Consider the following 72,089-nt stretch of genomic DNA (forward strand, 5'->3'; position numbering starts at 1 on the left):
CGTATCCGAATGTCATTGAATCGGAGTTGCTCATGCGGATGATGGTGAGGTGGCACGATCAAAGCAGGTGCATCGAACCATCCGACCAATGGTCGATGTGGATGTTGCCACATGTCGTTATCTGATGAAACTTCAATTTGACCGCTTCCATCTTGGCCGTTGAGGGATCCTATATATATAGGATCACTTTGGCCAAACTTTTACTTTGCATTTTGTCTTCATCCCGCTGTAGAAATTCTGTCGGAAGGTCGTCCCAGCACCAGAAGACTCCATGGTTCCTTCTTTGTCTTTTTGTTTTTAGCTTTTAGGTTAAGAATTTTTATCCTTCCTTCTTGGGTCCATCTCTTTTTTGGTTCTCTCTAGTTTTTCTTTTCCATGGCTAGGACTTCTTCTTCTCGAGATAGTAGGTCGAAGAATCCAATCGATGACTCTCCATCGGGTCGAAAGTGAAGGTTTCTACTATCTGAACCCAATATTAAATGACTTCGAGAGCAGTATCATATCTCGAAGCAGTATCACCTCTTTGCACCTGGCGTCGATGGTCGGATGAATTCTCCTCCTCCGGGTCAGGTGGCTTTCTATGTCGATGACCTTCGGACGGGTCTTTAATTTTCAATTTTGGAGTTTGTTTGAAATTTGCTTGACTATTATGGTCTTTGCCCCCTCAGTTGGCACCGAACTCAGTCCGGCTTATAATTAGCTTTACTTTATTATGTCAGTTAATACCGATCGAGCCTCGTCTTCTCTTTTCTGCACCTTTTTTATTCTCTGTCTCCATCCTAAGGTCAAGGGTTGGTGATTCTTCAACCCAAAGAAAAGCTTTTCCTTCGTCACCGATCTTTCATTGTCTATTCATGAATGGAAGACCAATTCTTTTTTTGTTGCTTCTTCTCATCCCTGGGCTTTTCTTCATGCTGGGTTGATCCAAGAACTGACCCCAATGAGAACAGTCAGATGGAGGTCGATGATCGGAAAGACTTTCATCGATTGAGGACATAACAGTCCTGCGCAGAGAGAGTTGATGACCGAACAAGCTCTCTACGATGTCGACCTTAGTTCGATCACCACTTTAGGTATAGTATAGTCAATCACTTTTATTTTTTTTATTTATTTCTGAATTGTACTGACTTTCTTGTTCCTATTGTTAGCTACACAACCGAGGGCACGAGTATCGACCTACGATATGTTAGATGTGTGCCCTAGATGCTAGATCGACTGACAGTACAAATCTAAGGATAAAATTATAATTTTGACTATAAATGAATAAAAGGGTTATTCTTCTATCACAATTGTGTATATTGTGTCTGTGATACATCTTTTGAGTTAGTGGGAATGTTAATTCATATTTTCAAGAGTTAAAAATTTAAGGTATGAATTTACATAACTAACTCATAAATTGCTCCTGACCATAGGATCATCACGAGGATGGTGATCGATTCGGAAGGTTGGTGTACGATCGGCTTCTTTAGGATAGATGAGTCTTGAGTCTACGGTGTGGAGACACCAGAGCGAGAGTACAGGTATTTCGTTAAGAACGAGAGTACTGAGCGTGATCACTTCGAGCAGTCATAAAGAAATCTACCTTCTCATCGATGACTAGCTCGATGCTGCAGTTGTATGTCTAGTTCTTTGACCTGAGATGCATCGTCGGTTCACCTTAAGTGTGTTATAGTTTGACTACACCATAACTCGATCTCCTAGCCATCCGGAACCCTGAGGTGTATGTTGGCTGTAGCATATTCATTGTAGGAACCAGATCGCATCAAGATGGGATCTATCAACCTCGGTATATGAGAGGAGTAGTCCTATGGTGATCGAAAGATCGAGTCCTTAAGTCCATGGCCATGGCAGAGTGAAATAATGGAAAGAATTTTCCATTGGGGTTTCACATCAGACTCAGATCGATCGAATGATTCATATGACTGATGTTGGGTTTGACGAGTTCACCTTAACCCTAATTCAGTCGGGACTCATGATAGAGAAACTCAATCACACAGGTAGCTACACCGAGAGGTTCGTCTTCAGTTCTGATGGGTTGCCACCATATACTGCTAGGTGTCACTGATGGATTTTGGAAGCAATTAGAATGATTTTGATGATCGATCATTCTAATTGTCTGAATCAGAAGAGTTCTGATCCATCGAAAAGAGTTTCGATGATGTCGATGATGAGATCACGACATATCTCATTACCATACAGAATTGAATCTAACTGGGTCACACAAACAAGGGTTAGGGTCTGGATGTCATCAATTGGCTAGCCCAATTGATTTGGATAAGATCCAATTAGGTTCAAAGAAATCGTGCTAGCACTCGATTGAGCCTAACTTTCTCCTCGTGTAATTTTTTCTGTCTCTACTGAGCCAAATGTGATCTGGCTCATCCAGAGAATCTTGAAAAGGTTTCTCTCAGTTTAAATGAAGCTTGTCTAGCTCAGAAAAGGTTTATCTTAATTCATGAGATGAATTTAAGACAACACCTGCTAATTTCTAGTACCTGCCAATTTCATTTTAGGACATCTGTCAAAAGTTGACATATGGGTCTTAAACTGAAGAGGACTTATTGAAAGATTTTTGTGGAGTGTCCACATGTCTAAACCTAATCAAATTGGGTGCCATAATCAGATTATGGCATGAGCCCAATTGGATTTAAGTGGACACCCCAAATGGATAAGAACCAAAGAGTCCTGATAAGCTTGGACTCTTTGGCGCCACCTTATTTGAGCCTATCCATTGTTGGCGCAACATAGGAGAGAGCATGGAAATTCTTATCTGATGTGATCAGATGACATCACTCCACCAATCAATTTTTTTTCAGAATTTATTGGAATTTTTTGATTGGTCGAATGATGTGGCACTGCGCAGCATACAGGGTCTATATAAACCCTACTGCACCTAGGGTTTCGGGGCAGAACTTGTTTTGTGCAAAAAACCCATTGACTGCTGCCCCCTCCCCTCTTCTCCACGTCCTCCCTTCTCTCCTTTCTCCCCTATTCACGTCCAAGAAGTTGGACGTTCATCTGGAATAGGTGCAAGGCGTGGTGACGCCTGGAACAGAAGGCTGCAGGACTTCTTCGACAGGCTGCTGCTCCAACTTCAGAAAGACTTTTGAAGATCTTCCTAATCAGATTTAGATCTGATTTTTGGAGCGTAGAATCATGAGGAGAAGACATTCCAGATCCTATCTAAGTGGATACTGATAGAGGCCAGACGCTTGCGTGGCTACATCAGAACTTCAGGCAGTGCTGCGATCATCTACAGGGTAATTAGATTACCCTTGAGGTATGTCTATGTTTCTCATACTTTTAGATTTAATTTTAAAATTAAAATATCAGATAATAAAATTATATCTAATAGATATTAGATCTAAAATAGTATAGGATAAAAATTTAAAATTTATTCTGTCTTAGATTTGATGAAATCTGGAAGATCCTACACAGGAAAAAGGTAATTTTTCCTTCAAGTGGTATCAGAGCCAGGTTGTTGGCTCTATTTCAGATCTAATTTAGATCTAATTTTAATTTTAATTTATTTGATATTAAAAAATTTTAGATATCACATCAGATGTGATAGGATCTGAAATTAAAATATTTAAAATTAAATCTAAGATGATCTAACATGCATGAGATGCATGACTAGACTAGGATTAGTTGAATCCATGAATAGTCTTAAGTTTTGTATTTTAATAAGATTAAAATATGATTTAAATTTAATTTATTCTCTATTTTTATGATGTTATAAGTATTATAATCAGATCAAAAAATAAAAAATAAAATTTTAATTTTTTCATAAAATTAATTTATGACATGCCTAGACTAGTTGTAGAACTAATCTAGTAACTTGTCTAGAATAGATTTAATTTTGAATAGTTTAATTTAAATCTTATTTTTTAGATATTACATCTGATGTATCAGATCTGAAAGCATGTTAATTAGATTGATTTTTGATACATGAGATGTATGCAAAGCATGTATTAGTTAGATCTTAAATTGTATATGTGATATGTTAATTTAGATCTAACTAGTTTTGTAGTTAAATTTATATTTCTGGTTAAGGTGTTCCTCATGGCCGTCCGGTCATAAGAACGAAGTAGCGTTTAAAGGCCCTCTCCTCCCATTCAATGGGGCGTTCATATGACGTGTAGGGGTGCCGCGCGTTCATCCTTAATCAGAAATCAAAATTTACTTTTCTGTAAAATCCTAGATCCTGAAACCCTAGAATTTATTATACATATTTTTTTGATGAACCCAAAACTTAATTAATGTATTAAGTTTATGAAATTAAATTAGGTCTAAAATTGAAAATTTCAGATCTAAGATATTTTCATAAGATTGGGTTCGGGTTTGGATAGCTCAATTAGGTCTAGCGGTTGATCAAACTGAATCAAGAGTTGGTTAGGTGGGATCATGAAAGCTAATAATTGACCAGCCTAATAGGATTAAGTCTGGGTCAAGGTCGAATCACATTTAGATGTGACTTGATCATGTTAAGACCTAATTTGGCTCAAAGGTTAGAGTCTGGATTGTAGGCTAACCCAATTAGTTCTGGTTCGATAATTTGGTGTCTCAGATAAGTTCAGCAGATGCGATCGATTGATTTTTAATTGGGAGCTACTCGACTCAAATGCATTCTTGTCGAGTTAATGGCATATCCCTTCCACTGGTCTCACTTACCTGGCTATATATGTCGATCCAGTTCTGATTTGAGGTGGCTAACAATTCGAGCTGACCCATGCCACTAGGTTAGTCATAATTGTTATGACTATATCAAGTTAAGTTTAAAGAAACCTAAATCAAATCTCCTTAAGAAAATATTAAGTCTAGGTCTTCCACCATTGTGGATGTACGGGCCCTTCCCGGGGTTGATTGTTCTCGACTGGTTACAGTGGCTCAGTTGCACCGGAAAGACGCAACCGTGTCCATTAGGCATTGGATGCTACGGATTAGAGGATGGGTTGGGCTCAATATTCCGGATACGGTGAGGGACCCAATCAGGAATCTAGTTCGTGCAAATGGTGGGTTTGGCTTAACTAAGGATTGGAGCAATATCCTGGATACGGTGAGCTTCATGAATTAGAGATCAAGTTTTGGGTGCACCATGATTAGAGAATCATTGGACAAGAGTTGTCCACTCATCGGTTGACCCATCACCAATAACTGTTAGGTGAGGTGATGAGCCAGTTGGTAAGACCGCACCACCCACTAGAAATCATTAATCACGGAGATTTTCACATCTCTACCAAAGGAGTGTAGGGATATGAGAAAATAGTGGGAGTCTAATTTGTTTAAAAAGAAAAATTCTAAATAAATTGGTTAAGTCTGATTACAAAATCTAACTAGAAACTTTCGACTCTCTACAGAAAATATGTCTGCCTCAAACCCCTTGACCAAAATTCTAGACACTCATAGACTGACTGGATCAAATTTTAAGGACTGGTTGAGGAACTACAGAGTTATTCTGGGTTCTAAAAAATTGACTCATATCTTGGACCAGGATCCACCTGCCATGCCAGCACGTCTGACTGCTGAATAGAGAGTGTCTCTGAAAAAGTGGACGGACGATGATAACAAAGCCAGGTACTACATGTTGGGTGCAATGTCTGATGACTTGCAGCATCAACATGAAAATATTTTGACTACCCGTCAAATGTTGGCTCACCTACAAGAGTTGTTTGGTGAATAGAGTCGCGCAGCTAAGTATCAAGTCTGTCAAAGACTTTTTAAGGCCAAGATGCGTGATGGACAGTCAGTCCAAGATCATTGTTTGACAATGATCAAGGATCTTGAGGAGCTTGAGAAACTCGATATCATCTTAGATAAAAATTTTCAAATTGATGTGATCCTTCAGTCTTTGTCCGATGCATATGGTCAGTTCATCATGAACTTTCATATGCAGAAGATGCAATGTACCTTGGCCGAGTTAATGAATATACTGGTTACGGCTGAGCTTTCAATGAAAGGTTCAAAAGGCTCAGTTCTTACTGTGGAGCAAACTTCTTCCAAGAGAAAGTCTTTTGGAAAGAAAAAGAAGTCTGCGAAGAAGCAGAAGGTGGATGGGAAGAAGAGGAAGCGAAACTATCCTTAGTACCTGGCCACCCTGAAGAACAAGAAGGATGGTCCTTCTGGAGGTATGCTCATTATCGAATCTAACCTTACGATTTCTTCTGCATCCAGTTGGATACTTGACTCTGGTTCTAGTGCTCATTTGTGCACTTCTATACAGGATCTTGAGGAGAGCAGGAGGCTGAGGGATGGGAAGATGATCCTACGCATCGAAAATGGAGCAAGAGTTGCTGCAGTGGCCGTGAAAATCTACCCTCTGCGATTACCGTTAGGATTAGATTTAGTTTTAAGAGACTATTATTATGTGCCTGCAGCAAGCAGAAATTTGATTTCTGTTTCATGTTTAGCACAAGAAGGCTATGTGATTAACTTTCATAAGGACCATTGTAACATTTTTTATGAAAATAATAAAGTTGCAAATGGTTTTGTTATTAATGGTCTCTATCAGTTACATGTTGATGTATCTGTTTTTAATATTGAGCAAAATATGAATACCATAGGAATTAAAAGGCCTAGAGATAGTCTAAATGATAAGTATCTGTGGCACCTAAGGCTAGGTCATATAGCGGAAGACAGGGTTAACAAATTAGAGAAATCTGAGCTACTGAGTCCGTTGACTTTCGAGTCATATCCGGTTTGTGAATCATGCCTTCAAGGCAAAATGACCAAGCTCCTTTTTGTGGGACATGGGGAAAGGACCACAGACCTACTTGCCCTAGTACATACGGATGTGTGCGGCCCATTTGATGTGCCGGCTAGAGGCAACTTTGTCTACTTCATTACCTTTATCGATGATATGTCTAGGTACGGGTATGTGTTTCTAATGAAACACAAGTCTGAAGCCTTTGAAAAGTTCAAAGAATTCAGACATGAGGTAGAAAAATAAACAGGAAAGTCCATTAAGGTTCTTCGATCAGATCGAGGAGGTGAATACCTTAGTCGAAAATTCCTAGATTATCTTAAGGACAATGGCATAGTCTCACAATGGACTCCACCTGGAATGCCTCAACTCAATGGGATTTCAGAACAGAGAAACCGGACCCTATTAGATATGGTCCGTTCCATGATGAGCTTCATGGACCTCCCTGATTTTCTTTAGGGACATTATCTCATGACAATAATTTATGTATTGAATAGGGTTCTCTCTAAAATCATTCCTACCACACCGTATGAGATATGGCATGGTAAGAAATCAAGTCTGAATCATCTCAGAATTTGAGGTTGTCCGGCTCATGTCAAGAGACAGCAGATGGACAAATTAGAGTTCAGGTCTTTTAGAGCTCGATTCATAGGATATCCTAAAGAGTCATTAGGATACTATTTTTATATTTCGGAAGACCACAATGTGATTGTGAGTCGAAATACTATTTTTCTTGAAAAATAGTTTATTCAAGATGGTGGCATCGGAAGAATAATTAAGCTCAAGGAGAATGTCTCCCAAGAGCAACGAGCTAAAGAACCTGAGGAACCCAATCAATTAGAACCAGTTCTAACACAACCTTTTCCACCTCGTAAATCGACTAGGATTTCCCGTCCTCCTGAAAGGTACCTAGGTACCATACAAGAGGATGTAGAGGAAATGTTCCTCACGAGAAATGGGGTTCATGGTGATGATCCCAAGACCTATGACGAGACGATATCAGATATCGATTCCGAGAAATGGTTAGAGGCAATGAGATTAGAAATTGACTCGATGCACTCAAACCAAGTCTGGACCTTGGTAGATCCACCTAAAGGTATTGTACCTATTGGGTGTAAATGGATCTTCAAGAGAAAGATAGGTGCAGATGAAAATGTGGAGACATTCAAGGCTAGGCTCGTAGTGAAAGGTTATAGTCAGCGCGAAGGCATTGACTATCAGGATACCTTCTCGCCCGTAGCCATGCTAAAATCCATCCGCACATTGCTTGCTGTTGCAGTCTATTTTGATTATGAAATATGACAGATGGACATGAAAATGGCATTCTTAAATGGACATCTTGAGGAAGATATCTATATGGAACAGCCGCTTGGATTCACATCCAGTGATGATGATCACAAGGTCTGCAAGCTGCAAAGGTCCATTTATGGACTTAAGCAAGCATCTCGAAGTTGGAATACTCGTTTCAATGATGTGATCAAAACGTTTGATTTCATCAAGAACGAGGAGGAACCATGTGTGTTCAAAAAGGTCAGTGGGAGCGCAGCTGTCTTCCTCGTATTGTACGTGGATGACATCCTCCTAATTAGAAATGACATTTTCATGTTGACCTCAGTCAAAATATGGTTGTCTAAGGAGTTCTCTATGAAAGATCTAGGAGAGGCATCCTTTATACTGGGTATTAAGGTCTATAGAGATAGACTAAATAGGATGCTGGGACTTTCACAGAAGATGTACATAGAGGAGGTGCTAAAGAGGTTTAGCATGAAAAACTTCAAAAGAGGTTTATTGCCTTTTAGACATGGCATTCATCTCTCCAAGAAGATGTGCCCTAGCACACCTGAGGAAATTGAACGCATGAGCAAGATCCCTTATGCTTCAGCAATAGGGAGCCTCATGTATGTCATGCTATATACATGACCTGATATAGCCCATGCTGTGAGTGTCACAAGCAGATATCAGTCGAATCTAGGCGAAGAGCACTGGACTTTTGTGAAATGTATCCTTAAGTACTTGAGAAGGACTAAGGATATGTTTCTAGTCTTTGGGAATGGAGAACTCCAGATTCAGGGATATACAGACTCTGACTTTATGTCTGATATAGATGATCGAAAGTCGACATCTGGGAGTCTGTTCATTTGTAATGGTGGTGCAGTTAGCTGAAAGAGTTTCAAGCAAACGGTGATTGCAGATTCCACCATGGAGACAGAGTATATTGCTGCATCGAAAGCTGCGAAGGAGGTATTCTGGTATAAGAAGTTTGCCGCAGAGCTTGGAGTGGTGTCATCGGATGCCATACCTCTTTACTGCGACAATAATGGCGCCATAGCCCTAGCTAAGGAGCCAAGGTCTCACCAGAAGTCCAAGCACATAGAGCGATGATTCCATCTGATCCGTGATTACCTCGAAAAGGGTTATGTCAAGGTCAAGAGAGTCGACTCCACAGACAATGTGGCAGACCCACTGACTAAGCCATTGGGCCAACAGAAGATCGAAGTCCACCTTGAGAAGATGGGACTTAGATATGTAGCCAATTGGCATTAGGTCAAGTGAAAGTTTGTTAGATGTGTGCCCTAGATGCCAGATCGGCTGACACATTCATGTACATATCTAAAGGCAAAATTATAATTTTGACTATAAATGAATAAAAGGATTATTCTTCTATCACATTGTGTACATTGTGTCTGTGATACATCCTTTAAGTTAGTAGGAATGTTAATTCATATTTTCAAGAGTTGAAAATTTAAGGCATGAATTTACATAACTAACTCATAAACTGCTCCTAACCATAGGATCATCACGAGGATGGTGATCGATCCGGAAGGTTGGTGTACGATCGCTTTCTTAGGATAGATGAGTCTTGAGTTTACGGTGTGGAGACACCGGAGCGAGAGTACAGGTATTCGTTGAGAACGAGAGTACTGAGTGTGACCACCTCGAGCAGTCATAAGGAAATCTACCTTCTCGTCGATGACTAGCTCGATGCTGCAGTTGTGTGTCTAGTTCTTTGATCTGAGGTACATCATCGGTTCACCTTGAGTGTGTTATAGTTTGACTACACCATAACTCGATCTCCTAGCCATTCGAAACTCTGAGGTGTATGTTGGCTGTAGCATATTCATTGTAGGAACCAGATCGCATCAAGATGGGATCTATCAACCTCGATAGATAAGAGGAGTAGTCCTATGGTGATCGAAAGATCGAGTCCTTAAGTCTATGGCCATAGCAGAGTGAAATAATGAAAAAAAGTTTTTCATTGGGGTTTCACATCGGACTTGGATCGATCGATTGATTCATATGACTGATGTTGGGTTTGACGAGTTCACTTTAACCCTAATTCAGTCGGGACTGATGATAGAGGAACTCAATCACACAGTTAGCTGCACCGAGAGGTTCATCTTCAGTTCTGATGGGTTGCCACCATATACTGCTAGGTGTTATTGATGAATTTTGGAAGCAATTAGAATGATTTTGATGATCGATCATTCTAATTATCTGAATCAGAAGAGTTCTGATCCATCGAAAGGAATTTCAATGATGTCGATGATGAGATCACGACATGTCTTATTACCATACAGAATTGAACCTAACTGGGTCACACAAACAAGGGTTAGGGTCTGGATGTCATCAATTGGCTAGCCCAATTGATTTGGATAAGATCCAATTAGGTTCAAGAAAATCGTGCTAGCACTCGATTGAGCCTAACTTTCTCCTCGTGTAATCTTTTCTGTCTCTACTGAGCCAAATGTGATCTGGCTCATCCAGAGAACCTTGAAAAGATTTTTCTCAGTTTAAATGAAGCTTGTCTAGCTCAGAAAAGATTTGTCTTAATTCATGAGATGAATTTAAGACAACACCTGCTAATTTCTAGCACCTGCCAATTTTATTTTAGGACATCTGTCAAAAGTTGACATATGGGTCTTAAACTGAAGAGGACTTATTGGAAGATTTTTGTGGAGTGTCCACATATCTAAACCTAATCAAATTGGGTGCCATAATTAGATTATGGCATGAGCCCAATTGGATTTAAGTGGGCGCCCCAAATGGATAAGATCCAAAGAGTCCTGATAAGCTTGGACTCTTTGGTGCCACCTTATTTGAGCCTATCCATTATTGGCACCAACATAGGAGAGAGCATGGAGATTCTTATCTGATGTGATCAGATGATATCACTCCATCAATCAGAACTTTTCTAAAATTTATTGAAATTTTTTGATTGATCGAATGATGTGGCACTGCACAGCATACAGGGTTTATATAAACCCTGCTGCACCAGGGTTTCGGGGCAGAACTTGTTTTGTGAAAAAAACCCATTGACTGCCGCCCCCTCCCTTCTTCTCTATGTCCTCCCTGCTCTCCTTTCTCCCCTATTCATGTCCAAGAAGTTGGACGTTCATCTGGCATAGGTGCAAGGCGTGGTGACACCTGGAACAGAAGGCTGCAGGACTTCTTCGACAGGCTGCTGCTCCAACTTCAAGAAGACTTTTGAAGATCTTTCTAATCAGATTTAGATCTAATTTTTGGAGCGTAGAATCATGAGGAGAATACGTTCCAGATCCTACCTGAGTGGATACTGGTAGAGGCCAGGCGCTTGTGTGGCTACATCAGAACCTCAGGCAGTGCTGCGATCATCTACGGGGTAATTAGATTACCCTTGAGGTATGTCTATGTTTCTCATACTTTTAGATTTAATTTTAAAATTAAAATATTAGATAATAAAATTAGATCTAATAGACATTAGATCTGAAATAGCGTGGGATAAAAATTTAAAATTTATTCCATCCCAGATTTGATGAAATCTGGATGATCCTACATAGGAAAAAGGCGATTTTTCCTTCAATAATGATCCTCGTTATGATAGGACAACTTTATATCAGGATGATCTTAGATTGATTTATAAAACTAATATTCAATCAAATTACTCTTATTTAAAAATATCCATATCATCAAAGATCACATTAAGATGAATATCTATCTATGAACATCATCTCATACATGAACATATAATAAAGATAAATTCAGATCTAAAAAGATTCACATCACATGAAAATTAGATATCGAATTTTGGATTCATGAATATAAGAAATCAGATTTTCAGATGTTAAACCAATTTTAAATCTTGAAATCAATGCATGAGCATAAAATAATCTAAATTTCAGATTTGAAAATATATTTTTAGATCATGAAATTTATCACATAAATTTCATTCATTCAAATTTTGAGATCTTGAACTCCATCTCCTTTCTATAATCATTCATAATTTTAGATTTGAAAAAAAATTTCAGATCTGAAATCTAATCTTAATCTTACAATATGAGATGGCTCTGATACCACGATTAGAATATGCCATCACATGACGATCCGATATACGTATAGAAATTTAAAAAATTTCAAACATACAGTGAAAAAAAATTTTAGAAGCTTTTCGACATCGTTCTAGTATAACCATACAATATAACAACCCTCGCTATGCCAGGACAACCTTATATCAGAATGATTTTAAAATAAATCTCTAATTAGATCTAATCTAATCAAGCATGCACATAGAAATCATATCTCAATATAACCCAGGCATCATCATATATGTAAGATCAAGATATAAGCAAAATAAAAATCTTATTTTTATCTTTGCACAGGTAGATCTTCACCGTGATCCGATGATCCATGGATATTTTCATGGTTCGTTGAAGCCACAATCCGATAATCTATGGATATTTTCGAGATCTTTTTGAAGTCGCATAAGTATCCGATCTCTATATGTATCCACACGAGACTAATTTGATCAGAAGATCCTGATCTCATTGAGGTGTTAGCTCTTTTGCAGAGATCGTTCCTTGAATTGTTGAATCTTTGACCTCTTTTGATTCTCTTCTCAAGAAAATCAAAGAGATCCGTAGGAGGATTAAGAAATCAGATCTAATTTGATTTTTTTTTTCTTCTTAAGAGAAAGAAGAAGATCTAAAGAAAAGAAGAACAAGAGATCTCATCTCTTTTCTTTTCTTTTCCCATCCAACTCAATCTTGGACTGATCATGGAGAAGAAACTATGTCCAACTCTTGGACATCTATGGAGGAGAAATTATGTCCAACTCTTAAACAAAAGAGAGAGAGAGAGAGAAAGTCATGTCCAACTCTTGGACAAAGAGGGAGAGAGAGGAAGAGATCTTAACAACCAATCTTTGGTTATAAGAAAAAAAAAGAGTTCCAACCTTATGCCAAAACCCTTGTGCTGCACCCTTCTCCCTTTCTTTTCATGCACATATCTGATTTCTCATGTGGAGGCATGCCACATGATCATTAGATCAGATTGGGAGGTGCCCTTTTTAAATCCCTAACTATTAGGGAGGGTTAGGAGTCCTAAAGGAGAAGGACACTACATTTCATGCCGGCCCATCCTTTTAATTTGTGTGGCTCTTCCTTTTTATTCTCCTTTTCTTCATGCCAAAAGCATTCCAAAATCACCATGAGATCCATTAGAAGGCACCCCATGTGATCCCTTTTAAATAGGGATTAGTTAGGGTTTGAATTAGGTTGGTTAGAGTCTTTAAAAAAGAAGGATTCTTCTCTTTCCACCACCCCAACCTTTTTGTGCCTCACATTCTCATGCCAAATTATTCTCCATGCATGTGCAAAAGCATGATGGAGTGGTCCTCTTGGGCATGGATAAAGGTGAGAGAGTCCCAATCTGATGGGACTCTGATTTTTTAATAAAATTTTAATTCGATTCAAATCCAATTCGAATTTAAATTGAGTCAAACTCAATTAGAAATTAAGTCCAAATTATTTGGATTAAGAAACCTAAATTAAATCAAATCCAACCAGATCCAATCTAATTTAATGCAGCCCATATTTGATCAAATCAAATAATTAGCAATATTTATAAATTAGTCCTCCTATAACTTACTAGCTCTTAGTAAATCCTTCATGTAACTTTTACATATTAGTCCAATCATCAATCAAATTGTTAATAGAATCTTATTGTGATTCGAAATTACTATTCGACATCCAGATTAGTCAGGACCTCTTTGTGTGTGACCTCGTAGGTTTTATTCTATCTGTTAGTGAGATATATTTTGATCTCAATCAAAATATCATTGAAACTTCTTTTAATGGATTGAAATAATTTCAACTCTATCCATCAAAGATCATCAATCATCAAAATAATGCTCAACAAATTTTACGATTCACTAGTGACATCTAGTAGTATGTAGTGACAATTCAGAAGAATAGAATTAATGAGCCTCTAGATATAGTTATCGTATGATTCAGTTCTTCTATCATGAGTCTTGACAAGATGGAGGTTATGAGAAACTCGTCAAATTTCGTCATCCATCGTACACAAGATTGGCTCAATTTGAGTTTATTTATAAATTCTCGTAAATTTTTTTTTTCAATATTCACGCTTGCTTTGGTCAAAAACTTTCTAAACTCAGTCTCACGATCGCATAAGATTTCTTCTTTTCTACTTAGATCGATAAATCCTATCTATATGCACATCCTATTCCTACAATGAACTTACTGCAGCCAACATACATTTCATTGCTTCATATGGCTAGGAGATCGAGTTATGGTATAGTCAAACTATAGCAATCTCATTGTGAACAGTCAAGGCACCGTAGTTCAAAGAACTACTCATACTACTACAGTATCGAGAATGTCACTAATAATTGAGTAGACATCCAAGTGACTTCTCGTGTGGGTCACGCTCAGTACCGTTATTCTCTAACAATCACCTACACTCTCACTCAGTATCTCCACACTATAGATTCGAGATTCATCTATTTATAAAGAAGCGATTTATGCACCAACCTATTTAGATCGATCATGATCTTGTGATAATCCTATGATCGAAAGTAGTTTATGAATTAACCATCAATAACACGTGCTTCGAATTCTCAATTTTTGAAAAAATATATCATCATCTTATTAATTCATTGGACAATTCATGGACACATACACTATATGAATGGTAATTAATTTTTCTAAATAATTAGGTCAAATATGAAATTATATCTTAGAAAAAATTAATGTGTCAGTCCGATTGACTTCTAGGACATATATCTAACAACTACTTTAATCCCAATATGTAGACAAAGTTGACTAAAGTAGGTCGAAATGATGATGGTAGTGGATATTTGCCTATCCCACTCATGAATTTGGGCATGAGGTTCATCAAATTTTCTCCGATACAGAACTTCAACAGGTAGAGATGTATGCTTTGCTAAACTGCAAGGAGGTCGACCTATATATCCTATAAGTATCCATCACAATTCCAACTCTTTAATCACTTATTTCAATATACTTATCTTATGTATGTTTAGGTAATATGATGAGATGTTGAGACGGGATAACCTGAGGATAAGTGACGAAGAAATATCTACACAATGCTCACAGAACTTTGCATGTTAGTTCCATCAATTGATAAGCATACATTGTCATTTTATATATTTTAATTTTTTTTAATTTATTCTTTTTATAATACGTAGGTCATGCAAAGGGGCAAATCTATACCAAAGAAGCTGAGACCATTAAGTTATAGGCCAACAAAATATGTGATATATTATAATAGCTGTAACGTAAATAGTTTCAAATTTTACACCCAACAATATGAAAATCATAAAAGCACAATGAGCAGCGGTGTATGTGTAAAAGGTAGCTGATGGGAAGAGGCGGAGAGTGACTAATATAGAATCCTTGAAGAAGTGATCAAGATGACCTACATTGGAGGTAATAGTATCATTCTATTTAAGTGTCAATGTTCGATAACAAAAATTATACGAAGATTGATCTACGGCATGGGCTTATTGAAATCAAATATGGATCAAAAACATATATCAACAAGCCATTTATGCTAGCTTAACAAGCTGTTCAATTGTATTATATTCTTTTTCCATCAAAGAAGAGAGGAAGAAAAGATTGGTGGGCTATATGTTGAGTTAAGTCTCGAGCCATTAATTACGTGCTCAAAGAAGAAGAAGAGTTTCAATTATCAGAATAATTTCAGGAGGATGAAACATTAGGATTTCATCAGTCTTCAATAGATATCGAGTTGGATGCTTCAGAAATTCTCATACATGATGGCCAATATGAAGAGGTAGATCCAACTGATTTTATTTTAAAGGACAATCTTATCTAAGAAGGGGAAGAAAAGGAAGAAGAGGAAGAGGTGAAAGCAGAGGAAGAAGTGGAAAAAGAGGAAGAATCGAAAGAAGAATTCGAAGGATACCAGACATCTGAAGAGGCCAATGAGTAATGCTAAGTATATAATCCTTGAATCATTTTAATTATTTATCTTGTATCATTTTAAATCTTGCATTGCCATCTATAATTATATAATTAATTTGATATATTTATTTATTTTTATTTTCAGAGATTATATATCATGTCTTCAAGAGATCAAAGCCATACCAGCTGAGGAGAGAGCTCTCGAGGAGAGAGCGATCATGCGGCCAGCTCACATGATTTTGTACCTCTCATATTAGATGGTAAATTGTAATACTTAAGATATTTTTATTTATATTATTTTGTTCTTTGCTAACTAATATAACATTCTTTATATTAGATATTTTGCACTCAGGTTCGGATGGTAGGGGGTCACCAGTGACCCCACAATCATACGTAGCAATGACTGACTCTCAGACACAGAGCCATGGTCGAGGATCCGTTTGGCTTGTGGTACCTCCAACTCAGTCAGAGAATAAAGAGCTCATCCATGTTCATAGCCACTCATAAGTACTACAATTTTAATTAATATGTTTAAAAGTTAGCCATTCTAGAGTTAATATTTTCTTTTCAAAATCAATTTTATAGCATGTTTAGAGAGCCTGGAGTATCTCGTGTGGTTACCGGCAACATCCGATACTTGATGTCGGGCTTGGTGAATGAGTTCTCAAGCTGGCCCTCTGGAGCTTGTCATGCAGCCTGGGAGATGCTTTGGATAAGTCAAAAATATTTACTTTTTAAATTTATGGTATATTTGTATTCTACTTATTAATACATGCTTCAATTCTATCTTGCAGGAGTATTATCTATTCGAGACTCTTCAGGATGATGAGGCTGGCCATCAAACCTTTGATGAGGTAGCCATACGGAGGCTCCGAGATGGCCTCTACAACCTTAAACAATCTGCCATCGAGTATTCCGGCTCCCAATCACCATCAGATTGGAGCTCCTATAGGGATAATTAGATGTGGACGGACGTATGGGAGGCTATCTGTGACTAGTGGAGCAGTGAGGAATACTCTAATAGGCGGCAGAGGATCCAACAGAATCAGACTGTCCAGTAAGATTTGATCAGGCACATGGGTAGCTCTATTGGCACACATATTGTGACCAACAGACTGGTAAAAATTCTATACCAAAACTCTTCACCAGAACTGTAAAAATTTTTATATTTATACTTTAATTAATTTAATTTTATTATTTATTTATTATAGATACGGTAGTTGGATCATCCATAAGGCCAATTGCAGTTGTGGGAGGCTACACACCAGTCTAAAAGGATTAGTGATTACTTAGATTCTAGGTCATGACAGATTGCAATAAAAATTTCAAACCATATTTATTAAGTTATTACAGGATCTAAAATATATATTAGAATTAATGTATTTCTGAACTGTGTAAGCGGATTATGCGGAGTACGTTGTTGCACGGCACGATGATGACCCATCCATTTAGCCCCTCCTTGACCTTGAGGGATGGTTCAAGATCACCGAAGAGATGAGCAGGAGCCGAATCATAGGATTCGACCATAGCTTCAACCTTCCAGTGGCTCGATACTCTTCGATGTCCTCATAGACCTCGACATCCCAGACTTGGAGTGATATGCATATGGAGGAGGTTGTGCGGAGACTTCTGAGCCAGCAATCTCAAAGCTTCTGGGATGCCGTCCACAATACGATTATAAAGATTCTCCAGTAAGGGTTAAAAATTCAACCTAACCCTCGTGCGGAGGCTTCTGAGCTAGCGATCTCAGAGCTTCTGAGATGCCATCCGTGATACAATCACAATTGATGGGCTAAGGATGTCTATAGCTTTATTTCATCGAATGAAATATGTAGGAATAATCTGTTCGAGAATCGAAGGAGCATATCGAAAGATACACCGACGAGCAGTCGGCCGTGAGCGGTCAACAACGATCAATGTGCGGTCAATGCCCCTTGTGAGATTCGAACTTAGGCCCTTGCTTAGGTTTGGTGCTTCACTTTACTAATGAGCTATCCCTGCCTCTGTGCTTTAATCTTTTTTTTTAAAATTTATACTCTTCTCACTTTCCTTCTAAAGGCCATAATTTTGGATCCAGAGGTTGGATTTAGGTGAATTTTTTTTATAATTTTATATAACCTTTCGAGATCTACGTGGCTACGATAATGATTTTGTAAAAAAAATATTATTTTATCCCTTAAATTAAAATTTTAAAAAAATTTAGTTGATACTTACAAATAATTTTGGATGATTATGTAAACTTATAATAGTGAAATCAAATTTCAAATACATCTTTACTATTTATTATCTAAATAATTAATATTAAAATATTATCACAAAAGACTATCTTGATAGTCCTAAGCATGACAATTATTAAAATTTGATTTCAACAGCCACAAACGACCATGTGATGATCTCATACACAGAGATCACTGATGGATCCAAAAATTTATGACAATGATCTCAGTGGTATTTATGACATACTATCAGAATTTTATTTTAATAAAAAATTATTATTATGATCAATTTAACATAAAATAATTTTAATCGTTAAATAAAAAATGACTGATCAAAAGACGAAACGATGTCCGATTAAGATAATTTTTTAGATAAATAATTTTTACTACTACTTTATTTATTTGTATGGTGATAATCATAAAATTCAAACCATGCATCTATGAATGATCTAAAACTATATATCGTTTGCTACTCATTCTTAAATTCCTTAAGTAATTGTACTTGTGCTTTTGTAAGATGTGCTCAAGTGGATTTCAACATATATACATAATTTAAATTTTATGATCACCACCGTACAAATGATTAAAGTACTAACAAAGATCATTTATCTAAAAAATCATTTCAATCGGATGTTGATTGGCTTCTTGATCCCTCATTTTTCATTTAATGGTCAAAATTATTTCATGCTAAATTGATGCTAATGATGTTCAATTAAAGTAAAATTTTGCTAGTGTGCTACAAATATCATCGAGATCATCATCATAAATTTTTAGACCTATCGATAGTCTCTATCTATCATATTATCATGCGATCGTTCATAACCGCTATGGTAGGTCCGACCTACGGCAGCGGTTATTATGAATTACTGCGGTATGTCAGACCTACCACAGTGGTTATCGTAATCGCTGCTGTAGGTCCGACTTGTGACAGCAGTTATTATGAACTACTATCGTAGATCCGACTTATGGCAGTGATTATTACGAATCACTGCGGTAGATCGGACCTATCACGATGGTTATCGTAACTGTTGCCGTAAGTCTGATCTCCGGCAATGGTTTTTCGTAACCGCTGTGGTAGATCATACCTACCATAGCGTTTATGAATAGCCACTGCAGTAGATAGCCTACCGCAGTGCTTATGGTAAGCCGCTGTGGTAGGTTATTCTACTGCAGTGGTTACGGTAAACCGCTGTGGTATGTATGACCTATAGTAGCGGTTACGAATAACTACTGCCGTATGATCTATGACAGTAGTTTTAAAAATCACTGTCATATAAGTGCTGCCATAATCTTTTTTTGTAGTAGTATTTTTGGAAGTCGCACTCCTTCCTTCTCACAGCCCTCCCTCCTTTCTCTTTTGTTCTTCTTGAAAGAGCATCACCGGAGGTTGGCGTGTGGCGATGGGGAGGCAAGTGGTGAAAGAGGAAGAAGGGAGGCAGCCATGAGCGACGGAGGAGGAAAGGGGCTATCAACCCGAATGACAGAAGAAGAGAGAAAGTGAAAAAAAGAGAGCGGTGGGAAGACGAACGGAAGTGGTGGGAAGGTGAGCAGTGGGCCTGAGCGGCATAGGAGGAGGAAGAAGGGGGCGGCCGGCCCGAGTGGTAGAGGAGGAGGAGGAAGGGGGTGGCTGGCCTAAGCGGTGGAAGGGGAAAGAGGGTGGGGAAGAGAGCGGCAGTGGTGGGGGAGGAATTGCAGGCGCCTGCAGGGGGAGTGGGGGTGGAGGAGCCATGGGCGGAGAAGTCGCGAGTAGGAGGGTGGCTAGAGGAGTTACAAGTACCACTAGGGGGGACCTTATGCGAAGGACCTGCGGGTGCGTAGGGGGAGAGGGTTTATGCTGTGGGGTGACCAAGGGTGGAGAAGCCACGGACAAGCGTGGGGGGGGGTGCGGAGGAGCTACAGATGGCACTGGGGAGTGGAGTGTGCACGGAGAAGCCATGGGTGGTGCTGATGGGGGAGGGTGGGTGGCAATGGAGAGACGAGCGAAGAAGGTGGAGGATCGGGGGCAGCATGCGACGGTGGAAAAGAGAGCAGCGGTCAGGAGAAACTACGAAAAATAATTAAAAAATAAAATATTATTTTATAAAAAAATAATGATAATATAATATCTTAAATATTTTTTATAATAAAATAATACTAATGGAGTACTATAGCAAAATCTACATCTAGTAGTTAGTTAGGAGTAGTATACACACATCTCTTAATTAGCATGCGCTGTGTGTGTCTTGACAATGGAGGATCACCAAATTAGCTAACAAGGCTAGCTATATTGGTCCGCATGGAACAGGTCAATCTTTTCATTTGTTACTCCAAAGTTGAACTAGATTGTTCACCATACGATCCTTGAAATCTAGGATAGAGCGGCGCTGATGTTCAAAGGATGGTACTGTAGATGCGTATTAGCTGTCCTTGAGAAAGAATTATGGGGAGGCTATACTCATCAAGAGAATTATGGGGAGGCTATACTCATCAAGGTTGCAACGACAACACTGACATCTCTTGTACAAAAGAAGAAAAAAAAATTGATTTCCTCAAATAACAGCTCCATCTGAAGCTGCTATTTTTCCATTGTAATGGAAATATCAGTTGTTAGTTCTCGTGAGCCCTTTTGAATGGTTTTCTTAAATGAGTTCACAAGCAATAATGGAGCTTTTTGGTTTCGAAGATCTTATTGAGTTTAGTAAAGAAATTATGAAATAGGAGCAACTGTCTCTGTTACGTAACAGCTACTAAAACAAGTTAATGACTAAATGGTGGGTATTGTTTAAAGGCTAAAATAGCTGTCATACCTTGCTACCTGTCGGCAGACCGCTTACTGTTTAATTTTAGACATCACAACACCTCCTACGTACATAATTGAACTCCAGCTGATCGCCACAGTATTGGTTCTGTGTACGTAGAAGTGGTAAACTAGGACCAGTCTACCTAGCACGAGAGAGAGAGAGAGAGAGAGAGAGAGAGAGAGAGAGGTTTTGGGGGTGGGGGCGCGCGGGCACAGAGAGAGGGAGGGAAGGACGGGGTTGTGTCCGATGCCCAGTCGCTGTAGGGTTAGATAGAACGTAAGGAGACCAAGGGGGTAGGGCCCATCCGGTGCAATTGTCGAGGGGACTGACTGCTCAAAAGAGAGGTGGGAGAGAGGGGAGGAGGAGGAGGAGGAGGAGGAGGAGCCAACTCTTCTCCTTTTCGCATAAATAGGGAGAGCCCTCCAACCAATTCCAACGTCTCAAGAGGAAGACAAGCACAAAGAGGAACCAGAGAAAACAAGAGGAAGAAGTTGAAGGCATGGGTCACCACTCCTGCTGCAACCAACAGAAGGTCAAGAGAGGCCTCTGGTCTCCTGAGGAAGATGAGAAGCTCATCAGATACATCACCACCCATGGCTATGGCTGCTGGAGTGAAGTCCCAGAGAAAGCTGGTCCTCTCTCTCTCTCTCTCTCTCTGAGATACATGATAGGAAAGTAGGACATTTCTATAAGGCTCTCATTCCTTTTGTGCTTGTTACACAGGGCTACAAAGATGTGGGAAGAGTTGCCGCTTGAGATGGATCAATTACTTGAGGCCTGACATTAGAAGAGGGAGGTTTACACCAGAGGAGGAGAAGTTAATTATCAGCCTCCATAACATTGTTGGAAATAGGTTTGAGAAACACTACTTTATTCCTTTTGTTCATGTCTTGCATACAAGAATCGGATATCGATAATGTGATGATCGCATGTTTATATGCTTTGCACGGAAACCATCTTCTATCTCAAATTGAGGTGTCTTAACATCCATTTGGCTTGCATGAAATTGGTGCAAGCTTGTTTTCGATTGCCTTTTTTTTAAAAAAAAAAAAATCTACATCAAGTGTTTTGAAATGACTTAGTTTTTAAAGCTTACATTTTTTAAATAATTCAATATTGTGGTGGATTTTTGTAGATGGGCACACATAGCAAGCCATTTACCTGGACGAACCGACAATGAGATCAAGAACTATTGGAATTCATGGATCAAAAAGAAGTTACAAAAGCCTACCACACCTCCATCAACGAGTCCACAAAGTATAGAGCTAGTCCAGCCAAGGTTCAACTCTGTTGATCAAGTGGATGCCATCATCAATCAAAATTTATCAACAAGGCCGGCTCCTGAGAACAGATTGCACACTCATTGTCCTATTTTCATGTTCGACACCACTGCCGGTGATAGCCGCCCGGGAAGCAGTGCAAGAGATGAGCTAGATGCCACAACCCTAATTTCCAGCTTGTGGAACCCTAGTCAACTTCAAGACCAAGCACTGTCCCCTCTCCTAAATTTCTCGTGCAGCATGGACTCAACCTATTTGCCACCCTTGGTTGATGGCATGGGAAACATGGTGCCCATGGAGGCACAACCATGTTGTGTGGGAGATGATGGGGACACAAGTAAAGAGTGCTTTGAGAAGCAAGAGCTGAATGAATGGGTGGACTCACAACAGTACTCCAGCCTTCTTATTTGGGATCAAATGCAAGGGTCGCTTGGTGGAGAAGGTCTCCTAACAGCTACAACCAATATGGACGGTATGGTTACTTCATTTCCTTCGTCTTTGTAAGGGATCAAATGAGGTGGACATCTCTCTCTCTCCTTCTCTCTCTCCATCTCTATCTATAATAGGATCTTCAAAGAGATGGAGATTATTTATTGGTTTGGTGTTGCTTTTTCTTTTCTTTCAAGTGAGGGGTTGTGAAGTTTCATAAAGGGATTGAGCATGCATAAGTGCAATAATCTTAAATACAATTGAAGATAACGGAAAAGAGTCAACAAAGAAACAGTGAGTGATAGGCTGTTCTGTGGGTCTTCTTTTGTTGTTTGTCATGCTGCTGTCAAATGGTAAAGGCTCCACTTTCAAACTTCTATAACCCTCTTTTCTTACGTAGCAATGCTTGGACCTTGCTTGGAGGACTTGTCCTCCTATTCTTTTTGGGTAGCAACACAATAAAAAAGAGATGCTCAGAGTACCTAATCACTTTGGAAGGTGTTAGATCATTGTTTCGACTCTTTGTACTATTAGCATCATTAGCTTTTCAACAAAATTAGAACGACCTACCATGCAGCGATTTGGATGAGGTAAGAATAGATTGCAGCCCTTCTATAAAATATCTCTCTATTCTTCAACTTGTCCTCTTCTAATAGGTGGAACCAGCCACATCTTTTGACGAAAGACAACTGCAAGACCAAGAATCCAAGATCTCGTGCCAAAGAAATTATTAAAGAGTACCTTGCATCTCAAGTGGAGGCACTGGAGGCAATAGTGCAATGTTCATCTACTGAAGAAAAACCATTCCAACCACTCAAAGGAGCATCAATGCATAATTAAAGGAAAATGCCTTTTGGACTACTGGTGCAAGCTTTAATTAACTTGCACATAATCGGGAGGGAGAGAGAAGCACAAGGACAAAGGGAAAAAAAATGGAAGAATTAAAACTCTTCATCCAATTCTCCTAAAACTAATTCCATTGGCTGTTGTTAAGTGCACCTGGGACCCCTAAACAGTGGAGCCCTAAGAAAATCACTAAAAACACAAAATTTGAGAATCTCCAAAATTTGCTGAAACTGGAATCCTAAAGCAAGGACTACACTGGCAAAAGTTCTGAAGTGGTTGGGTAATCTTCAACTTATTGATGTGCATTGGTCCACAAAATAAAGGAATTTGAGGCTGTAATTCACAGGAAGCAACTCCAGTTCACAGTGCCCATTGAGCTCTGAATTTTGTTTCCAAATTATGGGTCATTTTTTTGATTCCAACAAGCATGCTTATTTTAGTTAGGGTAGCAAAAAAAAAAACATCTCCCCATGATCGCTCCCATGTGGTTACTAGATTCTTATCATATTTACACTGGATTTTTACATCTGGAAATGATGGATATTCACTTGATTTTACTGCTCTGAACATCACCGTAACATGGTAATGAAGTGAATGCACGAAGAAAGCAAAAAGATCATCATTCTTCTGAATAAGAACAGTGCACGCCAGAAGGTGTGGAAAATCTTGATATCTGAGATACTGTTAATGTTACAGGAATGATCTATGTTAGAATCCTGGACACTGTTGGAGCAAATGGAGGAAAAAAGTTAAAGTTCAATAAGAAACTTTTAAAAGTTCCTTGAAATATTCAAATAGAATCCTTTGAAATTTGATTCAAGAATAAGAAAACGTGGGGCAGAGGTACTTATCCCTCTTGAAGTACTTACTCCTGTTTTTGTTTGCTGGAATTTCTTATTCTTAGGTGAATTAGCTCTGGGGCTAATGATTTTTTGTGTCCTTGTAAAGAGGGGTGGCAGGACTTAATGAAGGCCTTGTTTCAGTATAATTGTTATTCCATCTTCTACCCTAAAATACTATTCCAGAGATAATCCAGCTTAACCAAAACAGCTATTTCTCATTGGTGAGCTAAACTACAATATTCATAATGGAAAACTATCTAAACATGTTTTTGGCTCCTTAGTGATATAAACGGGAAAAACCAGAATTTTTTATCAGCTCTTCAAAACTTAAAATGTTCCTTATAGAATACCACCTAAAGGCATTTTAAATAAGGATTTTTTTTTTTTCAGGGAGCATTTTTTATAGTGTTGAAATGAGTATTACTGGCAAATTGTTTGGACCAAATCAAAATCCACTCGCTTCCAGTTTGACCTCCTAAGTTTTGGACCAGGCTAAGTTAAATTCACAAACAATGTTGGATTATGCGCAATCAAGTATAATGTTCCCCTTTTGGTCATTGTTAATTCAATAAATTTAGCTGTGCTACCAGCCACTACCATACTTTTGTTATCTCTGGATAGTTCGCTGACATCATTAGGTCACTGCAAGCCTTATCTGTTGAGCTCCTAACTCTATATAAAGAAGCACTCTTTTCAATACAGATAATAAGGAAAATGCTTACAGATTTGCATTGAAACCTATATGAAAGAAACAAGCACTCCTATCAATTCTTGCAAGATCCAGAAGAGGCTTAGGGAAGTTACGAGACCAAGTACCAAAATTTTTGGTTTGAAGCCCAGCTTAGAAAACCAATCGGTTCATTGGTTGGCCTCTCTAAAGACATGAGTTAGAAGACCTATCTTATCCAGCAGAGTTGGCTCAACATCAGGTTTTTTTAAGAAATCCATCCGATGGTAGTTTCTGAATCACCTTCAATCCAAAGTTGACCGCAAAGTTCTTGAGTGGCTACCTAAATTCCTTCCCAAGTGGCATAGAATTCAACCTCAATAATGGATTGGGATTGAAGAGAGCTGAATCCAGCATGAATAAGAGAGCCCATTTGATCTATAATAAGGTAGCATGGTAGTTAATATTTTGCTTAACTTTTTTCTGCCTATATTCTCCTTTAGAATGAGGTAGAACTTTTTCCTCTTTTGCAATGAGTCTGATTAGTTTTAAGCTTTTTCCTTAGGCAATTAAAAACCGTTCTAATTGAGGTCATCACAGTTTTCCTAGCACACCAAAACCACAAGTTGTTTAGACCTATTGTATTCTAGGAAAAGTAGTGCACCACTATTTATTGCTTCATAAATAAAAATGCCTTGAATTCTCATTCATTCATCTAGCAGCTAGCACTTTCATGTTGTTCAATTCTTAAATGAAATATTTACTAAGCTTCAAGGATACTTTTCCCACTATTTATTGCTTCATAAATAAAAATGCCTTGAATTCTCATTCCTTCATCTAGCAGCTAGCACTCTCATGTTGTTCAATTCTCAAATGAAATATTTACTAGGCTTCAAGGATTATCCTTGCCTCCTTGGTTCTGGCAAAAATTTTTAATTTAGTTTTAGCCCATGACGAACTCATTGTTGAAATTAAACGACACAGGAATGAAAGTAGGATGTGGTGGAGAGATACACTCTTAGAAAGTTTTCTCACTGAAAAAAATTTAGGGGTAGAATGCAATCCATTTTTTAACAACCATAATTATTCAACCTTCAAAGTTTTCAAACAGTTTTGTCAGACTCCAATTTACTAACCACAGCTTCCTTTGTCACTTGCACGATTTCACCATCTCAAGACCACAAAGAATGCTATCCAGAATAAATCCATGATAAAGGCATATGTGATTTAATGCTAAAGAAGGTATTATAATGACCCTGACATAAGGTTTCAGTTTTACCCAATATTGTAATATTCACTCTCTGTTGCCTTGAGGTCCCACATACAAGCAATTTAAAGAGTGCACGGTATGATCTTCGATCAACCAAAAAATATATACCTTGTAAATTATCTAGTAAGTAGTAATGTGAGACCTAGCCCAGGCCTTTTTTTTTTGCCTCACCACGTGGGGGTCCGCATGTTGTGGAGCCATGGCTCCCTGAGAGATATCTATGTGCGAGCCAATCAAAAAGAAAAAAAAAAAAAAAGAGAAAAAGAATCATCTGCTTCAATTGTTCCGAATCAAGCCCCTCTCCTTTTGCTTCCCTTCATATTCTCCTTCCTCTCCTCAGCCCTCCCTATCCCTCTCGCTTTCTCTCTCACTCTCAGTTCCCCACCATGAAGGAGAAAAAAAAACAAAGGCAAACCCTCTCTTGTTTTGCCTCCAAACAAATTTCCTCTCTCTCGCTCTCTATTTGCTGCGCCCTCACTCTCGCTCTCAACCTCCTGTGTGTTCTTTTTCTCTATCTCTCATGCTTGCTTTCTCTCTCTCTCCCTCCTTCCATCCATTTCTCTCATGCTCTTCTCTCTCCCTAGTGCTTTCTCTTGCCTCTCTATTTCCTTATACCCTCCCTCTTTCCATCCCTGTATGTGTATGTGTCTGTATGTTTTGTGTGGGTTGGAAAATAGAAAGTGAGTAGAGGCCTCTACCTCTCACTCTCTCTTTTCATCCCTGTGTGTATGTATGTCAGTGTGTGTGAGTGAGTTGAAAAATAGAAAGAAAGAAAAAAAAAAAGATCTCTCCTCCTCTCTCTTTTCCTTCTTTTTCTTTTCCCTTCCTTCTTCTTCTTTGTCACTACTGTGGGTTGTGGCTGCTGTCGTAGGTGGGCTGTTCATCAAAGCATATAAGGTTAGGCACCCCTTTTGTGTTGTTTGGCTGATCTTAATAACATGTTAATGAATAGATATTAGAACTCTTAGTACGTAGTTAAATTCTGTTAGGAATTAAGTATTAGACAGTGAAACTCTTATATGTAGTTGGTTCTTGTTATGAGTTGGTTAATAGATAATGGAATGAGTAATGGGGTAAAGAAAACAGAAACTTTAAGCATTGTAATAGAAAAAATTTGAGAAAGTGGATGCTTTGTGTTCGTGGACGGATTGATTTTGTCTAGATTGAATCCATGAATTTTAATTCTGGATTGACTGGATAATTCAAGCTAAAATCTTAATTAAAGATTGTTGACTTATAAGTCGTTTTGAACATAAAATTTAAAAATTTTTGGATGAGTATAGCTAGGATAAATAATTAGTGTAAGGAGGCTATTGCGAAAAGAAAGAATGAAGGAGAGGCTATTGTATACTCTCCTCTTTCTTTCTTTTCTCCAAAATAGTAAAATTTTGAAAATTGAAAGACTTAAAAAAGTTGAAAAAATTGCTAGGAATTAGTTTAAACCTTGTTAGGGCTTGTTAACTTAGCTGTGATTGTGGATTACTATATCTCAAAAATCCAACAGAATGGCTAAGTGTTTAGCTATCGACAACTTTGAGGTGAGTAATATTTATATTTTATAATTAATTAAAATTATATGGATATTTTTATTATCTCTTTGATACGATACAAATCATTGTAAGTAATACTTTCATTTTATCATGACTAATCTGAATTAAGTGAGAATCATCTTATTTAGTTGTAATGATACAATGTGTTGTAGATACATTCAGATCCGATTATGTATTAAATTGTTATGTATTATTTTCGTGATATGATGTAAATTACTTGATTTTCGATCTAATCATACACAGAATTTATATACCATGAATACTTGATTAGTAAATCTGGATTTATAAGATGAACTGAATGATGTTACATACTATGATTAGATCAGACTTAATAAATTATGACTATTGTTTGTTGACATATATATATCATAGCTATATTAAGTTACACCAAATTATATCGAGCTCTATTAAGTTGTAACAAGTTGTATTAAAAATGTATCGAAAAGAAAAAAAATATATGAAGTATAGTTATTGATATATATCACTTGATTCTTAGTCCTATTGTGTATGATATCCAAACTTGAGATCCTAACTATGGGGGTGATCATGGTGATATTGAGATCTCTTCCATGGAGAGGTATCGTAGATTTAAGATCCCCACCATAGAGGACATCATAGACTTAAGATCCTTTATCACGTAGGATAATCGTGGTGCTACAGTTAGGGCTATAGAGCTAAATGAGTACCCATATTTAAGTATAGTATTATAATATTGATTATATATTAGACTCGTATCTTATCTACGGATTTCATATTATAGAAAATGATCTAAGACTACATCTCGAATATCCTTGAGTACATAACTTGATACTAATCAGATTGATATCACATTCTATATGATACATTTGAGTTACGTATCATTATGATTTAAATTTGTCTATAAATGTATCTATTACTTACTGAGCTGTGAAGCTCTTAAACCTTTGCCTTTTATTTCAGATTCTAGGATTAGTTTTGGGGCTAAACCTTGAAATTTTGGGATTTGTATATAGAAGGTGAGGCAGGTCTGTGAAAGGTGGTTAGCTTTTGAGATAGTAAGTGTATAATGATGTTGTATAAAATTGATATAGATTATTATAAAAATTAAAGTTAAAATTGATCTATGCAATAATTAGTCATACTGTTAATACCACTATTTGTACGATGAGTATGTTATCTTTCATATTATATTAAAATTTTTGTCAGGTTGGAAGTCGATAATTAATGATAGCACTCTGTAGGTATACAGCGGCAGTTTATATTCCCAAACTTTATTTCAATTTAAATTTTAGGGTCGGAAGTGTGACAGTTAAAGTGGTATTGGAGTTGTGCAGCGAAAGCATGGTGGGCCCATAATTCATAGGTCTTAGGATCGAAATCTCGCTCTGATACCACTTTATTTGTCACACCTTTGATCTCAAATTTAAAATAACATAAAATTTAGAAACATGAATAGCCATGCCTTAGATCAATTTTATAGAACATCATTATAAAAGTTATGCAATCAAGAATATTCAAGATGCAGTCTAATATCACTTTTCTATAATATGAAATCAGTAGATAAGATGCGAGCCCAATATAGACTCAATTTTATAATACTATATTTAAACATGAGTATCGATTTCTTTTATCTCTACGGCCTTAACTATGGCACCATGATTATCCCATGTGGCAAGGGATCTCAAATCTATGATACATCCCATGGCAAAGATCTCAATATCACCATGATTATTTTTATGGTTAGGATCTCAAGTCCAAATATCATACAGAGTAGAATTGAGAGTCAAGTGATACATATCAATAACTATATTTCATATATTTCTTTTCTTTTTGATACATCTTTAATACAACTTGTTATAATTTAATACAGTTTGATACAACTCAATACAATTTGATACAGCTATGATATATGCATTTCAATAGACAATAGTCATAATTTATGAAGCCTGATCTGATCATAGTATGTAGCTTCATTTAGTTCATCTTATAAATCTCAATTCATTGATCAATTATTCATAATATATAAATTTTATGCATGATTAGATCAAAAAATTAATTAAAGTGATTTATATCATGTCAAGAAGATGATACATAATATTTTATATACAATCAGATATGGATATTTTTATAATAGATTGTATCATTTTAACTAAATAAGATGATTTTCACTTGATTTAGGTTGATCATAAAAAAATATAAGTGTTACTTATAATGATTTTATCATATCAAAGATATGATATAAATGTCAATATTATTCTGATTAATTATAAAATATAAATGTTACCCAATAGCCGAACAATTAACCACTCTGTCGGATTCTTGGGACCTGATAATCTATAATCATAGCTAAGTTAACAAGCTCTAACAAGGCTTAAACTAATTCCTAACCATTTTTTCTAGCTTCTTAAGTCTTCTAATTTTTAGAATTTTATTATTTTGGAGCAAAGAAAGAAAAAGAAGAAAGGATACAATAGCCTCTCCTTCGTTCTTTTTTTTTTTTTTACAATAATCTCTTTCCACTAATTATTTATCCTAGCTACACTCATCTAAAAATTCTCAAATTTTATTTTCAAGTCAACCCATAAGTCAACAATCCCTGGGCTAAATTTTAGCTTAAATTATAATCAATCTAAAATTAAAATTTATGAATTCAACCTGGGCAGAATCAATCTGCCTCCAAACACAAAGCATCCACCTTTCCAAATTCTCTATTACAATGCTTAAAGTTTATGTTTTCTTTATCTTACTACTCATTCCATGATCTATTAACTAACTCATAATGAAAATCAAATATATACAAGAGTTTCACCATCTAATACTTAATTTTTAATAAAATTTAACTACATACTAAAAATTTTAATATCTACTCATTAACCTGTAATTAAGATCAGCTAAATAATACAAAAGGGATACCTAATCTTATCTGCTTTGATGAAGAGCCCACTCACGACAGCAGCTACAACCCACGACAGTGACAAAGAAGAAGAAGAGAAAGAGGGGAAAAGAAGAAGAGGGAAAGAGAGTGAAAGATAAAAGGAGAGATCCTATTTTTTTCTTTCTTTCTTTATATTTTTCAACTCACTCGCACACACCGACATACATGCACACATGGGGATGGAATGAGGGACTGAGAGATAAAGGCTTCTACTCATTTTTTATTTTTCAACCCACACAAACAAACAGAGACACACACATGTTGGGATAGAAAGAGGAGGGGCACGAGAGAAATAGAGAGGCAAGAGAGAGTGTGAGAAAAATAGATGGAGAGAGAGAGAGAGCGAGCGCGAGAGATAGAGAAAGAGAAGATGCAGGGGACAGAGAGTGAAAGAGAGGGCATGGGAGACAGAGAGCAAGAGAGAGGAATTCTGTTTGGAGTTAAAATAAGGGAGGGTTTGCCTTTGTTTTTATTTTTTTTCCTCCATGGTGGATAACTGAGAGTGAGGGAGAGAGAGCTCAAGGGATAGGGAGAGTTGAGGAGAGGAAGGAGAATATAAAGGGAAGCGAAAGGAAAGGGGCTCGGTTTGGAACAATTGAAACAAAAGATTCTTTTCTCTTTTTTTTTCTTTCTGATTGGCTTGCATGCGGATATCTCTTAGGGAGCCATGGGTCCGCAACATGCAGACCTCCATGTGATGAGGCAAAAAAATTAAGCTCGGACTGGGTCTCAAATTCCCTCTTTAAATAAATTTCATTATCAAAATTTAAATATTCAAACTCAAATCACATCCTCAATTTATCATCGCTAAACCATACTCTTAATCATAAGTTCTATTGATAAATTTTTATTATTATAACTCATATACTTGTCTATAGCTAAAATCTTAGTAGTGAGGATACTTTTAAGATCTTTAGTCTTCAAACTTATTATAGTCCTTACAAATTTTTGATTTTATGTATAGATAGTTGACTTTACCAAACTTCACATTAACTCCTAAGGAACAAGAATCATTAAACATTTAAGACTTAGTATCAAGAACCATAATTTCTTATTGTAACCATAAGAGTAGTCCTATTATTATCTAGTCTTGAACATTCTTTAAATTTTTTGCAATTAAGGTGTTAAACAATAATCACTTCAATGTATTAACTTAGACTATCTGATTATTTTAGCATTTATATCATTATAATCTTCCTCTCTTAACTATCATAATTCTAATTCTAATATTTTCTTCTAATATTAATTTTTTTTAGCCTACTGACTTTTTCTTTATTTTTTTTTAACAGCTTATATCAACATTGTTCCTCTAGATTCTGGCACATCTCTCTACTTGACATGCTTGCAACCTTGACTAGAATTCAATCTTTTTTTTCATAATATTGTCAAAATTAATATATATTTAGCTCCTCCTAGAAAATAATAACTTGATTCTTACTCACTACATACCTCCTTCATGATCCATTGATGACTAGTTTTCATATTCCAAACATGTAATAACATTAGACCTAATCAACTATTAAGTTTTGTCACCAAATATGCTAATGCTCAGAAGACCTTCAATTTTATTGCTTATATCACTAATTACTAATCAAAATTTTAAATACATCTTATTCAACCTATATGCCCTTAGAAGAAATTCTTATCCAAAATGATTTCAATCTTTTATAACTATCTATATATTTATATTACTTCTTATGAAAGAAATTATATAAAATAGTAGAATTTAATTAAAGTTTAATATGCCATTTCTAATTCATTGTAAGTTTTAATTTTTCTTTTCAAATTTATTAAGAATATTTGATCAACTGTCAATTTTTTGAATTCTTGAACATTACCTTACATCCTTCTTCAAAACACACTAAGATATTTAACTAATTCTAAAAATTTTCAATAATATAATTCAAAGTTGATCACTATTGTATCCTCTAATACATAATAGAAAATAAACTCGGATCAGATATTCAAATAAATATAGCATAATTTATCCCATGCGATAATAAATCATACCTTTCTTGTTTCATCCTCCTTCCCTCATCTCAATTTTTTTAGATGAAGATTCTGTATCTGAAAGGAGTCCTTGTCTCAATCTTGTTACTGATATTGTAAAGTAGAATATTTCTCGATATATTTTGATTTATATACCTCAATCTATTATAGTCCCATCTCATTTGCTGAAGTTCTACTCTTACATCATTATATTCTGTACTTATCCTTTGAAAAGAATACTTATAATACTCTCTATCTAAAAAATTAACATCCTACACTTTAAAAAAAATTTGGTGCTTCAAAGTATTAAAAGTAGAGATTGCTATCTGCTTTTTAGACTTTACTTGTTCTACCTCAGAAGGGCAAACTATTCTAATAGTTTCATGGGGCTGATCCCCTTTATCAATAACCATCTCAAACAAAAAGCTAATATATTGCCTTTCATTTTTCTCGACTCCATAGGTTGGATCTAGTAGTTCCAATTTTCTTATGATTTTTGCTATCGATCACTTCCATTATCTACAATTCATATTCCATATTATAAAGGATAACACCAATCATATATTTCATTTATCAGAAGAATTATTAACAATATAAATATATACTCTCTGCTTATGCTTATTAAACAACATACCAATAATTCATAATCATCCTAATTACTTAAATGATAACTAATAGATCACCTCAAATATGATGATGAACTATAAGGATATTTTTCAATACTATAATAATAATAATAATAATAATAATAATAATAATTATTATTATTATTATTATTATTATTATTACTAATGTTCCCAACATCACTAATACCATTTTCAATTTATTGAAAAAATATCATCAAGGACTTATTTCAAAATTTCAAATAGATCAAAATATAAAATAAACAAGTATGCTTAGAATAATAAAGATAACTTTTTACATCTTATCATTTGATAATTATCCTACTTACACTCAGCGCATGTCTTGATTTTAATAGATTTCTATAAACTAAGCCTAAGCTCTGATACCACTTTAATTATCATGCCCCCGAATCCGGATTTAAATATTGAGAGTGCGAGCAGCCGTCACATATTTATAGGAAACCATCCCTATATGCATGCAAGGCATCTTCACCATTAAGATTTTAGTCATAGACTAGTATGTGACTAATAATAATAAAATTTATCAGTAGAGCTTATGATTAGTAGTGTAGATTTAGCAATGATAAATTAGAAATGTGATTCGAGTTTGGATGTACAAATTTTAAGGATAAATTTATTTAAAGGGGGAGGAATATAAGATTTAGCTAGGACCTCCTTTTTTTGCCTCATCATGTGGGGGTCCACATGTTGCGAACCTATGGCTCCTTGAGATATATCCGTGTGCGAGCCAATTAGAAAGAAAAAAAGAAAAGTATCTTATGTTTTAGTTATTCCGAACTGAGCTCCTCTCCTTTGGCTTCCCTTCATGTTATCCTTCCTCTCCTCAGCCCTCCCTATCTCTCTTGCTCTCTCTCTCTCTAACTCTCAGTTCCCCATCATGGAGGAAAAAAAGGAAAATAAAGGTAAACCCTCCCCTATTTCGATCCAAATAGAATTCTTCTCTCTTGTTCTCTATCTCTTGTGCCCTCTCTCTCACTCTTTGTCTCCTGCATCTTCTCTTCCTCTATCTCTCTCACACACACTCTCTCCCCCTCTATCTCTCTCATGCTTTTCTCTCTCCCTAGCACTCTCTCTTGCCTGTTTATTCCTCTCATGCCCTCCCTAGCTCTTTCCATTCCTACAGTGTATGTGTGTCTGTGTATTTATGTGGGTTGGAAAATAGAAAGTGAATAGAGGCCTCTGCCTCTTACTCCCTCTTTCCATCTCCATGTTTGTATGTGTATCGATGAGTGTGAGTGAGTTGGAAAACAGAAAGAAAGAAAGAAAAAAAAGTATGATCTCTCCTTCTCTCCTCTCTCTTTCTCTTGCTTTCCATCTTCTTCTTTTTCCTTCTCTTCTTCTTCCTTGTTGTTGCCGTGGGTTATGGCTGTAGCTGTGGGTGGGCTCTTCATCAAAATAGGTAAGATTAGGCACCCCTTTTGTATTGTTTGGCTGTTCTCAATTATAAGTTAATGAGTAGATACTAGAATATTCAGTATATAGTTAAATTCTGTTAGGAATTAAATACTAGATGGTGAAATTTTTATATGTAGTTAATTTCTGCTATGAGTTAGTTAGTAGATGATGGAATGAGTAGTGGAGTAAAGAAAACATAAACTTTAAGCATTATAATAGAGAAAATTTAGGAAGATGGGTGCTTTGTGTTTGGGGGTGGATTGACTCTGTCTAGGTTGAATCCGTGAATTTTAATTCTAGATTGACTAGATAATTTAAGTAAAAATTTTAACAAGGGATTGTTGACTTATGGATCGACTTATAGATAAAATTTAGAAATTTTTGGATGAGTGTGCTAGAAAAAATAATTAGTGGAAGGAGGCTATTGTGAATACAAAGAATGAAAGAGATGCTATTGTATCCTTTCCTCTCTTTCTTTCTTTTCTCCAAAATAGTAAAATTTTGAAAATTAGGAGGCTTAAAAAAGTTAGAAAAATTGTTAAAAATTAATTTAAACCTTATTAGAGCTGGTTAATTTAGCTGTAGTTATAGATTATTAGATTCTAAGAACCCAATAAAGTGATTAATTGTTCAGCTGTTGGCAACTTTGAGGTAAGTAATATTTATATTTTATAATTAATTAGAATCATACGGACATTTATATCATTTCTTTGATACAATACAAATTATTGTAAGTAATGCTTACATTTTATCATGCTCAATTTGAATCAAGTGAGAATCATCTTATTCAGTTGAAATGATACAATCTATTACAGATATATTCAGATCTGATTGTGTATGAAATTATTATATATCATCTTCTTGACATGATGTAAATCACTTTAATTGATCTTCAATATCTAATCTCTATGAAATTTATATATCATGAATAATTGATCAGTAAATTGAGATTTATAAGATGAACTGAATGATGTTACATACTATGATCAGATCAGACTTGATAAATTATGATTATTACTTATTGAAATACATATATCATAACTGTATCAAGTTATACCGAGTTGTATCAAACTATATTAAGTTGTAACAAGTAATATCAAGCTGTATTAAATTATAACAAGTTGTATTAAAGATGTATCAAAAAGAAAAAAAAATATGAAGTATAGTTATTGATATGTGTCACTTGACTCTCAACCCTACTATGTATGATGTCCGAATTTAAAATCCCAACTACGGGGGTGATCATGGTGATATTGGGATCCTTACCATGGGAGGTATCATGGACTTGAGATCTTCGTCATCGAAGGTATCGTGGACTTAAGATCTCTTGCCACATGGGATAATTATAGTGCCATAATTAGAAATATAGAGATAAAAGAAATAGTACCAATGTTTAAGTATAGTATTATGAAATTGAGTATGTATTGGACTCGTATAGTAGATTTCATATTATAGAAAAATAATATAAGACTGCCTCTCGAATATCTTTGATTATGTAACTTAATCTTGATAAGAGTGATATCATATTTTGTATGATACATTTGAGTTATATATCATCATAATTTAAATTTATTTATAAATATATCTATTATTTATCGAGCACTGAAGCTCATAAATCTTCACCTATTGTTTTTTTATTTCGGAACTAGTTTTGGAGTCAAACCTTAGAATTTTAAGATTTATATATAGAAGGTGAGATAAGTCTACGAAAGATGGTTCGTTCCTAGGATAGTAAGTGTATAGTGATGTTGTGTAAAATTAATATAAATTACTGTAAAAATTGAAGTTAAAATTAATCTATATAATAATTAGTTATTCTGTTAATACCATTGTTTGCATGATGGGTATACTATTTTTTATATTATATTGAAGTTTTTACAAGATTAAAAGCCTTACATGTCTATGGAGAGTACTCTGTAGATATGCAGTAGCTTTTCACATTCCTAAATTTTATTTTAATTTATATTTTGAGATTGGAGGCGTGATAAGTAACATATCGAATAATCCAATAGACTGTAAGATAGGGAATGCCAATGAATGGGCTTATACATGCATTAACTTCTTTGCTGGAGATTTTTTTACTATTGCGATAATAGCCCTTATACCCGGGGTTGGAAACCAATTGCATCAGTGCCGCATATTTTGTCATGTATGAACTTGATCACTTCAAATCTATAAACGAATTATCAAGAGTCATCATCTATGTAATTTAGATTTAATACTATGAAAACAATGTCAAATAATATCAAGCATAGATGTAAAATTTTTCAACTACTAGCCAGAAGAAGAAACAGAGACCCAAATGCATCATTGCGAAAAATTACAACCATTGTCAGCACACAACCCACCACAATATGTTTCCTATCTTTGTTTTTCTTTTCTTTGATCCACTTAAGCCTGTAGATTGATTGTTCAAAGAAATCTGTTATACAACATTCCAACATAAAGGAGTTCAAAGTTTTTACTAGTCTTCATTTTGTAGATGATATTTTATTATTTTATGCAGAAAAGAAAAAGTGCATTTTGGCCACCAAGACTATCTTACTTGCTTTTGAAAAGGCCTTAAACCTTAAGATTAACTTCTACAAAAGTTCTTTGATATGTCTTAATATGAATGAGGTGGAGATCTCCATGTTCGCTAGTTGGATGAATTGCTCTTCTGGTTCTTTTTCCTTTAAATATTTAGGTCTTCCTCTTTTTGACAGAAGGTTGCCAAAGTGCTCTTGGATGCCTCTGATCAAAAAAATGATTGCATGATTGAATTCTTGGAAGGGTAAATTACTCTCCTGGAGGAGCTGATTAACTCTTGTCAATTCTGTGCTATTTGCTTTGCCTTCTTATTATATGTCTATCTTCAAATTGCCTAAATGGGTCATTAATAAGTTTGACAAAATTAGAAGAGCCTTCCTATGAAAAGACAATGGTACTGAGAGTGGATTTCACTGTTGGTTAATTGGGATTAGGTTTGTAAATCCAAGAAGTAAGGAGGATTGGGAATCAAGAATTTGGAATAAATGAATGCCTCCTTACTTGCTAAGTGGGTATGGAAGTTTTTCAAATGATCTGATAACCCATGATTCTTACATGTTCGAGGAGAGTATTACAGAAGATGCAAATTTGACATGAGATCTAAGAAATCTCTTTCAAGATTGTCACCCATTTGGAAGGATGTTTGCAAGTAAAATGCCGCCTTTTGAAACTCTCTTTTAAGCTAGAAAATGATCAAAACATATGATTTTGGGAGGATGCTTAGATTGACTCTTTACCTCATTATTCTTTTTTTACAAATTTGTATGACAGAGCAATCAAGAAGCAAATTGCAGTTAGCTCATGTTGGAGCAGATGTTCTCATTCTTGGAGGATTAATCTAAGAAGTCTTTTGGCTATCAGCACTACTTAGTGATTTATATGATGTAGTGATTTATATGATGTACTCTCTCTGATTAAGCCCTTTAGTCAAGATGATATGCCATTTTAGAAACTACAACCTTCGGGGTCCTTTACGATGGATTCATTCTACTCTTTCTTAAATAATGACGGTACTCGATGTCCTTTCCATAAAATTATTTGGAGAGATGTTATTTCGAAGAAGACTCATTTTTTCTTGTGGTTAGTACTTCGCAACAAACTTCACACCGAAGATGCCTTAGCCAAGAAAGACTGACAAAAGAATATAATTTGTGCTCTCTGTGGCAATTCTCATGAAACTGTCAATCATCTATTCATTAAGTACCTATTCTCAAAAAATATCTGATTTTTGATTCAAACTCAACTAAAATTGAAGAGATGATCTTCAAATTTGCGGGATCTTTTGTCAAAATGAAAACTCAAAAACAAACGCTATCTGTTGCATTTTATTGAAGATCAATTGTTAGCAACTATTTTTAATAAAATTTGAAGAGAGCAAAAACCCTAAAAATTTTTTAAACAGATATTCTTCTACCTACCCTACTCTTCTTAAAATCCTCATTAATTTTAGAAGCTGAAAATATTTTTTTCCAAAAGAACCCGATGATCATGTATTATTATGAAACAATCTGGCAAGCTTAGAACCGTCCTTGAAATAAGCTGGCTTGGAAGATTTCTATTTTGCTGTATTGTCTAGAGGATAAGGATGGAAAGTAATATTATGCGAAGAAGCTTTTATAGATGTCTGCTTTCGTGTGTGTTTTTTTTTTTTTTTTGCAAATTTCTGTGATAAATAAAAAACTGGTGATAGTCTCTGGCTACTTTCATTTCTATCAAAAAAAAAAAAAAAATCCAACATATTGAAGCTACTAGAACAACAACAACAACTACTACCACCACCAAAATTGAGAAGCTTCGAGAATGAGAAAGTTAGAGGAATACAAATGCATATTATAGAAAATTAGGATTATTACTTTATCAGTCCGAATGCACAACTCAACCAAACTTATATCAGCCAAGTCTAAGAAACCACAAAAAAGACAAAGGGAAAGAAAACACAAAAGGACTTCACAGATAACAACCTAATTTAACCTGATTCAGACCCTTCACCTAAAGAGACATTTTCCAACATCTGTGGTATAAATCCCAAATTCTAATCGACCTCTTCCATCTTGCTCTCCTCGTTGCCGTCCTCCTCTAAAGCAGGCATATCAGTATCTTCACCAGCAGCCTCATCTTCATCAATGCTCAAGCCTAACTTCAACATTCGGTGAATCCTCCCACCAAAGGTGTTAGGATCATCCAAACTGAACCCAGATGTCAGGAGAGCAGTCTCAAACAGCAGCAGCACCAGATCCTTCACCGACTTGTCGTTCTTGTCAGCTTCTGCCCTCTTCCTCAGCTCCTCTATGATTCCATTTTCTGGGTTGATCTCCATTGTTTTCTTGCTCGACATATACGAGCTCATGCTACTGTCCCTCAAGGCCTGAGCCTTCATAATCCTCTCCATGTTGGCAGTCCATCCATACTCACCAGTAACCAAACAGCAAGGGGAATCCACGATTCTATCCGACACCACCACCTTCTCAACCCTGTCACCCAAGATGTCCTTCATGACCTTGCAAAGGCTCTCGAAAGCAGCCTTCTTTTCCTCCCTTTTCTTCTTCTCATCCTCACTCTCCTCAAGTTTGAGACCCTCCTTCGTTGCTGAAACAAGCTTCTTGCCATCATATTCCTTGAGCTGCCCAACTGCATACTCATCAATCGCATCCACCATGAACAGGACTTCATAGCCCTTCTTCTTGAGCTTCTCCAAGAAGGGAGAGTTTTCTACGGCCTTCTTGCTTTCACCGGTAATGTAGTAGATGTCCTTCTGCCCCTCCTTCATCCTTGTCACATAGTCTTTCAAGCTGGTCATCTCATCACCACTCTTTGTGGAGTGGTAGCGGAGGAGATCTGCCAGCTTAGCCCTGTTCTGGCTGTCCTCATGGATACCCAGCTTCAGGTTCTTTGAGAAGGCTTCATAGAACTTGTTGTAGTCTTCCTTATTCTCAGCAATCTCAGTGAACAGTTCGATGCACTTCTTCACCAGGTTCTTCCTGATAACCTTCAGGATCTTGTTCTGCTGAAGCATTTCACGGGAGATGTTGAGAGGGAGATCATCTGAATCCACGACACCTTTCACAAATCCAAGATACTCCGGGATCAGCTCCTCACAATTGTCCATGATGAATACCCTCCGGACATAGAGCTTGATGTTGTTCATCTTCTTTCTCGTGTCAAAGAGATCAAAAGGAGCCCTCCTTGGCACGAAGAGAATGGCTTTGAATTCGAGTTGCCCCTCAACCGAGAAATGCTTTACAGCAAGGTGGTCCTCCCAGTCATTAGTCAAGCTCTTGTAGAAAGAGGCATACTCCTCCTTGGTGATCTCCTCAGGCTTGCGTAGCCAGATGGGCTTCTGCTTGTTCACAAGAGACCACTCATGGGAGACCTCCTTCACTTTCTTCTTCTTAGATTTGGTCTCTTTTTCCTCATCAACCTCTTCAACATCACCCTCCTGTTCCTTCTTGGTTTCCTCATCCTCATCATCGCTGATCTCCTTCTCGGTTGTCTTCTCACTCCAAAGGTAGATAGGGTAGCTAATGAACTCTGAGTGCTTCTTCACCAGATCCTTAAGCCTTCTCTCTTCCAAGTACTCAAGCTGCAGGAAAAATTAACATTATCATTAAAAAATGATGATCACCAAAATATAGTTAAAGAAGTGTCTATAAATTGAGAGAAGAATGAAAGGGACTTGTCTTTTACCTGGTCTTCCTTGAGGTAGAGGGTGATCTTGGTTCCCCTGCCAAGCTGCTCGCCACTCACATCCCTGGTGACAGTGAAGGAACCACCAGCCTGAGACTCCCAAATGTACTGCTCGTCATCGTTGTGCTTGGTTGTGACAACAACCTTCTCAGCAACCAAGTAAGCAGAGTAGAACCCAACACCAAATTGACCAATCATGCTCACATCAGCACCAGCCTGCAATGCCTCCATAAACTCCTTGGTTCCGGACCTTGCGATGGTACCCAAATTGTTCACAAGGTCTAGTGCCAGACAAAACCAAAAGTGAGAAAGTTGATGATACCATGAATCAATTCACAAGCCACTTATCCTATAAAATTCAGGATACCATAGATTCAGTAAACAGAGCAAAGTACAACAGCATCCTATAAAATTCAGGATACTATTTTTCTGCTATATATGTTGAAGTTATCAGAATCTCACCTATTATAGAATCTAAGATATCACAACTACTATAAATTACTTGCAGAATCTTGGCAACTCAGTCCATTATAGAATCATGGATATCGCAGCTGCTACATATTGCATGCTGAATCTTGATATATCAGCCATACCAACCTCCAATGATCAGGAGATCCGGTTGTCATATTTATATTTAGTATTTGTACCAAATCCTAGGATTTTGCTATTGTATTATACTATATCAGACCTCTAGTATCCTTCTCATAATCACGAGATTTTATTGTTGTATTCTACCATCTTGGATCCCTAAAGTCAAAGGGCTCAACTTGTATATAAAGCCCACTAGTGCCATGAACATGATAAGTCATTCAAATCTCTTTTCCAATTTAAATTTTTAACTTATCAATGGCAATCAAAACACAAAGGTGAAATCATGTGGTTTAACGTTAATTACAATATTGCTTCTCTTCGTTACAGAATACATCAGCGTAACACATCAAACTACATGGAAAATGATAGAACCAACCTGCAAAACTCATAATTTTCAGATAACATGAATGAAAAATTCAGTTTTGGTAATGAAATTGAAAATCTTGCTCATTAAAACCCATAACTTGTTTCAAAATATGCTTCTTGATTTGCCCTGTTTTACTTAGCACGAATGGCATTATCAAAAACCAAATAAACAACTCCTCAATTTCACCACTTTCACAAGTTTTGAATGATTTGGCTACAGAAATCTGGGGGCACAAACCTAGAATTCCATCAATTGCATAATGCTAAGAATTTATCAAAAGCCCAAAAAAAATAAGAAATTTTCAAAAAAGCCTCAAATTAATTCCTGATCCGTCAATATACGCACATATTAAATTATGAGATAGCGCAAAAAGAAAAACAAAACCCCGCACAAGAGGAACATCAATAACAAACAACTCCAACAATAAATCTATTCACAATTAACTGGCGCAGTTCATGAATGTTTCATCAAAAAACCATTTACATTCCTAAAACAATAATTATAAAGCTCATCAATCATCTAAATGGGGATTAATTTGATTTCACAAGCATAATTCGGCTAATCCTTCTTGTGGAAAGTTATCAGTACACATCATACATGATCTTTTTTTTTTTTTTTTTTACAAACCAAAATAAAAGGAAACCACCAGATTGGAATCCAGAAGATAACACGGATATCATAAATTCAAACAACCAAAGCGCAATAAAAAAGAACAGAACATAAGGCACACAGCTAACAACATCTTACCGGCTTTGGTCATGCCGACCCCACTGTCGATGATGGAGAGCGTCTTGTTAGCCTTGTCCGGCACCAGCCGGATGAACAGCTCCGGCTGGGCGTCCAGCTTGCTCTTGTCCGTCAAACTCTCATACCGAATCTTGTCCAACGCCTACAAAATCCCAACATATCCACAACACCAAATCCCATCAGAATCATAAAACAACGAAAAGAGTTCATCATATATAATAAAATTGGAGAAAGAAATCATACATCAGAGGAGTTGCTAATGAGTTCTCGGAGGAAGATCTCCTTGTTAGAGTAGAAGGTGTTGATGATGAGGCTCAGAAGCTGGTTGATCTCCGCCTGGAAGGCGAAGGTCTCAGCCTCTCCCATCTGCACATCCGCCATTGCCAGACCTCAAAAGAGCAAGGAAGCGAAAGAGAATGGAGAGCAACGAGGTTTAGAGAAGAGATTTTTTTTTCCTCTTGTGATTCAAATCACTACGCGTGGAGAAGAGCAAGGGGCAGTGGGATTTATAGAATAGGTGGTTGGGGTTCTAGGTTCTTCTTTACCCGTTACAACCATTTGCGCGCCCAACCAATTCTAGAGACTTCTGATACTTTTCTTTTCCATGAAGTTTTAAGCCGGTTCATTTGTGGATTCGAGAAGCTTCCTCTTTCTGATTTTATTTCTTTATTTCTTTATTTGTTATTTTGGGTTTGGGTTGCATACTACTGGGACGAAGTGAGGCTGGCCTGCTTTGACTTACCTTTACCTTTACCTTTACCTTTACCTTCCCCCGTTATATATTTTCTAAAAATTTTTTAATATTATTTAGCAGAAAAAAAAAATAGGAAAAACAGTGGACACTAATTACAAACTCGTTGTATAGATTCATATGAGAACATCTATACTAATCGATAAATGATAGCTGAGGTAGTCTCTCTATTAAAAACGAGAAGCCTCCGATGAGCCTATGAGAAACTTCTTTCCAAAAATTAGCTACTTAGCAATGATGGAGAATATCCTGAAGCTTTCCGTCCAAGATATAATTAATATAATCACATTGACTACTAACATTCTATCAACTTCTAAGTATGCATAAGGTGCTTTTTATTTTTTTGATCTAATATTTCCCTGATAAAATGCTAGAAAAATCAAAAGCTTTAGAACATATCTAACTTTTTAGCAAACATCAAGAATAAAATATTTCTCTATAATGTGGATATGTAATATCAGGATAGATTATGCGTTATGATTAAAGTCATTGACGTCATCTGGTCACAAAATAATGCATGGCGTTGTCTTTGTTGAAATCTATAAGCAAAACAATGTTGAATGACACCAAAATCTGGACTTAGCATAAGCAATAAAAGTGAAGAGCCTAACCAAACCTGCTAAACTGGACACGTCTAATTTATTTGTTGGTGCAAAGTGGTGCAATTTGGACGCGTCAAATTGAGTTAAAATTTTAGACCCGAACTCCATTTGGGTCTGGTCCCGGTCCGGCATGAGGCTGACAGGGACCAGACCCAACCCAGTTGCAAACATTCTGTTATCCCCAACAGTTTTAATCAGACCTGCACACCCTCCCTGCCGTCATCGGAACTCTCTCTCCCCCCTCCCAACGCCATTTTCTGACCTTTGGCTCCCGGCAAGAGCCAGCGACCCCGACAACCTCTGAATTCGAATCGAAAGTAAACTAGAAGACAATTAAAAATATATAATCAAGTAGCCGAAGAATTAAAGAATTATAAAGAAGGAGATCGAAGAAATAGAGCGATCCATTGCTATTTCTCGAATGTCTTCAGGTCCAGTCCACCTCCCTTCTCTCTAAAATCTCTCTATCGTTCTCTAAACCGTAGCCCTAATCTTCGTTCGCTTCTCCTAGGGGCAGTTCTCTGGCGAATGGCGACCTTCCTCTCTCCTTCTTCCTGGGCCGTGAGGCAGGGGAACTCCTTCCTGTGCCCATCCAATCCATCCTCTTTAAAACGGATCCCCAGGTGCCCTCCTTCGATTGGCACTTTCCGTAGATCGCTTGTTGTCGCGGCGTCCTCGAGTTTTGCCAATCAGAATCGCGAGTGAGTTATTGATTTGAAGCTTCTGATGTTTTGAGTTTGATCGTGAGAGAAAAAAAAAAGAAAAGAACAGGTTTGATCGGTTGGAAGTTGGAATCTTTCAGGTTTGTGATAGTTGGTGGAGGGAATGCAGCGGGCTATGCTGCTCGGACTTTCGTCGAGCATGGGATGGCCGATGGTCGGCTCTGTATTGTTTCCAAAGAGGTAGCTCTGTGGTTCCATTTGCTTTTCTTTCGGCGATCGTTGTGCTAAGATTTTTCTTCTGCTTTTTATTAGCTTATTAAGTATAACACTTGTATTTTTTTATACGGGCCGAATGGGCTGGTTTTCTGCTAAATTTCTGTTTGCTTACAGATCTGGTAATTCAACTCTGTTTGATAGAGCTGAGTTTAATTTCGGAAGAAGCTATGATTTTTCTGATTTTTGAATATCTAATAGTGTTTATCGATAGTTATGTGGGTTATTCAGAATCTCCTCTTAATCATTTGATTTCAATCTTCTGTTGTAACTCATCGAAGTATATATTATAATTGTGTATTATAACATTTTTGGTCATCCAGGCTGTTGCACCATATGAACGCCCAGCATTGACAAAAGCTTACTTATTTCCTCCGGATAAGAAGCCAGCACGCCTACCTGTAAGAACTAGCTAACTCTTGGTAGTAGTAGGATTATTTTATGGTAGCACGTGCATAGAGGAAATTGTGAGCTGAAAGAGATAACTCATTTGTTATTGCTGTGACATAAGTGACAGCCAAGGTAATATTACTTTGTAGTAGTCTATGTGGTATTCAATATTGGATGAAACATATAGACTTGTGGACGAATTTATAGGATCTTATATTATTCATTTTGTCTTAATCTAGTGCCACTCATCAAAATTTCCAAATTCTTGTTTTCTTAGGGTTTTCATACTTGCGTTGGTTCTGGTGGTGAAAGACAAACCCCCGAGTGGTACAAGGAGCATGGCATAGAGGTATGTGAAATGATCTTATTCTGTTTGATCTTTTGATCTTAATCAGTTTGCATTAATTGTTAGCCATGCTATTAGAGTATGAATATGCTTTAATATATGAATAGAGATTAACTATGGATGTTATTTAGAGTCAGAATAAACACATCCTCTTGGAGAACATTGAGATTAATAATATTCTGTGATAACACTGACAGCTTCGGAGACATGGAACATCCCATCATACTCAACTGCAAGTCTGCAATTCATCTGTTTTTCTTAAAGAAATTGTCAACACTTCTTTTCATTCATTTATTGTGACTTTCTTTTTTCTTTTTTTTTTAGAGAAAAACATGACTAGGCTTGTGACATGGAATTTCTAGGGTGAATTCACAGAAATGTCAAAGCTTCAATATAATGGCAGAAGAACGAATAATTGAATGTAGAAAAGAGGAGGGAGTTAAGATTTGTTGGCTGCCACAAAAACAAAAGATGTTATCATTCTTCAACAATTTGATTCATTTCCAATGCTGTACTAATGGAGGGTTGAGCTGCCATTTGTTGAGATAATCGATTTTTCTCTTTTAATATGGAATATGGTGTTCCAAGAGTTGCTGGACAAGTCATTTGGGGAGTTTCATAGGAGACCTGATACAAAATTTTGGTGGAAAGGCCAGCTTGAAGGTCCCTAGCAATAAGGATTCCCACGTTCCTCTGTTTGGCTGTTATCAGGCTTACAGGTGGTGGAGGGGAGCTCAGTGTTCTGTGAAGTAATAGATAGGCTTGTAGATGGCTCAGCTACATCATGGAGTTTTGCCTTTTATAAAGTGACTCATGTTGCTATTCTGAGAAAAAGATAACGTCCGCATGAGATTTAAGAGGGAATATTTAAGTAGCTAGTTTTATATTGTTATAAGGAGTTTGTGGATATTCTGTTCGCCTACAAACATAGAAATATCATATGAGGGTTCTAGTGTACTCGAAGTATATATTGTATAAGCTGAGTAGATTTGTTTTCTATGTGCATAGAGCCATAATGGGAACTGACTCAAACATCAGAGGACAAGGTAAGGGTCCCAAATCTTTATCTCCAAGTGATTCAGGTCTGTTTGTAGAAAGATTGAACCTAAACTGTGTTATCCTGTGTCATTCCCAATATAGTGCGGAAAGTTGGTGTTACATTGTTGAGTCAAAACAAAAACTTGACCAAATTACTTGATCCACAGTGTAAAACAAATGGGTTAGATCTTGTTCCTAATTCTCAAACAAAAACTAATTAGTTCAGTTCTTGCTGATGTTGGATTGTGCCATTCCAGTTCATTTGCACTGTAACATCTGGAAGTTGGGGCCTATCATGGATGATTGAGTTAACTGCATTCACCCCACTAGTGCCCTCAATTTGCATATGTAATGGATTAAGTCACATGGAAATGCATGAATATTTATTTTTTATTATAATATATCCATGATCCAGAAATATGGTAAGTCTATAATAGATCTTTGGTCTATATACTTTGTTTCATATATGCAAGTTTTTATGCATGTGTATGCACTTGCATTTACTTGGACAGATTCCATAGTGGCTTACAAGTTACAAGTATGTGATTAAGCTTTTATCATTGTGTTTCTCCTTGTTTCTTGGAATGCTCCAGAGTAGACAGGCCGTAACTCAATCTTGTCTATCATTTCAAGGTGCTATATCAAGATCCAGTGGTAGACTTTGATGTCCAGAAACAAACTTTGACTACATCATCAGGGAAACTTTTGAAGTATGGATCCCTTATAATTTCCACAGGTTGTGCAGCAGTAAGGTATTTCGACAGCTTTTGGTTTATTACCTTTTTCATTTTATTCAAGTTCATGGTTTTTCACGGAAAGTTTATTTATTTAGTGAAATATATGTCTAGTTTCATTTGTGAGATAATTTGATTTTATGCATAATAGAAAGATATCCAACTTAAATTTGAGCAGAAAAGAAAACTTTCAAGATTTTCTATGTAATTGATGGGACAGAATATTAAATATTTTTATATGCTTTTATTTTTTCTATACTATGTGATTCTCTCCTAAATATTAGGAGCCATGACTTAGTATCCAAAAGGTTTTAGCTTTCTTGCTGATTTTGTTGAAAGTTGAAAAATTTTGTAGGTCTACAGCCAACAAAGTACTAGTGGCTGAATTTTAGTGTTTGCTCATTTAAGTTGCATGATGGAGTTTCCTTTTATGCACTCTTCATTCTTTGCATGTAAAAGTACTCTTTAATTTTGAAGTTGCCTTGTTGTTTAGTCTACTCCTTCCACATAATCTTGTGATTTTACTTCACTGACCTCTCTACTTTGACCAATACCTGGATTTTCTATATTAAATTTTTAACCAGTAATCATCATTCTGTTTCATAGAGTCAGCTTTATGGATCAAGCTATACTTGATGAAATCTTGAGTATGTTACATAATCAGCTCTTTACTTGATATGAAACCTTTTGGAATGGGTACTATTGCATGTCCAAGGTAACTTTGAGCCAGAGGGGACCCTGAAATGAACCTGGAATTTATGGTTGTTGGGCAAGAATACTGTGCAGGCCCAAAAGAGTCTAGAGAAAGCATATAGCGGTCTAGTTTAATCTTTTGAGGACCAAAAATTATGCTAGTGATCTAGATTGAACCCTGATTTTCAATTTCTGATATTAGATACAAATAGATATATTACTGGTTGGCCTTTTGAGTTTGTTTCATGCCTATGGGCACTTTTGTGCTTTAAAAGCATGATGATTATTTCCAGATGCACATTTTTAGTAAGATTCCATTCTTTGAATTATAGTATACCTTATATGAAATACATATACCATTCATTATTGTTGTCATAACTTATAATGTCCAAAACTACAGTTTGAATGTGAAACAAAAAATATTTTGGTTGGATCAAGCTCCCCTCACCTCTAATTAAACTAATAGTTTGTATAGAGAGTTGTTCAATCCAAGGCTTTAAATCACATGGGATGGGGCTGTCCTGATTTTTCCATAGAATGGGACATGCCATCGTCCTGCCCCTTTCCGACACTTGGGATAAGGAATATCCCAAGATATGCCGATGGAGATGCTGGGATGATGGTAGGATAGCCACACATAGGATGGTACTTCATCCCACTGCTCCAAGAGACATCTCTCCAAAACTTGAATCCTTGGTTCAAACTTCAAATAAGATAAGTAGCGCAAAATATTTAAACCAAAAATAAGCTTCTCTTGCAAAACTCTAGGAAAACTTTCAGTCCTCTTGCTTTAGGAAAGAGCTGATTCAGAGATGTTGTATCTACAAATGGCTGACCATCTTTGCTTTTCGACATTTGTGGATACTTAATGCTTTCTCATTCAAAATTCATCATCGGGAGATAATTTGTACCAACATCTTATTGATTATGTTATAAATGTTGCATTCATATTTCATACCTTTTTGTGTGGTGTATCGGTGGACCAAGATTTTATGTCCCAGTGGGACAGGGCCATCCTGGCCGTCCCATATGGTTCCTATGAGAAAACAGGATTGTGACAAAGTCGAGACTGAAATCCGTCCATGCGAGGAGAGAAGAAGAAAGAGAAAAGAACAAAGAAAAGAAAGATGAAGAAAAGGAAAAAGTAAAAGGAAAGAAGAAAAATGAAAGAAAGAAAGAAAGAAAAGAAGAAGAAAACAAAGCAAACAAAGAAGAAAGGAAAAAGAAAGAAAAAGAAAAAGGAAAAAGAAAGAAGAAAGAAGAAGAAAAAGGAAAGAAAGGAAGATAGAAAAAAAAAGAAAAAAGAAGAAAAAAGGAAAAAAGGAAAGAAAAAAAGAAAAAAAAAAGGAAAGAAGAAGGAAAAAAAAAGACAGAGATATCTACTAGGATGCATAACCCGGGACCACTATCCGGATAGGATGGGACAGCGGATGTCCCATTTCATAGAGAAACCAGGACACCCCGTGCCATGGTAGTTGAAACCTTGGGGTGGATCAATGATATTTTGAAAGATCAACTAATTTAATAGCATGCCTTCTTTTAATAATACTTGTTTTCAGAATTTGTATCTTTAGGTACTTGGTCTTCTTTGATTTCAGATTTCCAGAGAAGATTGGAGGAGATTTACCAGGAGTTCATTATGTACGTGATGTTGCTGATGCTGATAGTCTAGTGTCTTCCCTGGTATTTGCTGCTGCTTTTGCTAATAATTTTAGTGTTATTGGATCTCTTGAATATATTGCAATGTTAAGATTCCTGAATTTGTACGATAAAAGTTTGATAATCTTTTAAGGTATGTTTTATGGTGCATCTCATTTGTGGTGCTAATGTTTTTTTTTTTCTCCCTTTTAGCACGAGACAATTTGGATCCCCTTATGATCGATCTGGTAGTTCTTATATACAACATTGAGAATCATTTGCTAGTTATAATCTATGTGAAGTAACAGCCACATTCTTCGTCATATATATAGATTGAAAGTAGGATGACCTCATCTTATGCAAAACTCATAGCATATTCAGTACTACAAGAGGGCCTGCTTAGTCTTTCTTTGGCAGAAAAAAGAAAAAAAGAAAAAAAAGAAGCAGCATTAGGGTCATGCTAACACTGTTGTTTGCTTATATGTTTGAGGTTCCAGATGAAGTAGACAATATGGTATATTTGTTTCTTGCAGTTCAGTTTCCGAAAAATAAGACATTTGTTGCACAAACTGCGACATAATTCATTGGTATATGTTTCAGTACCTCTTGTGGTAGAATTTGCCTGATTGTTGTTGTTTTCTACTACCTTTTCAAAATATGTATCCTACGTGTAATTGAAGTGGAATTGTTATGTTATAAGTATATCAATTTTTTGCTTTTCAGAATGTTACAGGTCTAGAGATACATGTCTCTATCACCAATTTTTCCTAAGGATTAGAATTTTCTGGCTTTGAATTCTGCTACATCCTCATTGATGGCTAAGAATCTCTTTGTTGAAGAGTGGTCATTGGGAAATTTGATCATTTCATGTCATGCATGGAAATTGAGGCAAGTTGTTTTAAATATAATGCTTGTATATGATAGGCTGGACTTCGGGGACAATCATATGTGGATGTTAATTGTTTAGCAGCTTCATATTCCTTTTCAGAATAGCACCAGGCATCTCAACATCCTTTCTAGTTGAAAGATCTTTGAACAGGTTGATGACCCCCCTTTTAGCTAGACTCCAATACACAAGACTTCATAGGTAGGTCATTCAGTTTGGGAGCAGTCTCCATTCAATGCTTTATTAGCTGTATACAAGGTTTGCCATACCGTGTCGAACTGGCCGGTACACCCCATCTCGTATCGGACCAGTGGAGAACTGGCACGATTCGGTTGGTAAAATCGGTACACCGGCGGTACCGAAGAAAAAAGAACGGAAAGTGAGAAAGAGAGAGAGAGGAGGGGAGGGAGGGAGGTGGGAGCCCGCCGGAAGCCGCCGGCTGCGGCCGTCGGAGGGCTTTCGAGCCCCGTATCACTCGATAAGACTTTCAAGAGAGCAAGAAAGAGAGAGAGAGCGCTCGGAGGGGGGCGGGGAACCTACCGGACAGACGGTGCCTCCGTTGCGAGGCTCCCGATGGCCGGCGAGCCGATGCTGATGGCTTGAGGGCGGTCGAGCGGGCGGAGCCGCGGAACAGACGGTGCCTCCGTTGCGAGGCTCCCGATGGCCGGCGAGCCGACGCTGATGGCTTGAGGGCGGTCGAGCGGGCAGAGCCCCTCTGCGGCTCTGCCCCCTTCTTCTTTTTCGAAACAGACGACGTCTGTTTCAATTTTTTTTTTTTTTTTTAAACTTATGAAGTCGGCAACTGGGTTGCCGACTTAAGAATTTTTTTTAAAAAAAAAAAATTCGTGAATCCAGCAAATCGTTTGCCGACTTCACTTAAAATCATGTTTTTTTAAAAAATTTGTGAAATAGGGGCGATACCCCTGTTTCACGCCTGCGGCGCCGCGCGCGTGGACTGCGCCCTCCGGCGGCCACGGCGGCCAGTCGGAGGCCGTTCGGCGGCCCCGCCGGCTCCTTCCCCTCCCTCTTTTTTTTCTTCCTCTTTCTCTCTCTCTATTTCTCTCTTTTTTTCTTCCGTTTTGGGTCGTCGGTTCGGTACGGTATGAAACCATACCAAACCGTACCGCCGGCCGGTCGAAACGGCTGGCAGTACCGGTTCAGCATACCTTGCTGTATAGACTTTGTTATTGCTTAAATCCTCATTAAGTCACAGATACAAAATAAGATCTTGAACCATTAGTCTACTTAAAAGCTCAACGATATAAATGCTTCATCTTCAATGACCCTTCTTTTTCTCTCCCTGTATATGCATGGCATAATTCAACTACCATTTTAGATACATGAATGTTCTTTTATAATAAGTGGACCTGGCTCTTTTCTCTTTGAACTAGTGTTGAATGGATATGGATAGGAGAACCAGATTTGGATGTGTGTCCATCTGTCTGACTTGGCAAGGGAAAGTAGTAGAAATAGGGACACATTTAGAAAATAATTTCAACTACAAAATATGTTTAAATATTATAAGGGGATACATTGAGAAAATAATTTCAACTACAAAATATATTTAAATATTATATATAATAAAAAAATTAAAGATATTATTTGTTAAGAGCTCCCAATGTGTATATTTCTTATCCAAGCTTTCCAATTGTTAGATAAATGACTTTAGTAACTAGATCAAACTCATTGTGGAAGAGTCAAACTCTCTACCAATTTCTAAAGGCTATGGTCTGAAAAAAAAAAGAGATAAGTATCCAGGTCTGATGTGTATCTACTTTGCTACATATATTACATGGATTTTGAAAGCTGGATGTGAGAGTCTAGGTAACATATAATTGAACTAGATAAATCTGTGTATAAAGTGAACATGATCGATGTGTATCATAGCACTTTATCAGGGTGTTTTTATGTTTAATTTGGATGCATAGAACTAGTTAGTTACCCATGTTTGTGCGACTTTTTAATGGCTTGAGTTTGATCACTGAAAAAGAACAGCAAATGCTGAGTTATCATTTCAAATTTTAAGTCAGTCCTTTTAGCTCTCATAGCATTCTCTTTGGAACACAGTGACATAATTGTGGCAAGTTTGAAGTAGAAGGCCTCACACTTCTGATGTTTCTTAACACATATGCAGCTATTTGTTCCTGCTTTCTTAGTTCATCAAGTTTATACTAAATCATGATTATTGCAAATTCACCCGGTGTTGTAGGAAAGAGCCAAGAAGGTTGCCATTATTGGTGGTGGCTATATTGGCATGGAAGTAGCTGCTGCTGCTGCTGGATGGAACCTTGATACAACTGTAAGAGTCTATTTTTCAATTGGCATCATCTATACCTTTTTTGCTGAAAGTTAGGTCATTACATTGTTATGATCCTGGCAATCTGGGATCCTGGGAGGGGCAGACTGGGGATAGACCTAACTTTTGGCATTTTTTTTGTATAAAGTGGCTGCCCTTGGACTTTAACCCATGCCGTTATGCTTGTCAGCCCAATCCTTTTGTCATTGCACCAAGCAATGACCCCTCTCTATATGGTGAAAATTATTAAGTCAATTATCATTCCAACTTGTTAGACATTACAAATTCAGCATATAACATCATGTGTTCACGTTAAAACATTGTTAGACGACACACAAAATGTCCAGACTAATGTTTGTGACTTGTTATTTGTTCTTTTAAGAACCTTAAAGCTTAAACATTTATTGCCAAGTCAAGGCAGACAAATATAACCTTAAACATTTATTCAAAGTCAAAGGCAGACAGATCTACTATCTTTAGATTCCTTACTCATTGTTTTTATTTTTTTTTCTTTTGTATCAATATTTCTTGCCGGCACTGGTTTGCTTAGAAAGCAACTGTGCCATAAGAAACACATCCCTGAGTACTGGCAGGGAATGTTACATACACTTGTTAAAACTTTCAGACAGGATATGGAAAAGGTATGATTGGAGAACTATAATTTCTAAGTTAGTGCATCTCTGAACTCATTTTGAGCACTTAACATGATTGTGACTTAGCTACACGGATAATTCCTTCTAACCATCTAAAACATGCATCTCTGGATTCTGTTCCAGTAGAACTTGAACTGACAAATGCACAAAACATTATATTGGCAACTGTATGGTGCTAATTGTATTCCAGATATTTCAAGTCAGATGTTACTTACATAGCACTGTCTTTCCTGATCAGGATCTAATGAGTATAACTTGTCTAAATTGCAATTCTTGTGCAGCTATTCTTCCTTTTCTTGTTATATGACTTGTTTATTAGTTGATCATGTGGTGGTAAATTGGTCCCACAGGAACTTGCTGTTGGATGATCTTTTCCTCTTTATTATATGAAATATATTTTTAACAGTAGTTATGATTTAAAATGTCAGATTTTCCATTTTCTCCTTTACTGTTTTTTGTCAAGTTCAACTATGTTCTGGTTGTGACATTATCTCTTGATTTAGTTTCCAACTGTCTATACACAGACTTGATATACATCGTATTCTGTTTTAATGAAATGTTGCTTTTATGGGGCTGATTGTGTGGCACAAGATCTAAAATGAAAAGGATAATTGTTGGCATTGAGAGGCTTTTTTTTTTTGTTAATTTTTGCTCTAACTGTTGCTCTTGTTTTTTGTTCTTACTACTGAAAATTTTCTGCATAGCTCATATTTCCCGAGGAGCACATAATGCCAAGATTGTTTACACCTTCTCTTGCTCGGAGATATGAAGAGCTTTATCAAAAAAATGGTATCTGGTTTGCAAAGGTAATTTACCATTTCGTAAATCATAATGATATTGTTTGTTGTCAGAAACTATTGATGCCTTTATTCATAAAACTTTTTTTATTCTATCAGGGAATTCTTATTGACAAATTAGAAGCTGGTCCTGATGGAAGAGTGGCTACCGTTGTTCTTAAAAATGGATCCACCATAGAAGCAGACACGGTATCACTTTTTGTTGCTTGCAATATTGGGCCGCAGCTTTGCTTTGGAGAGTTTGGCTTTCTAAATTTCTGAATCTGAATTTTAACATTAATTTGTTCCCTTCCCCCAATGATATGGCATATGAGTTAAGCATTCCAGTTCTCATTGTTGAAATTAAATAGGATACTTTTCATTCGCAATTTACAAATTTTAATAATGCATTTTAGAAAAAAAAATGATACTTCTTTTGTGATATTTCCTATCATTTCAGTTCAAAGTCAGATAGTAAATTGTAACTTTTTTTAATTAATGCTACATTAGTGTTTGCTCCTACATTTGGTGTGCCTTGGGGAAGGACTTGGGTACTTAAGCATAGCCAAGGACCCCAGCTAACATAACCTTCCAGCTAGCCTTTTTGAGCAAGGTCATGGTTTTCTACAAGTGAACCTTGTAATGGAATATATGAGTTCAGGTTAATAGTATCCCCCAATTAATGTTTTGGATATATCTTGAAATGTATCTGGGTATTACAAGCAATATGATTTTGTTTTTTAAATTTGCTTTTCTACTTTCTGATCTTTTAGTGATTGTGCAAAGATGTCAATCTCAGCTTCTAAAGAAGAATGTACATTTCAATCATCATGTAAAAGGAGTATTATCCTCTTTTATAGATTCAAAGACTTCCAAACCCTCCTTGTCATACACAATATCTGTTGCTTTTACTAGATAAATTTTCAGTAAATATTATCAGCTGCTATCTTCTTTAACCAATGAAAATTTAAGTTGCAGTCTCATTAAATGTTTACATGAAGATTTCAAAACTAAGTTACTCAAATGATCTTATGCACTCACAAATGCAGGTCATTGTTGGAATTGGTGCGAAGCCAGTTGTCAGCCCCTTTGAGGTTGTTGGGCTGAACACAGATGTTGGTGGAATACAGGTCCAAGAATTTTTGTCATGCTTTTTGTAACTTTATGCATTTATGATTCACCAAAATTTTGCAGATATTTATAATTATCAAGTCTTTTAGTTTAATTTTGACTGTCTTTTTCCTTTGACTTATTGACATTCAATCAAGTCAAAGGTGCTGTTAATTACCATTCTTGAAAACTTCTACCCTTTGTATTCTTGATGTTCAGTAAATATGCTTTTTTTTGTATGATTCATGATGCATGAATACTGCTTCCAGAATGGCTATATACAGGATGATTTCTTTAAGATTTGAAACTTTGAAATCTGCACTTGTACTAGCATGAATTAGAACGTAATAATTGATCTGATAATGTCTTCTTTTTTCACAGGTTGACAGCCTTTTCCGAACAAGTGTACCTGGTGTTTTTGCTGTCGGAGACGTAGCAGCGTTTCCCTTGAAGGTAACACATGCTTTTGATCCCCCCTCATCTAAAAGCACCAAGAAAGTGAGGAGATTTTCCTGAACAGATCTATGACCGTATGGCACGAGTGGAACATGTTGATCATGCTCGAAAATCGGCACAACATTGTGTTAGGACACTTCTAACTGCGCATACTCAACCGTAATTTTATTCACCTCCTCTGAAGCCCACTGATTTGCATAATCTTCTTTGATGCGGTATTCCTTTTTCCCAGTATTCATATGATGTCTTGCATATAATCCAGATATGACTATCTGCCATACTTCTATTCAAGGGTTTTTGAGTATGAGGGAAGTGCAAGGAAAGTTTGGTGGCAATTTTATGGAGACAACGGTAAGAGTTTTAAACCAAAAATTGACACGTCATATCTGGAAATTGAAAGATGATCTTACCATCATCCATTAACTTGGTCTTGTCTTTTACTTGAAGCAGTTGGTGACACGATTGAAGTTGGAAATTTTGACCCAAAGATTGCTAATTTCTGGCTCGATCCTGGTAGTACATGTGAACTATTTTATGCGGTCTCTAATTTTGGTTTAAACTTTTTATTGACATTTGAAGAATTTGCACTTGCAGATAGCAGACTGAAAGGAATGTTTCTTGAGAGCGGAAGCCCAGAGGTAACTATAAGCTCTCATTCTTAATTGGACATTCCTGAGATGTAGTACATGATTAGATCTTTGAATGTTGAGGAAGAATGAATTGATTTCACGTAATTAGATACTTGACACCATTGAATGTGGATGGGTCCTCTGTAAAATATTTAACTTCATAGCTTGCTGTCATACTTTTCAGGAGTTTGCACTTCTTCCTCAACTTGCTAAATCTCAGCCGGTTATTGATAAAGCTAAGCTTAGAAGCGCATCTTCTGTCGAGGATGCTCTAGAGATTGCTAGAAGCTCCCTCCAGATTGGTGGCACAGTCTAGTATGGGAATCATGCAAATTCCGTTTCACCAATAATGTAAGCCATCATGGCAGTTTTCATGAATATTTTAAATCTACGTTTCAGGTTTCTGATCGTTGTCTTGCGTTAATAATTTTGATTTATATTTGATATCTTTGTATAAGTGGTTACTCTGGTTATTATTGGATGCTGCTTTTGTGAAGTAGCTTGAAAGCTTTTTCCTTTTCTTTTGTTCTATTTCGAGCAAAATGTTTCCAGTTAGGGTTATGCCATTTGGATTTAAGGTCATAGAGACACCGATGAAAGAGGCTCGAGATAGAGATAAATTTAACACTGATAGTCTTTGTTGGGGGAAAATTTGTATAGACCGAAAATACGAAGAAGCCCAAGACCTAGAATTGCTAGGCCCAACTTCGAGAAGTACTAAGCCGTGGTCGACTCGTGATCGACCTCCACCTAAGATAATGTGCGGCCGGTCCATAACTTTCCATCCCATGGATAGGGAAAGGCTAATTTCGAGGAGTTGTCGGTTAACCTCGACGAGTTCCATTCGAGATAATCAGTGGTTCCCTCTAGGTCTGCTTGTTAGTACCGGCCTTCGAGGCTATCAGTAGAGGACATGGACTATCCAGAGGTAGGTTCACAGTCCGTCATGTCCGACTGAGCAATCGTCGATAGATAAGCCTCGCGCTTGTCAATTAGTCTGATTCTAGACCAAGGGTTCCTTTTTTGAAGGGGGTAGTCATGATATCCAACTCTCTTCTGCCCTATCTATCAATGATTTGCTAGTAACTTAGTGACTGTCGACACCCCTCCATCGATCGATCACCATTGATGACCCTTCGAATGCTGTTGATGAGATCTCGGATCAATTCGATCGATCTGAATGCGTCGACCAATCAGACCATCCGAACAACCAGATAAAATATCCTAATGATTTTTGGAAGGTGGCAGATAGAATATTCTGACTAACATCCAGAAGGTGGTCATGTGGCGCTATGGACATCCACGACTAACAACCTGATTAGTGGATGGACAGCGGGTAGTCTACCTTGACAGCTTATAGTTCTAGACCTAATGACCTCGGAGCTCCGTTTATAAGAAGACACGAAAAGGGGGATCCCAAGTCAACTCACCAATCTGCCTCTCACACTCCTCCCTTTATTGAACGAGATACTGATTTGAACATTGAAGGGTCCCCATCGGAACTACCTCCGATCGGAATTTTTTTTGCAGGTCTCACCCCAGAGAAATCGATCTCGATCATTTACTCCAGCTCCTTCGGCATCGACTGAAATCTCACACCAACAGATTGGCGCTAAAAGAAGGATCTGTCTCAACTTGGTGGAATGCAGATCGAGACAGAACAATTATGGCACCCAGGAGAACTTCATTCCGTTGCACCAACACTTTTGTACAATCGAAAAAGAGCCAAGTTAACCATGCGGCTCATCGGTATTATGGCACCCAGGAGAACTTCATTCCATCGCACCAACACTTTTGTACAATCGAAAGAGAGCCAAGTTAACCATGCGGCTCATCAGTGGCTGCGGGAGACCCTCCACCTCCGCAACCGATGGTGGTGGTGGCGAAGCAGTTCAACCTACTCTTTCAATAGGTTCAGATTCTGATAGCCACTATCCAGTCGATCCAAGCCACCCCGACGCCCTTATTGGTGGGGTCGTCATGTCATCAGGCCACTCCGATTCCACCATCAGCAGTCTCGCAACCAAATCTAGTACCACAAGTGGCACAGCCACCGTCTGAATAGCCATCGGTCACTCCACAGAGTTCTGGGAGGAGGCAGACCCACCAGGGCCACCCTAAGAGTCTAGAATCAGAGCGACTGCGGTCTCAAAGTCTCCGATCGGGGTACGACTCGACTCCCGATCATTGATCTCCACAGTAGTCAGGGGCCTATATGGCTCGAGACCCCTACGTCGAGCGGCATCTTCAAGATTTGGACCAACGGATTGAGGCAATGTGCCACTAGGAGCCAGCACCGTATGATGGGTTCAGCAACGACCCGCCTTTCGACTCCTGGATTATGCAAGAGCCTCTACCTCGTCACTTCAAGGTTCCTCAGCTAGAGAGCTACGACGGAATGGCGGATCCCATCAACTATCTGGAAAGCTTCAAAGCAATGATGCTCCTTCATGGGGCAATTGATGCAATCCTGTATCGATCATTCTCCTTCACCTTAAAGGGGGCAGCTAGGCACTGGTATTCTAGTTTGAAGCCGATTTCGATCCACTCATTCGAGCAACTGAGCCGATCTTTCGTTGGTTATTTTGTCAGCAGCCGATAGTAGTAGAAGCAGCCAGACTACCTTCACACTAGCAAGCAGAAGGAAGGGGAGAACATCCGATCATTTGTCGGCTGCTTTAATGCGGCTGCGCTTGAGGTTCAGACCTAGACCAATCAGTTGCGATGTCCATATTGATAAGCGGACTCCAAAAGAACGACTTAAAAAAGTCGATAAAAATCTATCCTCGAGACTTTTCCGATATGCTGGTCAGAGTGGAGAAGTACGTTCGCATGGAGGAGGCCTTCGCAGAGGACGAGACCCCTGCTAGTTTCGCTGTGGGGGGAGAAAAAAATATGCTAAACAAGGAACCCTTGCCTGCGAAGGAGAAGACGTGCCAGCGCTCAAGGTTGCCCCCTCACCATCAGAAGAATGGAGCCCTACGTGACCATCGTCAAGGAAGTCCTCCGAGGAAGAATCGGCGTGCCCTATCACCACCAAGGAAATACAACAATTATACCCCACTGAACACACCAAAGACTCAGGTGCTTATGGAGATCGGAAGGCAGCTCCCAGAGGCTAAGAGGCTGCCGATGCATTTGGCTCAGAGGGATCCAAACAAGTATTATCTGTATCATCGAGATCATGACTATGATATGGAGGACTGTATTCAGTTCTGGGATGAGATCGAGGACCTTATTAGGCGCGGCCGTCTCGATCGATTTATCCAATGTCGAAAGGAGCAGCGAGAGGATCGATGAAGATTGCCCCAGCCAGCAGGACCACTACCACAGATTGAGAAGTAGGAGGATTGACCCTCAATCGGTGCCATCAACACCATCATTGGGGGGCAAAGTAGCAGCAGTGTCGGCAGAGAAGGAAAAGCAGCAAAGAAGTGGTGGACTGAGGAACTCATAACCTTCACCGAAAAAGATTGCTAAGGAGTTCAGTTCTCACATAACGATGTGGTGGTTGTAACCCTTAATATTGAAAATTATGATGTACGCCGCATCTTGATAGATAATGAAAGTTTCACTGATATTTTAATTTATAATGCCTTATAAAAATGAGATTATCTACCGACCAGTTGGGGAAAATAAATTCCCCACTCGTCAGATTTATCGGAGATGCCATTCCGGTGGAAGGGGTTATCACCTTACCGACGAAGGCTGGTTGCTTTCCCCTTCAATCCATCGCCTAGATCGACTTCTTGGGCATCTGGGCCCCTTTGGCATATAATGCAATCCTCAAACGATTAGGCCTTAATGCACTCCAAGTTGTCATGTCCATGTACCACTTGAAGATGAAGTTTTTTGATGACGGGGGGGAGTTGGAGAAGTCTGTGGAGATCAAGACTTGGCATGCTACTGCTACAACGTTACCCTCCAAGGAGGTATCCCAATCGAGTCTTACCTCATCGAAGGGCTAGACACTCATGATGAGTTAGCTGAGGAGTGCGGGACTCCAGCTGAGGAGCTCATATCCATCCCCTTGGTGGATGGAAATCAAGAGCACACCGTCCAGATCGAATCGAGTCTAGATCAGGTGATGAAAGCTCAGCTAACCTCTTTTTTGTGGAAAAACATAGATGTCTTTGCTTGAACGCCAACTGATATGCCGGGTATTGATCTCTTAATGATGGTGTACCAACTCAATGTGAACTCGCGACATCGTCCAGTTAAGCAAAAGAAGTGAAGTTTTGCGTCTGAGCGACAGAAGGCGATCACAGAGGAGTTGGACAAGCTACTCCAAGCAGGCTTCATCAAAGAGACGACCTACCCCGAGTGGATCCCAAATGTGATTATGGTAAAGAAGGAGAATGGAAAGTAGCGCATTTGCATCGATTTCATCAACTTGAATAAAACTTATCCGAAGGATAGCTACCCTCTACTAAGGATTGATCAGCTGGTTGATGCCACGTTGGGTCTTGAGCTCCTCACTTTCATGGATGCCTTTTTTGATTATAATCAAATCCGGATGGCATCTGAAGATGAGAAAAAAATAACTTTGATTACTGACAGGGGCTTTTTTTGTTATAGAGTTATGCTCTTTGGCCTGAAAGATATAGGTGCAACTTATCAGCGCCTCGTGAATAAAGTCTTCAAAGATCAAATCGGACAAAACATGAAAGTATATGTGGATGATATGTTTGTCAAAAGTAAATCCACAATGACCCACATCGAAGATCTCAAAGAAGCCTTCGCCATCCTTCGAAGGTATCAGATGAAGCTGAATCTGACAAAGTACATTTTTGGGATAATTTCTAGCAAGTTTCTCGATTTCATGGTCTCCAAGCGAGGAATCGAGTTCCATCCGAAAAAAATCAGAGCCGTCCAAGAGATGACCCCTCCGAGAACAATCAAGGAGGTGCAGCATCTCATGGAAAGAATTACCACCCGGAATCGATTTGTTTCGAGCTCGATCGAGTGATGCTTGCCCTTCTTTCAGACTTTGAGGCAGCTGAAGAACTTCTAATGGATTGATGAATGCCAGAAACCCTTGACCGACTTAAAGAACTATCTCAGCTCTGCCCCTTTGCTAGGCAAACCTAATCCAGGTGAGGAGCTATTTTTGTACTTATCTATTTCTCCTACAGCGATAGGTGCAGTGCTTGTCCAAGAGTGGGATAGGATCCAGAAACCAATATATTATATCAATCAGACCTTAAGAGATGCGGAGACCCAATATTTGAAGCTTAAAAAGTTGGCCTACACCCTTCTTTTTGCCGTTCGAAAGCTTTGACCATACTTTCAAGCTCACTCAATCATTCTTCTGACAAACCAACCACTAAAAAGCATCCTTCATTGTCTGGATACATCAGGATGAATTGCAAAATGGATGATAGAGCTCTCTTATTCGATATCCAGTACCACCCACAGCCGTCAGTCAAGGCTCAGATTCTAGCCGACTTCGTGGCCAAATGCACCATTTCGAACGAGTTGAAAGAACCTGAGGAGATCGAATCCTAGAAATTGGCTCTCGAGGATCCCCCCGAGTTCAGTTCAGATATGTGGGAGCTATATGTGGATGAGTCGTCTAGCTCTGTAGGGTTAGGAGCAGGATTGATCCTCTTGAGCCCAGATAGGATTGTCGCTGAGTATGTCCTTCATTTTGAGTTTCCTGCAACGAATAATGAGGCAGAATATGAAGCTTTAGTGGCTAGACTTAGGATCACCAAGGAGTTGGAGATACAAGATCTGAAGGCTCATAGTGACTCCCAACTAGTCGTTGGACACATCCAAGAATATGGTGAAGTACCTTCAGAAGATCAAGAATCTAGTGTTAGAGTTTAGAAACTTCAAAATTCAGCAAATATCCAGATTGGAGAACTCTCGCACCGGCTTATTGTCAAAACTGGTGACATCAGCCCCGTCTGAATTGCTACAAAGAGCCTTCTTCAAGACACTGAGTAAACCATGCACGGAGGAGCCGATAGCGATAATGCAAATGGATGAAGAGCCCTGCTGGATGGACTCCCTAATCAGTTATCTCAGAGACAGAACTTTGCCAGCAGATCGAAAGAAAGCTCGAAAAATAATATACCAGTCGTCCTGATATTTTCTTTATGAGGGGAAGCTATACAAAAGATCATTTTCTCTGCCATTCCTTAAATGTCTGCAGCTGACTGAAGCTGAATATGTCCTGAGAAAGGTACATAAAGATGCATGCGGAAGCCATGTCGGGAAGTGGATGTTGGCCTATGAACTCCTCCGACAAGGCTATTATTGGCCGACTATGCAACAGGATGTCCAGGACTTAGTCATACGGTGCAATCAGTATCAGCATCATTCAAATATACAGTACCTGCCTACCACACCAATCACTCCTATATGTGCGCCATGGCCATTCGCACGATGGGGGATGGACATCCTCGGTCCCTTCCCTCTGGCATCGGATCAGCAAAAATTTTTGCTTGTTGCCGTACACTACTTCACCAAGTGGGTGGAAGCAGAATCGTTGGCCCATCTTACTGACGCAAAAGTGTAGACTTTGTTTGGAAGTGCATTATTTATCGGTTCAGACTTCTTCGAGTATTAATAATCGATAATGGGCATCAATTCATCGGGTCCAAACTGGAACGGCTTTGTGAGAAGCATGAAATTTCACATCAGCTCACCTCTGTAGCTCATCCTTAGGCAAATGGAGAGGCGGAGGTGACAAACTGAACCATCCTGCAGGGTCTGAAGTGGAGATTGGGCAGAGCAAAGGGAGCATGGACCGAAAAACTTTACCATATATTATGGGCATATCGAACGAAGCAGAAAGTTCTGACGGGAGAAACCCCTTCAGTCTTGCCTTTGGAGTCGAAGTGGTGGTCCCTATTGAAGTCAGAATCCCATCAACACGAGTCAAGAATTATGATGAGCAAACCAATGCTAAAAGGTTACGTGCGGATCTGGATTTACTGAAGGAAGTCCGAGAAAGAGCTCGCATCCAAATGGCTGCCTATCAGCATTGAGTGGTCCGATATTATAACTCAAGAGTCAAAGAGAGTACTTTAGGATCGGAGATCTAGTTCTACATAGAGCAGAAGTTTCCCAATCAGGTAAGCGAGGCAAGCTAGTACCAAAATGAGAAGGCCCCTATCAGGTGGATGAAATTGTCAAGCCAGGAACCTATCGTTTGAAGCAACTAGATGGAGCCCTACTTTTTTGACTATGAAACTCTAAGAACTTTCGGATGTATTATCAGTAATGTACCATACCATCTCCTTCGATAAAGAGTTTTTGTTTCTTCAAGTCATTTTCTTGTCTACTTGTTGACTTGCAGTCTGGACAGCACGGTCTTTGATTGGTCTGGCCTTTAATCGGCATGTAGAAGCTTTTGATCGATTTTAAGATAACACGACCTTTGATCGATCAAATCTTTGATCGGTCTGTAGAAAGAGCCTTTAATCGACTTTAAGACAACACAATTTTTGATCGGTCTGACCTTTGATCGATCCGTAGAAGGAGTTTTTGATCGACTTTTAGACAATACGATCTTGGATCGACTTGGTCTTTGATTAGTCCATAGAAGAAGTCTTTGATCGGCTTTTAGACAATACAATCTTTGATTGGCCTGGCCTTTGATTGGCCCATAGAAGGAGCCTTTGATCAGCTTTAAGACAACATGACTTTTGATCAGCCTACCTTTGATTGATCTATAGAAGGAGCCTTTGATCAGCTTTAAGACAATACGACCTTTAATTGGCCTGACCTTTGATCAATCCATAGAAGGAGCCTTTGATTAGCTTTTAGACAATATAGCCTTGGATCGGTCTGACCTTTGATTAGCCTATAGAAGGAGCTTTTGATTAGCTTTTAGACAATATGACTTTTGATCGGCCTGATCTTTGATCGGCCCATAGAAGTGGCCTTTGATTGGCCTGACCTATAACAGGCTTTAAGTTGAGATGGCCTATGCTCGGCCTAACTAAAGGAGCTTTCTATTGACCTCACATGAGTCAACAATTCTTAATCGGCCAGGAGCGCTAATTCCATGCATACGTACACAAAGACATGTGGTGATAGAATTTAAACTCGCTTTTTGACTGATAACAAAAGTTTCTACAATGACGATGGTCCAAGCATTGCACCAAAAAATGATAAATAAAAATACACAACAAAGGTCAAGCTGACTCTACGTCCGTTCAAAGAAAATCTTTCGTAAAGGATCGAAATTCGGGTGTGGCGATGCCTCTCCTACATGAGCATTATAGCTCTTGAGGTGGTGGGAATACCTATGAGTTTGGCTCGGAGTCTTGTCCGCTGCGACTCACTAACTGTCGAGCTAAGGTCGAAAGGCCCCTTTTTCCCACCTTGGCCCCGATGTCGTGAGCTTTGGTCTTGGAAGAAACCACAACCCCAAAGCTCGAGTGGAAACCTCCATCGCCTTCCAGGCAAGATTTTCCTATTCTTCTATCGGACGATGCGGACTACCCACCACTTCCACCACGGAAGAGATGCAAGAGGCAGGTCGATCATCCAAATGGAGGAGGAGAAAGAAGAACTCTCACGGCTAGTAGCCGACGGCAACCGTCGCCCTTGTTCCGTCCCAAAATTGGAGCCCGACCCAACCGGAAGCCAGGCGGGGCGCTAGCAATAGTGGATGGAGACTACATCCAGATCGCTTCAATAGGCCATTGAGGGCCCTGTAGAGGAAGCCCCCAAGTAACGGCGACTGTGGGCCCCCTTGGGAGCAACCGCACGATCTGATGGCCATCCTTATTGGAAGCACATGCTCCACGGAGACCCCACCAGAGCCTGCCACTGATCAGGCCCATTCTAAGCATGACACCGGACAATCCCTGAGGGCGGTGGATCCACACTCCTGTAGAACAAGATAGCCATTTTCAAGACCTCCCATGCCAACCTGGAGCTTGCGAGATGACTCCACTCACTCAAGCAACCGCCTGTGGCCTCAGTCAGGAACAAAGGTTCCGCCACCCACAGAGAAGCTATTCCGCCACACCATGGCGGACAGAACACAAACTTCTATCCTGAAGCGGATAGAGGAAGGAGTCGTCTATAAAAAGAGGAGCATCTCGTAACTGCTCCTATTAGATCGCACCACGTGTCGACCAGGGATTAGTCGCAGGTACCACCTCAACTGACACGCATTTAATTCAGACATAAAGGGGTGGTTGCACTGCTTCCTTCCCCCTTTGCCAAGCTTTCAAGGCGACGAGCATTTAATGCAGGTGCAGATGTACAAAAACACCTCGAAAGTGATGCACAACCCTTATGAGGACACTAGCTCTTCATATTCTCAAATGGTACATGCAAAACTACTCTCTTCGTCTGATCAAAGCTCGGACTTGAGAGTAGAGGGTGATGCATGTCATAGCACATCAAAATTAATTCTACTCACTACTATATAAATAGGATGAGTCAGGATCGTATCTGCAGGGATCTTAGTTGATTATTTCAAAAATACAAAAGAAAAGAATAATAGATTGCAAAAAACTAAGAATGAAATATGGAGATTGCAATAAAAATATTTTTCATTGATCAAATAAAGAAGTATATATAATGGAAAAGAAATAAAAGTTCGATGCAAGACAACTAAATCAAGTTGATCTTCTTGCTGCGCCTGATAGTAGATGTTTCTCCTTGAATTCTTTCATCTTCCTTCGTGCAGATAGCGGCAGGATGGCTGAAAGGCTTAATACAGGAACTCCAAGAAAGAAAGGTAGATGGTAGTATTGGAATATAAAAAAAAGATAGTAGCACTAGGATTAGGACCTCTTTTAGATTTGATGGAAGGCATGCTAGGGTTAGTATCTCCTTTAGACTTATAGAGAAGAAAGAAGGAGAGATGGGGGCAGCAGCTTGGAGAGAAACTTAGGCATTGGCTTGATGGGAAGAGAGAAAGGGAGGAGCTTTGATGGAGAAGAGGAGAAAGAGAGAGGGGAGAAGATGAAGAACTCCATAAGGGGGCTGATGGATTGAGAAAGGAGGACTGGGGTGTATTTATAGAGAGGAGGCTAGGGTTTCATGAAAAGAGAGGTGGGAGCGTGAATAAGGACCTTTGGATCTTCATATTGTTTCTCCTCCATTGATCAATAAGTCGCATTCACACTTGGATATTCATAAAAGTAATTTTTTAATCTGAGCCTTTAAGATTTAAGTCGTGTTCATACTTGATTCTATTTATCTTTTAATCTGGGTCCTTGATTGGAGAGATTGCTTTTTGACCCTTAATCTTTAAGTCGCGTTCACAATAGAATGGGAGTTGGTTGCCTAGTTTCCTCAAATCTGATCCGATTTGAGTCCAATTTGAGTCGTATGAACCCAAACTCCTGATTACCTGCAAAATAGATTAGAGAGTATCAAATTCTTAATAAATAAAATAGAATTAAATAGAATTATATACTTTTAGTGACTTAATTCAAATATTCATCATACCCCCCAACTTGAATTTTACTCGTTTTTGAGTAAAATAGATACATTAGCATTATACACCAAATTATCCTTGAATCAAAAGTTATCCTAGTCATTCCTAACGATAGCTGATACCCGACTAGATCATTAAAGAGGTACTTCATTGGATTATCAATTCGACCCAATTAGTGATTGAGTATTAGCCATAAAAATTTTTAGAGATCTTCTTTCACCAACTTCTCACTCTACTCTTTAAGTCTTCTAGCTTACTATGGATTTGATGTAGTGTCTTTTTGCAGTTTATTCTCCTTATTCTCTCTCTTTTTTTTAAATTTTTTTTTTGAAAGAATATTTTCATGTATAGTCGGTGCAATATCCTAACCCCTTAATCTTTCTAATTGACTCTTGTAGCGAACTTTAGGCCAATGACTCCCAAACCAGTTCGCTTTAGGGCATTAGGTGTAAAACACCCCTCTGGCTTACTGACTTGAATCAAAAAGACTACGAGTTAAAACTAACTATACAAAAGATTTCTTCACATTCTCACCTTTTAATGCGAACAACAATGCTTACTTAGGTGAAGGGGCCTGATTACTTAGTAAGAAATGCTAATTTTTTTTTTTATTAAGGTAGACTTTTGCATACTTTGACATTATTAATCGAGATAGACAAGAAGAGGATTCTAAAATTATTCCAAAATTTATTTTGGTCTAAATCCTACAATTTATTGAGTGTTCTTAATAATTTTCTCCTTGATATCTCTAAAATTATCTAGACCGTCAATTACTCATTGATTAGGATACCTGATTAACTTTAAATCAAGATAAAATTGAGGTATATAAAACTAATTATTTCTGACCATATTCAAGGACTTAATTAAATTAGTTATTCTCCTCCCAACTTAATTTTCATTGTCTTCAATGAAAGAAAAGAATCATAACAAAGCTAAAATTGAATGTAACAAGGAAGGACACCATCTGAGTTCGATGTGTGCATTATTGATTCAGAGGTCTTTCATTTCTGGATGTGGTGTGTTCTTGATTTCAGCTAGTGTGAATGTGGCTCTCCCCCCAACTTAGCTAGTAGCATTACTCATCCACTCCACTATAGAGATTCAACTTAGCTAATTATCTTTCTAGAGATTCTTATAAAATGAAAAGAAACTAAAAATATTGCATAAGCTGAATTTTCTTCCAACAAGCATTAAGTTTAACATCTTCAGCCAGACGCTATGAGGGAGTCCCACCTATAACCAACTTGGGTATGTCCCTCAAAGTTTCAAAAGGATAAGACTAATCAGGAGGCTTTGTCATCATAGCCAAAAAATATTTATGGAATGCTCTATAATGATTAGTCCAGATCAATAGAATGTACTAGACAAGCATGCAATACTAGAGACTAACAATATTCTCATAATTTTTTTGATGACCAGGAAGGGATTGTGTTTGTTGAACCGAGATTAGGATTGATAGTTTAAGAGATTCTTCAATTATAACCTGATCTACTCTAATCTCTGTCTCGAATATGGCATGTTTCGGCATCATCTCTTCTCAACTATAGCATAGTATTTTTTCCAAATTAATACTAAATCTATCTCCATTTATCGTTTTAATACCATAGAAAGATTTTGGAGATGGTTTTTGAAAGTAATGCCAAAAATGGAGAAATCAATCATAAAAATCTCAATATCATTGTCCCTCATTTTAGAGATATCCCATCCAACAGCTTCTTTATGTACTTTTAGAATATCTATAAGTTGGACTTCCTGATTAGGAATCACTAGAAGGGTGTCAGTGGGTGCGTTAGGAAGTGACTTCAGTTCTAGAGCAGGTGGTGATTCTAACAAGAGAGCTATTGAGGGGTTAGATGATAGTTCATATTTTTTGATCTAAAGTAGAATGATTTTAGGATAGGGCGCATCGACTAGATCATTTATTTTTATGATATACTCATCGATATCAAAATTATCTACCCCGAAGTGAGCTAAACAGGGATCTAAGAAATCTTGAGAGAGAATTATGGGTGTAACTTTCTCTATTATGTTATTCATTTGTTATCTTTGGAAAGTCTCAATTAATTTTATTTCATCAATTTATCCTCCTTTCCTATTACAAGGAATAGATGATTCTAGGATACTTGAGAATGGAACCATAGATAGGTAAGGTAATGATAGAATTGGTTCATCTCACCATTTAAATTTTTCTCTAGATATTTCTACCTTAGTCAAATTATCTATGCTGGTTATTTTGATTGTGCAGGATTGTTCTATGACCAATTCATTTTTGAAAATTATAATCGATTGTTTAGAAAAAATTATAAGGATATTAAAATTTTTAGCTAGGTATTGTCCCTCTAGGTTACTCTCAGACTGACTAAACAGCTCTTCTTCTTCTTTTCTACTGATTGTAATTACTGATTGATCGATTTGAATTTTTATTTCAGCTAAGGATTGCATAAAGGACTGAAGAAACTAATTGGTAGGAGTCTCCTCGTTGCTTTTCTTAGACACCAACTAAGTTGGTCAGATCAGTAATAGAACCAATTAATGAATTACCTTCCTTCGGGATGTAATTTTTAAACCACTTTTCTAGACACCAATTAAACTAACCAAGCTTAACCTGGTCCAACTCTTAAGGTTTCTTGTCCTATTGAGCTCGAGAGTCCTTAGGAGTCAACGTCTAATTAATTTTAAGTTAGAGGCTTAGGTCAATGTAAATACAGGATTATGATTTGTGGGTCAAGGAAGGGTGATCAAATCTTCACCTTATCTTGCTTAATTGGGTTAAATGCCTTTAAAGTGTTTCATGAAAATATGCAATATAAAAAAAAAATGTGTCCAAATATGTTAAGTAGCTTTTAAGATTTAATTAGTTATTTATATTAGTTAAGTGTTATGTGGTGTCTTTATATTCTTTTTATTTTATGTTATCTTTAAGCAAGAAGGAATAAGAAGTAAGTTTTAAATTAGGTTAATTAAGTATAAGAAGATCCAGTAAATCTAACTAAATAAAAAGTAAATAATGCTAAGGTTAAAGGGTAAATAGATAACTTATAAATAAAACAACAAATCAAATCTACTTTTAGGATAATAAATTATTTTAAACTATGAAAAGTAGTAAATTACTAAGAATAATGAGCAGAAATAAATAAGGTAACTACTTAACTATGCAAATAAGGTAATCTCACGGCTAAGAATAAAAGGTAACTACGTAATCTAAACAAAAGATAAGGAGTCTAATCTACTTAGAAAATAAAAAATTATTAATTATATAAAGTAGTAAATTATTCTAAATTATAGAATACAGTAAATCACTAAGTTATAGAAAATAAAAAATTTTTCTATGTATGCAAATAAAGTAATCTAACTAGAAAGCAGTAAATCTATCATATATGAAAAGCAATATAAGATAGAAATTTTAAAAAGAGTAAATAAAAGATAATTAAATAATTAAAGTAAATTAATTAATAATAATAAGTAAATTATCAATCAGCAAAATAAAGTATGAAAAATAAGAGTGCAAAAGAAGAAAATAATCAATTAAGAAAATAAAGTAGTAATTTTTTTTTGATTTTTTTAATTTTTTTCAAAATAATCGCATCAAGATCTCCGACAACGGTGTCAAAATTTGATGCGTGTCGTAGCATATCAAAATTAATCCTACTTACTACTATGTAGATAGGATGAGTCAAGATCATATCCACAGGAATTTTAGTTGATTGTTTCGAAAACGTAAAAAAAAAGAATAATAGATTGTAAGAAACTAAGAATGAAATATGGAGATTGCAATAAAAATATTTTTCATTGATCAAATAAAAAAATAAATTTATAATACTTATTTATACTAAAGAAGTAAATAATGTATAAATTTATAATCATTATAATCTATAATTATTAAAAAATTATATTTAATTTAATTTAATAAATAATTTTATAAATTAAATATTAATAAATTAATTATATATATTAATTATATAAATAACTTATTAATTTATAATTTAGTTTAAATAGTTGATTGATATTATACAAATAGTTAATTAAAATATAGTAAATAAAAATAAAAAATAGAAGATAGTTCTAATTATTTAATTATAATTATCAAATTATATACTAAAATTAGAATAATTAGTAATAAAATTTAATAGTATATATAAAAATATATATAAATAATATGATTGAAAAAAATAAAGAAATATTATAGTTTGGTTAAAAGAAAATTAATGAGAGATAATTTTATTAATGCAAAAATCTAATCACCAGTGCTTTATCCATTCTATTTTGTATGCTCCCAATTTAGGGGGATGCGAATTGATAGGTCAGGGTGGATGGACAATCCTTTCTTTTTCATCCATATATCATTCCTATAATATTTCGAATCAAACGATGGATGGAGGCCATCCATCCATCAAACCTCATCCATCTATCTTCTCGTAAACGCAATCAAATATAGAGTTATAGAGAGAGTATAATAATGCACAATCTTTTTGACGGTTGTTTTAAACTTTTTGGAGTTTCAGATCCAGAATTGAGCTGGACTAAGCAGAGGAAAACAAGCAATGTACGGGATGCTTGTTCAAAGCGCAGCATTGCTTACGTTCTACCAAACCTGCGGGTCATCTTGGCTGATCAAAACTTTATTATGTTGAGGAAGGTCGGTAGCGTAGATTGGCTTCCAAACTACTTTCAGAATCCAACCTTATATAGTGTGTGGTGAAACAATTAAACCTGTTCTTCTACCATCACCTGAAGAGCGGGGTTCCAAGAGTTAGACCCAATTATTGAGTGTGCAATGGGATTTGATCAAGTTGGTACAATGTGTAGCTTCAACTCGATCCAACTTCCACTCGAGCTAAGTACTGACCCACTATAAATTGAACCTCAACCGCTGAATTCTCCATTGGGAATATTGAGTAGATTTTCCAAATTTCATCAAATTTGATCTGCAAGTTTTAAATTAAAAAATGCTTCGGTAATTTAATGATTCATGAAATTACTTTCATTAATATTCATGTTGTTTGTAGAATGATATTTCTTGCAATTTAAATGTTCAATATAATTAGAGGTAAAGATTACTTACTTGGGTGTTAGCT

General features: G+C 37.3%; 3 protein-coding genes across 5 annotated transcripts; 2 read left to right on the forward strand and 1 right to left on the reverse strand.

The window, feature by feature from the left end:
- The first annotated feature begins 21,299 nt into the window (after nt 1-21,299).
- Nucleotides 21,300-24,064, forward strand: LOC105059478 (transcription repressor MYB6). Of its 2 annotated transcripts, XM_073250090.1 has the most exons (4): nt 21,300-21,552; nt 21,644-21,773; nt 22,056-22,672; nt 23,286-24,064. In XM_073250090.1, the coding sequence occupies exons 1-4, from the start codon at nt 21,420-21,422 to the stop codon at nt 23,306-23,308; spliced, it is 903 nt and encodes a 300-aa protein (XP_073106191.1). In that variant the 5' UTR covers nt 21,300-21,419; the 3' UTR covers nt 23,309-24,064. The 2 variants fall into 2 exon arrangements, with proteins under 2 accessions (XP_073106191.1, XP_010941078.1); XM_010942776.4 differs by lacking the exon at nt 23,286-24,064 and having other exon boundaries at nt 22,056-22,850.
- A 15,041-nt stretch (nt 24,065-39,105) lies between these two features.
- LOC105059479 (heat shock protein 83) lies at nt 39,106-43,196 on the reverse strand. The gene is made up of 4 exons (XM_010942778.4): nt 42,908-43,196; nt 42,665-42,806; nt 40,960-41,240; nt 39,106-40,855 (listed from the first exon to the last, which is right to left on the reverse strand). Exons 1-4 carry the CDS (start codon nt 43,043-43,045, stop codon nt 39,308-39,310), a joined length of 2,109 nt encoding a protein of 702 aa, XP_010941080.1. The 5' UTR covers nt 43,046-43,196; the 3' UTR covers nt 39,106-39,307.
- A 1,024-nt stretch (nt 43,197-44,220) lies between these two features.
- Nucleotides 44,221-57,093, forward strand: LOC105059480 (monodehydroascorbate reductase 5, chlorplastic). Of its 2 annotated transcripts, none has more exons than XM_010942780.4 (17): nt 44,221-44,448; nt 44,535-44,718; nt 44,820-44,919; nt 45,276-45,353; nt 45,620-45,691; nt 47,360-47,478; nt 49,752-49,836; nt 52,887-52,976; nt 54,331-54,432; nt 54,523-54,612; nt 55,452-55,532; nt 55,894-55,965; nt 56,033-56,127; nt 56,231-56,319; nt 56,419-56,481; nt 56,563-56,606; nt 56,782-57,093. In XM_010942780.4, exons 1-17 carry the CDS (start codon nt 44,439-44,441, stop codon nt 56,911-56,913), a joined length of 1,506 nt encoding a protein of 501 aa, XP_010941082.1. In that variant the 5' UTR covers nt 44,221-44,438; the 3' UTR covers nt 56,914-57,093. The 2 variants fall into 2 exon arrangements, with proteins under 2 accessions (XP_010941082.1, XP_010941081.1); XM_010942779.4 differs by having other exon boundaries at nt 44,222-44,448; nt 44,529-44,718.
- The last annotated feature ends 14,996 nt before the right edge of the window (nt 57,094-72,089 follow it).

The sequence above is a fragment of the Elaeis guineensis genome, chromosome 16 (genome assembly GCF_000442705.2).
Source record: "Elaeis guineensis isolate ETL-2024a chromosome 16, EG11, whole genome shotgun sequence".
Classification (NCBI taxonomy): Eukaryota; Viridiplantae; Streptophyta; class Magnoliopsida; order Arecales; family Arecaceae; genus Elaeis; species Elaeis guineensis.

What these genes read in the sequence shown, in the direction of transcription:
- LOC105059478 (XM_010942776.4), top strand. Translation starts at nt 21,420, where the DNA reads ATGGGTCACCACTCCTGCTGCAACCAACAGAAGGTCAAGAGAGGCCTC. An exon ending in TGAAGTCCCAGAGAAAGCTG is followed by an intron (nt 21,553 to 21,643) that starts GTCCTCTCTCTC and finishes CTTGTTACACAG; the next exon opens with GGCTACAAAGATGTGGGAAG. An exon ending in CATAACATTGTTGGAAATAG is followed by an intron (nt 21,774 to 22,055) that starts GTTTGAGAAACA and finishes GGATTTTTGTAG; the next exon opens with ATGGGCACACATAGCAAGCC.
- LOC105059479 (XM_010942778.4), bottom strand. Translation starts at nt 43,045, where the DNA reads ATGGCGGATGTGCAGATGGGAGAGGCTGAGACCTTCGCCTTCCAGGCG. An exon ending in GGTCGGCATGACCAAAGCCG is followed by an intron (nt 41,241 to 42,664) that starts GTAAGATGTTGT and finishes GTCTGGCACTAG; the next exon opens with ACCTTGTGAACAATTTGGGT. An exon ending in TCTACCTCAAGGAAGACCAG is followed by an intron (nt 40,856 to 40,959) that starts GTAAAAGACAAG and finishes TTTTTCCTGCAG; the next exon opens with CTTGAGTACTTGGAAGAGAG.
- LOC105059480 (XM_010942779.4), top strand. An exon ending in ATGGTATCTGGTTTGCAAAG is followed by an intron (nt 54,433 to 54,522) that starts GTAATTTACCAT and finishes TTATTCTATCAG; the next exon opens with GGAATTCTTATTGACAAATT. An exon ending in TAGCAGCGTTTCCCTTGAAG is followed by an intron (nt 55,966 to 56,032) that starts GTAACACATGCT and finishes TTTCCTGAACAG; the next exon opens with ATCTATGACCGTATGGCACG.